At 38.5% G+C, this 72,089-nt stretch overlaps 2 protein-coding genes across 2 annotated transcripts; both read left to right on the top strand.

Moving 5' to 3' along the window:
• The first annotated feature begins 19,994 nt into the window (after positions 1-19,994).
• LOC137733334 (brefeldin A-inhibited guanine nucleotide-exchange protein 2-like) lies at positions 19,995-28,991 on the top strand. Its single transcript, XM_068472487.1, has 11 exons — positions 19,995-21,387; positions 22,392-22,709; positions 22,892-23,237; positions 23,318-23,740; positions 23,838-24,127; positions 24,428-24,701; positions 25,479-25,978; positions 26,067-26,388; positions 26,515-26,896; positions 27,017-27,702; positions 28,089-28,991. The coding sequence occupies exons 1-11, from the start codon at positions 20,219-20,221 to the stop codon at positions 28,698-28,700; spliced, it is 5,322 nt and encodes a 1,773-aa protein (XP_068328588.1). The 5' UTR covers positions 19,995-20,218; the 3' UTR covers positions 28,701-28,991.
• Positions 28,992-30,007: 1,016 nt separating this feature from the next.
• On the top strand, positions 30,008-30,823 carry LOC137733426 (probable calcium-binding protein CML23). The gene has a single exon (XM_068472577.1). The coding sequence runs from the start codon at positions 30,008-30,010 to the stop codon at positions 30,611-30,613; it is 606 nt and encodes a 201-aa protein (XP_068328678.1). The 3' UTR covers positions 30,614-30,823.
• The last annotated feature ends 41,266 nt before the right edge of the window (positions 30,824-72,089 follow it).

The raw sequence follows: 72,089 nt of genomic DNA, 5'->3' as shown, positions 1-72,089 counted from the left end.
GTAATGTTTTCCCATTTCCACTTTGGAACGGGAAGCGGCTGCAACAACCCAAATGACTTCTTCCTTTCAGCTTTAACTTGCTGGCAAACAGCACATCTACTAACATACTCAGCTATCTCCCTCTTCATACCCGACCAATAATAAAATGGTCGAATGGTATGATACATTTTAGTAGCTTCTGGATGCATAGCATAAGCTGAGATATGTTCTTCATCAAGAATTGCTTTCTTTAAATCCAAATTATTAGGCACAAACATCCTACCCTCCTGCATAAGCATGCCATCTGATTCACGAACTCTGAGGTCTTTCCTCTTCTCCTGATTCCTTGCTTAGATTATTTCTTGAGTTTCCTCATCAGCTACCTGAGCTTCAAGCACACGATCAACTAAAATTGGCCTAACTTGAAAATTAGCAAGTAAAGCCACCTCTTGATCTTCTGCCTTTAACCTCACTCTCGTAGATCTTAAGTCTGCTAGAAGAGGAATGCGACTAGCGTACAACGCATTGATACGGCCCTGAGACTTCCTGCTAAGTGCATCAGCTATCACATTTGCACGACCAGGGTGATAATTAATCGTGCAATCATAATCACTAAGCAGTTCCAACCACCTCCGCTGACGAAGATTAAGATCCCTCTACGTGAAAAGATACTGAAACCTCTTATGATCTGTAAAGATCTTGCATGTTCTCCATAAAGATAATGTCTCCACAACTTCAACGCAAAGATAATGGCTGCTAACTCCAAATCATGCGTAAGGTAATTCAACTCATGAGGTTTCAATTGTTGTGAAGCATAAGCAATTACCCTACCATGCTGCATCAACACACATCCCAGACTATTAAAGGAAGTATCACTATAGACCTCGAAATCACCACTATTGTCCGAGAGTGCCAAAACAAGTGCATGAGTGAGACAATACTTCAACTGCTGAAAACTCTGCTCACAATTATCATCCCACTCAAATTTAACATCTTTCCTCGTTAACCTCGTCAGTGGTAAAGCAATCACATAAAAATCCTTAACAAACCGTCAATAATACCCTGCTAAACCAAGGAAACTCCTCACCTCAGTGACGGTTCGTGGTTGCTCCCACTTCTCCACAACTACCACCTTTTGAGGATCCACCAAGATACCTTGAGCAGAAATGACGTGCCCCAAAAATGCAACTTGGTCTAACCAAAACTGGCACTTGCTAAACTTAGCATACAGTTGGTGTTCCCTCAACCTTTTCAACACCAAAGTAAGATGTTGAACATGCTCTGATCTAGACTTAGAGTACACCAGAATATCGTCAATGAAGACAATAACAAACCTATCCAAATATGGCTGGAATACTCAGTTCATCAAATCCATAAAAGCAGCTGGTGCATTCGTCAATCCAAAAGGCATAACCAGAAACTCGTAATGACCATAACGAGTCTTGAAAGCAGTCTTAGGGACATCCTCTCTACTAATCTTCAACTGATAGTATCCAGACCTCAAGTCAATCTTGGAGAATACACAAACACCTTGAAGCTTATCAAACAAATCATCAATACGCGGCAATGGATAATGGTTTTTAATCGTTACCCGATTCAATTGCTGGTAATCAATACATAGCCTCAAAGTTCCGTCTTTCTTTCTCACAAACAACACTGGAGCTCCCTAAGGTGAAGTACTAGGCTAAATAAAACCTTTATCCACTAATTCCTGCAATTGAACTTTTAATTCCCTCAACTCAGCAAGAGCCATACGATAAAGAGTCAAAGATATATGATTAGTACCTGGAAGCAAATCAATGGTGAACTCCACGTCTCGGTCTGGTGGTAAACTAGGTAAATCCTCAGGGAAAACATCAGGAAAATGCCTGACTACCCTTACATCCTCCACACGACTAAGAGTAGCATCGTTCAACACCACATGAGCTAAGTATCCCTGGCAACCCTTTGATAACAACCTTTTCGCTTGCATAGCAGAAATAACGCCATGTCTCACCCCACTCTACTTGCCCACAAAAGTAACCACAGGTAATTCAGGACGATGGAAGGTAACTATTTTCCCATAACAATCAATATTGGCATGATTGAAATGCAACCAATCTGTGCCCAAAATCACATCAAAATCAACAATATCTAACGGGATAAGATCAGCTGGCATAATAACATCCTCCACCATCACTGGACATCCTGGATACACACAATCAACAATACATCTCTCCCCTCTAGGCATAGCAAACTGTAAATTATACCCTAGAGGTGTAGGGTGAGGTTGCGTCACTTGAGCAAATGTATGAGAAATCACAGAATGTGTAGCACCACAGTCAATTAATACTCTACCAAAATAACCAAGGATATTTAACGTACCCATGATCAAGTATGGATTATTTTGAGCATCTTGCAGAGAGATATTGTGAATATGCCCCTGGGTCTGCTGCCGTCTACCACGACCTCTACTCGTCTGGCCATCACGACTCTATGCACTGATAGGAGCATATTTAGGCGACTTACTTAGCTTGTTTTCGTGCATTTATATTGTTAATTCATAGTTGTTTTTGGCGTTTAAGCCATTTTCGTGTGTTTTTAGGTTCATGTGGCTAAGGAAGCAAAAAGATGCATTTTGGAGCATTTTGGAGCAAAATTGGACTTGGAAGGGATAACTTATACTTGGAGCAAAAGGAATGGACGAAATTGAAGAGTTGATGTCACAAGGATTCCTACTTGAAGTAGCCACACACCTTCCACATTTCAACCCACATGCACCCTAGATTCTAATCAGCCATTCACATTTAATCATTCATTCCCATCAGATTTCTAGCATATTCACATGCATTCCATCCTTTAATTCACCCACATGCACTCATAATCATTCACACCTTGCATTCACATGCATTTCCAACCTAATCACTCACCCACACAATCTGCAATCATTCAAACAAACACCATCATTGCCGTGAGTTCCCATCAGATTTCCATCATATTCACATGCATTCCATCCTTTAAAACATTGCACATGCACTCCCTTTAATTAATTAAGCCACATGCACTCCCATCCATTTCATCATTGTAGCCAACACATGCTTTCACATGCATTTTCAGATTGTCCCCTTGCACATGCAGCCACATATTCATTGCACATGCAATTCCAACCCACATGCATCCTTTAATCATTCAAACATGCAGCCACATTCCCTCCTAGCTGTCATGTTCCCCCCATTTCACCTATAAATAAGCATCCATTGCATTCATTCCATTCACAACACAATACACTCTTCCATTTCAGAATGTAGACATCAAACACCCTTGCCGTGCTCTCCCTTACAATCCAAACACCATCCTTCCATTTCCACCACTCCCCAAACCATTCACACCATCAAACTATCCCTAGACCTTGTGCTACAACGAAGAGGAAGAGAAGAGTGCCTAAACGTTCATACAATTCAAGTTTGAGTTGTTGGAATGTTTAGGTGTTTCTTTGATTTCAATGTTTAAATTCAATTCTCTTTGTTTTGTACGAATGAGGAATGGAAGAGAAAAGGGCCTAAACGTTCATACAATTCAAGTTTGAGTTGTTGGAATGTTTAGGTGTTTCTTTGATTCTCTTTGTTTTGTACCATGAGGAACTAAACTCCCCTTTAGCTAGGGGGTGATTTGAATATATGTTTATGCTTGCGTTTTGATTTGATTACTTCTAATTGCGTTTCATAAGTTGTGGATTCAATTTGTTTAACCGTTTGATTGATAACTTATTTATGTATGTTTATTGAGAATGCTCACTTAATTTTCATGCATGAATTTGACGCTAGAATATAAGTGAGTTTCACCTAATAGTTACGAACTTATATTCACAAGTAGTGGAGGTTGCTTATAAACAATCGCGTTAAATGAATTCTTGGCAAGAGTATCATGCATTCATAGTTACAATTGCCTCGTCAATACTTATAATTTTCATAGAGCGTAATGATTCTTGCTTGTATCTCTATTATGCAATCATGTAGGGGACTTGTGGGGAATGTTTTGGGTTGTCGTATGCAATCATCCAATTCAATAACGTTAGGAAGATTTGAAGGTTAATTAGTGCATCACGGTTAACTTGGGGAATTGAGAATTAATGATTTATTGAAACGCAATTGGAAATCATTTTATTATGCAAGTATAACATATGTGGAGATGAACCCCGTAGCTAACCTTCCATCCATTCAATTTGTTCTTTCTTTTCTTGTTTCTGTTTTCATGTTTAATTTAACTTGTTGTTGAATTATGTTAAACATGTGAAACTAATTTCTTTTTAGTTAGAGGTGAATTTGAAGCCATGGACATATGTTGGTTATGATTTGATTTACTCCAGTTATGAACTCATGAACTTTAGATGTGGGTTACTTTTCTGTTTTGATTAAGAACTTGTTTATGTATGTGGATTGAGGGTCGACACTTAATTTCATGCCTAAACTTGATGCTAGGATATAAGGGAATTTCACCTAATCGTTATGAACTTATATTCATGAGTAGTAAAGATCGCTAGTCACGATTGTGTTTAGTAAACCCTAGGCTGGATTAACATGCGTATTCCATAGTTATGAATGCCTAGTCGATGTTTATGATTTCCGTTGAACTTAATGATCTTTGTTGAATGTCTCTATCATGCGTATTCCATGGTTAGGGACTTTGATTAGGAATGCTTTGGATTGTCGTATGCAATCATCCAATCCAATGAATCTAGGGAAATCTGAAAGTTAATTTAAGCGGACCTAATTAACTTGGAGCATTGTCATTCATCGTTTGTTGAAGTCATAACTAGGAGTCAATTTATATACTTATGTTCATGTGTGGATAAGGAACCCTCTAACTAGTTTTTCATCATTCTATTTCATTAATTTCGTTTTTAGAATCTGTTTTAATTCCAAGTTTCTGTTTTTAATTTTAAATTCGTCAAAACCAATCCCCCATTTCTTTTAAAATGTTAGATTACTTAGAATTACATTTAGTTTGTGTTTTTAAGAGTTTTGAGTCAAGTCATAACCCAATTTCGTCCATATTCACCAAAGTGCTCAAAACTGCCCAGAAAGTGTTTTTAAGGCAGTTTTGAGTGTTTTGGGTGATGTTTGAGTCTTTTGGTTTGTTTTAGTGTTTTAAGCGTTTAGCTTCGCATTCTTTGAGTTTAGTTTAGTGTTTTAAACTTTATTTTACGTTTTTGAGTCAGTTTCCAAGTGATTTGCAATCCCTCCTAATCCCCGGTCCAGAACGATCCCTACTTATACTTATACTACAATTTGACGAAAAGAGGGTTTAATTTGTGTGCGTTTAAATCACGCATCATGCACCACGCCCCTAACTAGGCTGACCAGACTGCCTCGAAGATCCTGCACTACTCGCAGCAATCTCCCCCTGCTGAGGCTGTCCTCCCTGAAACCACTGAGACCTACCTGCTGGAACTGGAGGATACGACATATAACCACTAAAATACTAGGGATAACCATCCTGAAAATATGGATCCTGAGGATATGGATATTATCCTGGGGCATAAGGAACAACATCGCCTTAATAGTAATAGGCACCACCACGACCCGTCTGCCCGTAACTACCAGGACCAGGAACCTGCTGGATCGGTGCAAGTAGTGGCAAGAAAGTCTGCTGGGGCCTCTGCTGACTCTGGGGGCAATTGCAGCCTAATGTCCCATCTGCACACAAGTGAAGCAACCACCGTTGCCTCGCCCGCACTCTCCAAAATGTCGATTATTACACCTGCGGTAAACTGGAGCCCTACCTCTACCAGCATCACCCTGCCTCTGGCCTCTAGCACCCCCAGCAAATCTACCACCACGACCCTGACCAGTGGCACCAAAACCACCACTAGAATAACTAGAACTGGTTCCACCCCACTTAAAGCTCTGGGTCTTGCGAGGTTCGAGCGATGCCTGACCCTTGCCCTTGTCATCTTTCCTCTGGTTACCATCTTTTTCTCCCTCCTCACTCTCGCTAGGCATGTTCTCGGAATCCTCAATCCTCAACAGAATCTCATAGAACTCCTGGTAGGTGTCACAATGGGTAGCGGTCGCCATCAAATGCCACTTCTTCTTAGTAGCCAAATAGAAACGACGAAGCATCTCTACCGGATTGCCAGCAACATCCGGATGATAGCGAGACAGATCGGTAAACCTCCGGTAATACTCGTTCGCCGTCAACTTCCCTTGCCTCAACTCAGTGAATTCCTGCTTTTTGCGGTCTATATACTCATGAGGCACAAACCTTTTCCTGAACAGCTCTCTGAATACCTCCTAATCAGTCTTCTCCTCTGGGGACAAACGACGAACCTCCTGCTCCCACCAGGACCCAAAAACCAAGATGTCGTCTCAACCCACTTCTCAACTGGGAGATTCCCCTGATTATGCAGAACACGAAAGGCCTTCTCAATATGTTCTAGCCACCGCTTCGCTCCCTCAAAACCCTCATGGCCCTCGAATTTATCCAGCTTCAGATTGTACATAGTCTCCAGAGGAGTCCTCTGGGGAAGGCGGAGCGCCGACTGAATAACGGTGGCGATAGCTTCCCCTAGTTGAGCTACATCGGGGAAGCTAGGCTCAACAGAGCGATGTGGTTCCCTACGAGGCGGCATAGTTCTGATAGAAGACACCAAAACCATTAAAATATTCACAAAAGTATAGGACTGCCAAACCTAGGCTCTGATACTAAACTGACACACCCCGACCGAGATCAGGGTATGCTGACCGTCATATGGAAGTGAGGTAACCATGTGCACAGTGCGGAAGCTAAAAAATGATAATAAAAGTACAAATAAATAAAAACCAAGCTATACACTGCGTAAATAACATACATGTGCAAGCATAAGTGTGAAAAACAATGTTCAAAGCACGAAAGACCTAGTGCAGTCCGGGAGAAACAACACTAAATAAACGCACCCAAAGGTGGTCCTACACTGGTGATAATCTGTCAGATATGTCGTGAATCCCTCGAGAGCCACCAACAGAGCTATCCAAACTAGAACCTGGAAGGGTGCAAAACAGAAAGTGTGAGTCGGGCAAAAACAAAGCTTTTCAAAATCATTTCAATATCAAAAGTACTAACCCCTCGCCGTAAAACCTGTATAGTTTCCCAGAAAATAGAATATGCACGCATATATAAAACATGCTCAGATATATGCCATATCGAATTCCTCAAAACAAAATGCAAGTATTCAGGTAATGTCAAATCAATGTCATATAATCTGTCGGCCAGAGTCACCTAACGTGACCTGTACGGTTGAATCTAGAGCTCAAATCCTCAACTCACTAACTATACCTGCACACGAGTCGGAACCACCTAAAATGGTCTGTACGACATGACTGGGTGTAAATAAGTACGCTCAAGTGCTACGATCACGTGAAGACTGGGCGAATAATTGCGGGTCACCTACGAGTCGGAACCACCTATAGTGGTTTGTACAACAGGACTGTGCACCTAACTTGGATCCAAGATGAGCGTGTGGTGTGGGAGGTGAACATTACGTGAAGGACTGTGCCCTACTCTGGGCGGGAGCACTAACACCGAGGGTGCAGGTTATGAGCTCTTTATGCATCTCAAATCACTACTAAACATAAACATAAACCATAACTTACCTGACACTTACTTGTGCGTCCGCAGCACCAAACACACATATATATATATATATGCAACTAATAATGCATAATTAAACGGGTAAACATAATGCATGGCATATAAAACATATAAACGTTTAATTTCATTTTCTGGGAAAATCACAAGTATATAGGTATATATGGAAAACCAAAAGCCCACTCACTGGTATGTAGAAGGGTCGTAACCCCCTTGTCTCGAGTGACTGCGCTTGTCCTCGGGATAGGTCTCACCTATATGCGAAACAACTATAAAAACGTTAATTTTAAAGCACATAACCAACATTATGAAATAACTTCTCATACAATCCTCAAATGGGGTGTATGAATACACCAATATGATCTACTCAACCTCACGAACATCCCCATATTTTTAAAATAATTTTCTGACACTACACGCGTCCCCACACGCAGACACGTGCCTGGCACACTGACGGCGTCAGTTAACACCGTCAGGAATATTCCGTTAAGTCTGATAGATTTCGTTAACGCCGTTAGGAATATTCTGTCCAAACTGACGGAATATTTCGTCGTCTTCTTTGACCAAACTCCGGCGCCGTCGCCGTCGCCAGAAAACCAGGAAAATTTCCAAACTTTGTATCTCACTCGTTTTTCACCCAAATTTCACGAAATTAGTACCAAAATGAAGCTTACAACTAGAGGAAAAAATCCTTACCACTTTCAAGCACTAAAACCAATGGAATCTCGCCGGGAAAACTCCACCAAAATCGGCCAAACCTGCAACTCACGATCCCGACGTCCAAAACCTTTAAATGAACCACCCCGAGCCTCCTAAGGACCTCACCAAGCTTCCTACAAGCTTAAAATTCCCTAAAACACATGAATTTACGTGTGCATGAACAGTACCCTGATTTGAGCATCTCGGGTTCGACGTGACAATGAAGGTTCCCTTACCTGAAGTGGGTATGGTTAAACTCCTAAGGACCTCACGAGCACAAATATGTAGTTTTCTTCCTCGATCGATGAAGTTTTCAAGCACAATGGGTCTTGTCCGTACGTATGGTGAAGAAAAGAGAGAAAGAGAGAGAGAGACAGGGATATGGGACAGGGAAAGGATGAGGGTGATTGTGGGTGTATGTGTGTGTGGTCTAAAATAGCCAACCAACCCCCAAAATAACCACACAACGAAACAAAAATACTAGGGGCAAAACCGTCATTTCACCCCTACGATATGAAAAGTCCGAGACCAATTTGTGTGTGTGTGTGTGTGTGTGTGTGTGTGTATTTACATATGTTAGGGGTAATAGTATGTGTAATAATTATTTGTTCATTATAATTAAGGTAAGTAATAATATTTATTGATTTGATTTGAATATTGTGGCATAATGTGACATCCCGTCCCGGGGTTATTTAAAACGCACGTGTGAAATTACCTTATTGCCCCTAGTTCGTTTTTGTCACGTTGTGGGTTGTTTTGTGTGGTGTGGCAGGTGTTGGACCACACACACACACTCACACGCACTGACTCACTCTCCCTCTCCCTCTGTCTCTGTCCCGTGTCTCTCTCTCCCTTTCTTCTTCTTCTTCTTCTTTCTTCGACGTACGGACAAGCACCAAAACCACCAAAACCATCACAGATCGAGGGAACCAACTACACCATTCAACTCGTGAGGTCGAGGCGAGCACAGCCATACCATTTTCAGGTGAGGAATCCTTGGTTTTCACATCGATTCAACAATGGCCGAATATTGCACTGTTCATGCAAACCTAATCTAGCTTGTTTTAGGAGATTCTAAGCTTGTAGTTGTGTTTGTGAGGTTCCCAGGAGCTTGGGAGTAGTTCGTTGGACGAGTTTTGACGTCGGGAAGGCTAGGTGCGAAGTTGGCCGAACTTGGATCGTTGTTGCAGGTGAGATTCCATGGTTTTTAGGCCTTAAAACTAGTCTATCGTGATTCTACTAGTCCTAAGCTTCATTTTGGTATAAAGATCGTGAAAATTGGTTGAAAAACGAAGGAGAAAACACGGTTGGAAGTTTTCCCAGTTTTCCGGTGCCGTCGCCGGCGCCGGCGTCTCGCCGGGGAAGAAAGGGGAATATTCCGTTAAGTTTAACGGAATATTCCTAACGGCAGTTAACGGTAACAGTTGGATTTAACGGAATATTCCGTCAGTTTAACGGAATATTCCTGACGGCGTCTGTTGACACCGTCAGTATGCCTGGCACGTGGCCGCGCGTGGGGGGCGCGTAGGTCCGTGCCTGTGCTGGCGCGTGGGGGCGCGTGTGGGGTCCAAAATTTTTTCTAAAAATATGGTTGTGACCCTGAGGTTGTGTAGAGCACGTTGGTATATTCAATTGTCCATTTTGAGCAATGTATGAGAAGTTGTTACGAGAAGTTGGTTATGTGCTTTAAAGTAAACGTTTTTATAGTTGTTTCGCATTTAGGTGACACGTACCCCGAGGACGAGCGTGCACACGCGAGGCAGGGGGGCTACGACCCTTCTACATACCAGTGAGTGGGCTTTTGTTTTCCGTACATACCTATATACATATTAATTCCCAGAAATTAGTATAAATGCTTAGTTATATGCCATTTCTTTTATATAATTGGTGGTTATGCATAAGTAGTGACATATACGTTTAATTATATATTCAATTATGCATATGTCATATATATTTATATGTTGGTGCTGTGGAGGCATAGGTAAGTGCCAGGTAAGCGTTATTTAACGATTGCATTAAATAGTGGTTAGAGATGCTTAGAGAGCTCATAACCTGCACCCCCGGTGTTAGTGCTCCCGCCCAGAGTAGGGCACAGTCCTTCACGTGTTGTTCACCTCCCGCACCATACGCTCAGCTTAGATCCAAGCTAGGTGCATAGGCCTGTCGTACAGACCACAATAGGTGGTTCCGACTCGTAGGTGACCCGCGATTATTCGCACAGCCTTCACGTGATCGTAGCACTAGAGCGTATATACATGTTACACCCAGGCCTGTCGTACAGACCCCTTTAGGTGGTTCCGACTCGTGGGCAGGTTTAGATATCGAGATTGAGATTTGAGCTCTATATGCAGCCGTACAGGTCACGTTAGGTGACTCCGGCTGCCAGATGATTGTGTGATTGATATGACTCATACCTGAGCACTTGCATATCATTATGAGATTTTGACATGGCATATATTGAGCATGATTAGTATACCCTTGAGCATGTTGGTATATATATACATACGTTTTTATGTTTATTTTCTGGGAAGTATACAGGTTTTACGGCGAGGGGTTAGAAAGTATTTTATAAATGGTTTTAGAAAGATTTGTTTTTGCCCACTCACGCTTTTGTTTTGCGCCCCTCCAGGTTCTAGTTGCTTAGCCGTTGCGGTGGTTTCCTTTGAGGGCTTTCCGGCGTTCTGACAGACATTCCACATTGTAGGGTCGCCTTCGGGCGTACTACTGTTGTCGTTTGCTTTGGGCTGCTATAGACCTGCTCTGAACTTGTATCGCACTTACTAGCACTTATTCTTGTACTAGTATGCTAGTTTTGAATTATTCGTACTTTTTTATTACTACTTTATTAGCTTCCGCACGTGCACATGGCTACGTCACCTTTGAGTGATGGCCAGCACGCTCCGATCTCGGTCGGGGTGTGTCACATAAGTTGTAAATATTTAGTAATAATAGGTCAATTACTTTTTCTTTTTCAAATTTGGATTTTATTTTGATGTTTAGAATTAGGTGGGGTTTTACCTAGGAAATAAGAGTTGCAATGATCTATATCTAAAGAACCCTTTTTTTTTTTGGGGAAATTTTATTTAAACCCATTTAACCTCTCCTTACACCCAACTTACTCTTTACACCCATATTATTTTTAATTAAACTTTCAATATCTCTTTAAACCCAAATTTACTGCATAAACTACCCTCACAAACCCAATTCAATATGTAAATTTATCTTTTACACCCATATGAGAAATAAAAAACCAAAAAATCAAAGCATTATCTTCTCTGACGTTCTCTCCTTCCAACAGTTACTTTTGATGGAATCTCCATCACTCTCTACAGCATTGCTCTCTCAACTTAATTCGTATTTGCCGAAACTTGATAGTATTGGTTAATTTTCTCATTAGATTTGTTGAGTGGAGTCCTTGAATTGCAACTTAATCATTTGTTTCACTGTAAGAGCCAGTTTCTAATATAATTAATTGCAGCACAATGCATGTTCTTATTTGACATATCATGGGTAGAATTTAAAGACTTAATTTGTTAAAGATGTTTTTGAAATTAGGCTCTCATGTGCATCATATGTGCTGCATACAAGTTTATGTTCCCATGTTTACAATTTGAGCTTACATGAAACTTTACTAAGATTTTTATTTGTTTCTTCTCTCAAATCTATCCAACTTTTAAGGGATTGAATATGATGGGTCTACATGCATGCCACACCCTTCTAATCTTCCTTTGTATAGAAAAGGAAGAAAAAACTCCTTCCCTTTTCCCGTCCACTCCATGCGTTTCCATTTCAGTTGGGTATAAGAGAAGGGGTAGTTGGCTTAGTATAGATTGTCAATAGTTCAAAATTACTATCCATCCGCACAAAAGGGCTTGTTTTTCACTATGAAAGTGTCTTATGATTTTTGTCATAATAGAACGTAGGAGAACGATACGTGATGGTGATGGTTAGGTTTGATTATTACGTGTACTAGGTTTAAAATCATTTTTATTATTAGTTTTATCTTGTACTTTATGATAATTATGCAATAAGATAATAAAGTAATTTACATTTACAGTTTAAGTTGGATGTAGAGAAAGGTTACATGGATTCAAATTAAATTTCCCATTTTTTTTTTTAGTTTTTAAGTTTTTAATTATATCAAACACAAAAATTATTTTTTATTATTTAAATATTCTTAATCCACTAACAATATTTAATTAGACTTGTGGGACCTAATTATGTGATACATCAACATGTAACATAATTTTTGACAAAATTGTGACGGAATGATCACATTGGTTTGCGACACTCATTTTCAGGGACGACATTAATCAATTTTCAATTTAAGGGACTCTATTGAAGGGGTGGGAAATTTTCTTAAGAATTAGCAACTGACCTTTGTAAATATACGAGGTCAGTTGTTACTTCTTCAAATTAGCAAATTGGGTCTCGCAACATATTTTATACAAGAATACTATTTAGTAAAGAGCTTAAAATAAAACTTATGCCCTACAAGATAGGATAAAGTTAAGATATTAATATTTTAAAGTGAAAGATAACTTTGAAGAGAGGGTTAATGTAATACCTTGAAAATTTAAATATATGAAATAGAATATTCATAATTGTAACATCCCACATCGCCCAGGGGAGTGATCCTTATATGTATATTCCTATCTCTACTTAGCACGAGGCATTTTGGGAGCTCACTGGCTTCGGGTTCCGTTGGAATTCTGAAGTTAAGCGAGAAAGGGGCTAGAGCAATCCCATGATGGGTGACCCACTGGGAAGTTGCTCGTGAGTTCCCAAAAACAAAACCGTGAGGGAATGGTAAGCCCAAAGCGGACAATATCATGCTACGGTGGTGGAGCGGACTAGGGAAGTGATCCGTCCCGGCCCGGGATGTGACAAATTGGTATCAGAGCCTAACCTTGGCCGCGTGTGTGCCGACGAGGACGTCAGGCCCCTAAGGGGGGTGGATTGTAACATCCCACATCGCCCAGGGAAGTGATCCTTATATGTATATTCCCATCTCTACCTAGCACGAGGCCTTTTGGGAGCTCACTGGCTTCGGGTTCCGTAGGAACTCCGAAGTTAAGCGAGAAAGAGGCTAGAGCAATCCCATGATGGTTGCCCCACTGGGAAGTTGCTCGTGAGTTCCCAAAAACAAAACCGTAAGGGAATGGTAAGCCCAAAGCGGACAATATCGTGCTACGGTGGTGGAGCGGGCCCGGGAAGTGATCTGCCCCGGGCCGGGATGTGACAAATTGTAACATCCCATATCGCCTAGGGGAGTGATCCTTATATGTATATTCCCATCTCTAAATAGCACGGGGCCTTTTGGGAGCTCACTGGCTTCGGGTTCCATAGGAACTCCGAAGTTAAGTGAGAAAGAAGCTAGAGCAATCCCATGATGGGTGACCCACTAGGAAGTTGCTCGTGAGTTCCCAAAAACAAAACCGTGAGGGAATGGTAAGCCCAAAGCGGACAATATTGTGCTACAGTGGTGGAGCGGGCCCAGGAAGTGTCCGCCCCGGGCGGGGATGTGACAATAATTATGAATATGTGGAGGAAATCGAAAATAAATCGATTTATGGTTATGAAAATTTAATTGAGGAATTTTAAAATTTTGTTACTGGAAATTATTATAATTTATGTAATTGTATTATTGAGATTTTAGAATTTATATTAATTTATTTGAATCTAGTTTTAAATTAAATTAGTTACAAAGTTTGAAGTTTGAAAATTACTTATCTAAAATCCATAGACCTTTCGAGGTCACAATTTATATTTTTGAATAGAGCTTGATCTCACGAATACGTAGGCGTAAACCGTTCGTGAAACGGAATTATAACGAAGAAGTTATTAACATTTAAAGTCAAGGATATTTTGATAATTTTAACCTTCTTTAGAAGGCTCCAGATTTTCTGGAGCCATGTGATATGCCACGTGTGTGGCTGGGATGAAAGGAAAAGAAAAAAAGGGTGAGAGATGGTGATGCGTGATTTATACGCACACAAATTAAACCCTCTTTTTGACAATTGTAGTATAAGTATAAGTAGGAATCGTTCTAGACCGGGGATTAGGAGGGATTGTTAATCACTTGGATTTGACTCAAAAACGTAAAAACACAATATAAAACACTATACTAGACTCAAAGAATGCAAAACTAAACTTTAAAACACTCAAACAAACTAAAAGACTCAAACATCACCCAAAACACTCAAAACTGCCTTAAAATCACTTTCTGGGCAGTTTTGAGCACTTTGGTGAATTTGGACGAAATTGGGAAATAAATTTAATCAAAACTCTTAAAAACACAAACTAAGACACTTTCTAACTAAATTAGACAATAAAGTAAAGGGGGATTGAGTTTTGACGAAATTAAAACTAATGCACAGATTCTAATTAAAACAGAATGTAAATATGAAAATGATAAAATGGAATGAATGGATGATAGAATAGCTAAGGGGTTCATCTCCACACATGTTACACTTGCATAATAAAATGATTTCCAATTGCATTTCAATAAATTATGAAACTCATCACCCCGGGTTAATTAGGTCCGCTTAAATTAACAGTCAAGTTTTCCTTAAGTTAATGAATTGGATGATTGCATACGACAACCCAAAGCATTCCCCACAAGTTCCCTACATGAATTGCATAATAGAGATACAAGCAAGAATCATTAAGTTCTTTGAAAACTATGGGTGTTGACGAGGCATTCGTTACTATGATTGCATGAAATTTATGCCAAGAATTTATTTAACGCGATTGTTTATAAGCAACCTCCACTACTTGTGAATATAAGTTCATAACTATTAGGTGAAACTCACTTATATTCTAGCGTCATATTCATGCATGAAAATTAAGCGTGCACTCTCAATAAACATACATAAATAGGTTATCAATAAAACAGTTAAACAAATTGAATTCACAACTTATGAAACGTAATTAGAAGTAATCAAATCAAAATGCAAGCATAAACATATATTTCGAATTACCCCCTAGCCAAGGGGGTTTTAGTTCCTCATGGTACAAAACAAAGAGAATCAAAGAAACACCTAAACATTCCAACAACTCAAACTTGAATTGTATGAACGTTTAGGCCCTCTTCTCTTCCATTCCTCATTCGTACAAAACAAAGAGTATTGAAATTAAACATTGAAATCAAAGAAACACCTAAACATTCCAACAACTCAAACTTGAATTGTATGAACGTTTAGGCACTCTTCTCTTCCTCTTCGTTGTAGCACAAGGTCTAAGGATAGTTTGATGGTGTGAATGGTTTGGGAAGTGGTGAAAATGGAAGGATGGTGTTTGGATTGTAAGGGAGAGCACGGCAAGGGTGTTTGATGTCTACATTCTGAAATGGAAGAGTGGGATGAATTGAGGTGTGAATGAGTGTGAATTATTTATGAAGGGAATGCATGTGCAAGGATGGAAATGGGATGCTGGAAAGTAGAGGGATTGCCACGGCAATGATGATTTATGGTGGTGTATGTTTGAATGGTGCATGTGGGTGAATGTGTGGCTGAAATGTAAAGGGGGAAGATGATGAATGCATGTGCAAGGCATGGGTATTTTCTGGAATGTTGAATGTGCGTGTGAAGTGGCTGATTAGAATCTAGGGTGCATGTGGAGTGGTTTTGTGGCTGAAATGATGAAGTGAGATGCATGTGAATGCAAAGGGAGGCCACGACAATGAGTGATGTTTGTTTGAATGTTTGCAATGATGAAATGGATGGGAGTGGTTTGATGAATGAGTGGATGGAATGATGAAAGAATAAAGGGTGCATGTGGGTGAATGTGTTTGCATGTGCACGGTTTTAGGGAGAAAGGTGGATGAATGTTAAGTGATATGATATGTGGTTATGATAAGTGATAAGTGGTGATGATAAGTAATGGGAGCATGTGAGGGAATGAATAATGAATGCATGTGTATGGTTTTGGGAGAAAGGTGGAGATGCACGGCATAAGGGAATTGGAAAGGTTTAAATGTCCTAAAACTAAAGGGAACAAAGTTCCAACACTTTGGTCTTCAATTTCGTCCAACATTTTGGCGCCAAGCATAAGCTATCCATCCTTAGCCCAAAAGTGCTCCAAAAGTCTCCAAAATGCATCTTTTTGCTCCTTTAGCCCTTTGGACCTATAAACACACGAAAATAGCTTAAAGGACTAAAATAACTAAAGAAACATAACGTAAATGCACGAGAACAAGCCATTTAAGTCGCATGAATATGCTCCTATCAGATGGACGGCTGGGATGAGAAGGATAGAAGAAAAAGGAGAGAAAGGAGGAAGGGGATCGGCCAATCAGGAGAAAAGGAAAGGAGGGGAAATGAAGGAGAAGAGAAAGAGGGAACCGGATCCCTTTTCGACCCGCCAACCCGACCTAGCCATATCTCTCGATTTCGGCCACCGTTGACAATGGGACTAGTGCCAAAATGATCCTTACCTCGAACGTAGTCGTTCCCTCTACCCACTTCACCCAAAAATATAAGAAAATTGGCCTTGAATTTGGGAGAAACCGCACAGTGGGTGAGGGGTTCTTGTCGTCGATCCTCCTATTTCTGAAACAAATTCCTTTAATCACCACCACCTATAGCATCCTCTTGAACGCAAGAACAAAGCCCAAACAAGTTTGGGGGCGATAAAGCTGTTTTGGAGTCGAATTAAGAGCACCTATATCAAGGGTTTCCCGCGGTTCGAGGGCGATTTGAGGTGTTCCCAACTGAATTGGACTTCGGCCTAGGTATGAAAGTTGTTCCTCTCATTGAACTCTACTTACCTGTAAAATTTGGTAATTTTTAGAGTTAGTCGGAAAATTGGGTTTCCGTTCCCCAAAAACTGCCACCCACGGCAGCGCATGGCCAGTGGGCTGATATTGCTATTTTGTACAAATTTGGATATTCTAAATAAGAATTTGGTACCCATTGGATGTGTTTAAATCATTAGAAATAATGTTGGATATTTCGTTTATTTGGAATATAATTGGAAATGGATTAAGATTGAATGGTGAACTACGAAAGGCTTGATTCCGTTCAATGGTACGTAGGCAGTCTAACAGGGGTTAGATGCAGCCTTAAATAATCAAGGCAAATCTTTTGTTGATAAATTGAACTAAGAAAAGGAATTTGGTGAATAATTTGAGATTTAACCTTATGTTTTGGTAAATAAATGTTGATCATAAATTTTGTGAGGGAAAAAAAAATTGAGGTAGAGAATTGTGATTAATGGTAGTTAACTAAACAACAGTTTAGTTTGAACCTATCACCCATATTATTTCCCGAAATAAATATTTTGGGACGGGACTTTACAGTTAAATTAATAAATTTTTAAAACCGCATAAAAGTGTTAAATGGGCTAGCAAATAACACCTTTCAAAAAAAATGTTGCTAACTCGTTTTAAGATGCTCTTACACTTCGTTGATGCTTTTCAGTATAAAAGGTCAGTGATTTTTCATTTATTTATTTTTTTTGGGGACAAAAGGCATAAAGCTAGAGAAAAAAATTATAATAAAATGTCATGAGATCAAACGAGCTTAGTTATTTCAGCAAGTAGAAGACATCGACAGAATGAAAAAGCTTACTAAAATAATACACCCAAATAAACTGAAATTTTCAAAACAAAGCAAGTCCAAATCAACATTTTATTAGATGGAAAAGGATCATCGCCGGATCCTCTTTGTGAGCATTCGGGGATCTTGTAATCATGTTCGTTCATCGTACATCGTGCGGTCAGAAATTATTTAAAATTTAAAATTGAATATAAATAGTACCTAATGAAAACTGACCGCACGATGTATGATGAATGAACATGATTACAAGATTCCCCAGATCCCCACAAAGAGGATTCAACGAGGATGCTTTTCCTTATTAGATTGAATATGGAACCTGAGGGGATCTGGTTCCTTTGGGTCCAGAGGGGATCCGGTTCCATTGAAATTCAAAAAGGTTCCGCATACCATCATTGAAAAACAACATCAAATCTTTTGTACTAATTTTGTGTGTGATCTCTCTCTATAACCTCTATTATTGATTGACATATGTTAAGTTCATGACAATGAAATTAAGGAGGGTTAAGCTTACTAACACATGTCAATCAATAATATAGGCCACAAAAGGTTACACACAAAATGAATGCATAATATGAATATTGCATAAGTACTCACTAGTGAGTACTTCATATACTCACTTTTTTATTTTAATCAAATCATATTTTAACACATGTTTGATTGTTTAGGAAAAAGTAATATTGGGTAGACTAACTTTAAAAATCAAATTTGTAAATCATGTGAGGCGGCACCAATTGTAAATAAATATGTTAATTAACACTTTAATAATCCAATGATTAATAACCACGTCATATAATTTATAAAATTTGGTCTAAATAGTTTGGCTTCTTAGCATTATCCTTTAAAAATAATAGATATGTTAATTAATTTTTCTTGAACTTTAAAAATTAACGCTACTTAATACTACGGTCTAGTAGTATTCCTCTTCACTTGTAAGTGAGCGGTTTTAGGTTCAATTTTTATTAAAGTCGAATTTGAACCACAATTTTACTAATCTATTGTGAGGCTAATCCCACCCCATCATTCTTAGTGTAAATAATATCATTAAAAAAAAAAAATACACGGCATATTTTGATTGGACCAAATAAAAAAGTGAGTAAATTTTTCAAGGCTTGTTATATTAAAACTCCACATATTGTTGCTTTTTTAGTTAAAAATTATGTTAATACATCCTACATATTTCTCCATAATACCTTTCCACCCCACACTCTTAACGTACACTTTACATTTTTTATATACACTCCACATTTTCTACGTACACTCCATTCTCTTTACATCTTATGTGCAAATACATAATATCATCTAGGGCACCTTCGGTGTGAAGCTGAAGGCTTGTGGGATACGAAGGTTTTTCTAATTGCAGATGGAAATCTTGGAGGATTGAGACCCCAAGCTACTCCGTTTCCAACATTGCTCTTCTACTCTCCTTGATTCTGTCCGTTGACTAATTTAACCTGTCGGTTGTCAACAATAATGATTTTTCGATATCTGTCACATAACCAAAACTTCATGTAAACAAAACTCCACATGAACAAGATATCTTGAAGCTTTTCAAAACATCGATATTGTGTTCCATTCGTCAAAAATAATTGTTCTCAATATTAATGTGTTTGTAGTTTCATTGCTTAAGGTTTTGTTTTACAATGGAGGGCGAGACGGGTTATGAGAGTTGAAGAAGATAAATAATACGTTGAAATGATTTAGGGTGTATTTAGAAATTTCTTTGTTTTTTTTTTTAAAACCTAATAAGGTCGAAATTGTCATTACATAATAGAGTACATAAGTCATTTAATATTAAATTTTAATATATGATGTATTCAACATTTATGTAGGATGCTAATAAAAAAGGAGAAGGATTCTCTCTTCTTCTATTTGAATGATTATGGTTAAATCACGTCAACATTTTATATTGACTTTATAGAGATAATAAGATAAAAAATAAAGTGTGAAAGGAGAAAAAAAGAAAGGAATGAGAATACGAGGGGAGAGATAATCCAACTCCAATAAAAAAAGCCATTTTTCTACATTAGAGATTTTAACTCTTAACCACACTCGATTCCCAAATGTAGCGAAATACCAAAAACACCCATCGAATCCAAGCAGCCTTCACCCCAGTTCCCCAGCAGCACAGGGCCATTTAGGTCGTTAAAATTCCCACCATTGGACCTCCCCATCCAAGAAAAAACGCGATCCAAATCTCAACTTCTCCTTCCCCTCTCTCACCTCTGTAATTTCTCGCTGAAGCTCTCTATGCCACTGAGTCAACCCGCTCACCGAGTCACGAACCCTCCCCGCCCGCCTCCGCAGTCCACAGCCGCAAGACGCTAGCCATTTCTCCAGATCCGGCTCCCTGAGCCTCACTCGCAGCAAGCTCGGGAATGGCTTCTTCGGAAGCCGATTCCCGTCTGAGGCAGGTGGTGTCCCCAGCCCTCGATAAGATCATCAAGAACGCCTCGTGGCGGAAGCACGCCAAGCTCGCCAGCGAATGCAAAGCCGTGCTCGAGCGGCTCAGCAAGTCAAAACCCGACTCGAATTCTGACCCGGACAACTCTGAGCCGGGCCCTCTCCATGATGGAGGCTCCGAAGAGTACTCTCTTGCCGACTCCGAGTCCATTCTCAGCCCCGTGATCAACGCCGCCGGCTCCGGCGTATTGAAGATCGCCGATCCGGCTGTCGATTGCATCCAGAAGCTCATCGCCCATGGCTACTTGCGCGGCGAGGCTGACGCATCCGGTGGCGCCGCGGAAGCGAAGTTGCTCACGAGATTGATCGGGTCTGTGTGCAAATGCCACGATTTGGGGGACGATCAGATGGAGCTTTTGGTGTTGAAAACGCTGTTATCGGCAGTGACATCGATATCGCTGCGAATTCACGGCGATTGCTTGCTGCAGATAGTGAGGACTTGCTACGACATCTACTTGGGGAGTAAGAATGTCGTTAATCAGACTACTGCGAAGGCGTCGCTGATCCAGATGCTGGTGATCGTGTTCAGAAGAATGGAGGCTGACTCGTCGACGGTTCCGATTCACCCAATCGTGGTGGCTGAGCTGATGGATCCGGTTGAGAAAGCCGATGCTGATGGCTCGATGACAATGTTCGTGCAGGGGTTTATCACCAAGATTATGTCCGACATTGATGGAGTTTTGAACCCTTCGACACCTACTAAGGTGTCATTGCGGCACGACGGGGCGTTTGAGACCACCACAGTGGAGACCACGAACCCTGCCGATTTGCTGGATTCGACTGATAAGGACATGTTGGATGCCAAATACTGGGAGATTAGTATGTACAAGACGGCATTGGAGGGCCGAAAAGGCGAATTGGCGGACGGAGAATTGGAGAGAGATGAGGATTTGGAGGTTCAGATTGGGAATAAGTTGAGAAGAGATGCGTTTTTGGTGTTTAGAGCTCTGTGTAAGCTGTCTATGAAGACTCCACCAAAAGAGGCATTGGCGGATCCGGAGTTGATGAAGGGAAAGATTGTTGCTTTGGAGCTTTTGAAGATTTTGTTGGAGAATGCCGGTGCTGTCTTTAGGACCAGCGAAAGGTACATCACTGCTTCTCATGTTATAATGCTTGTGCTTGGATGTTGCCATTTCATGTCGAGTGTTTAATTGTCTTGATTATCTGTTCGGATTTAGCTGATTAGTGATTATATTCAGCTTACTTGCTCTAGATTCCAGCTTTAGCTTCATTTTGTTTGTTGAGTGTGCTGTTTATGTGTCCATGTTTGAGATTTTGTGTGGGAAGAGGGTTTATAAATAACAGATGGTGCAAGAGACTTTGGTTTCATTATTTAAATGATGGTTGGCATGATAATAGAACACAGGGCTAGGCGTGGTCCGAGGGGAGTAGGAGAATCGCTAATATGTCAATTTGTAATTGCCTAGCTTGTAAGGCTGGTGGATAGATATGGTGGCTTCTTAGTTTATACTTCTTAGTTGTAGAACTGTAGTTTTACCTCTTCCATATGATCATGGGTAATATAGTACATATGATGCCCTTAGAACTAGGTGACCGGAAATTCATGCTATTGTGAGTGTCTGGTAGCTCCTGATCAATTAATTTATTAAGGGACTTTGCTTAGATCTGAAACACGATTCAATTTGGGACAAGCATATCTCCAGGCTCATAATGCAGATATGTCACTCCCTATTCTGAGCAAAACTAATTGGTATATCTCTTGAGGTATTGGAGTGGATCCCCAGATTCGACACGTCTGTGCAATATAATACATGGTTTATCCCTGGATGTTGCTATTTTTTAGATCTTGGTTTAGTTTTCTGGCAATGCAAGTTACATGCTGGTCTCTTGCGATTTTGATTTCTGGTGTGCGCACGTCTGTGCATGAGCACAAGACGGCATCTTAATGATGTTCACGAAGTCTCCTCTTGTAGTTTTTTATTTTTCTGTTCAACAAAATATGCACTTCTCATATCTTTTAATTCAGGAAATAAAACTTGCTTTCACTATATTCGTCTTCTAGATATGAACGTTTAGCTAGGTTTTTTCTCCTACCTTAAAATCTCTAATGATAAATTTTGTGAACAGGTTTTTAGGTGCGATTAAGCAATATTTATGTCTGTCACTGTTAAAGAACAGTGCTTCAACTCTTATGATAGTTTTTCAGCTATCTTGCTCCATCTTCATTAGTCTGGTGTCAAGATTTAGAGCTGGATTGAAAGCAGAGATTGGAGTATTTTTTCCTATGATTGTTCTCAGAGTTTTGGAAAATGTCGCACAACCCAATTTTCAGCAGAAGATGATAGTACTTCGGTTTCTTGAGAAGCTCTGTGTTGATTCCCAGATCTTGGTTGACATATTTATCAACTATGATTGTGATGTCAATTCATCGAACATATTTGAGAGGTATGCTATGTTCTTTCCTGTAGAATCCACTTTAAATACTTTCAAATTTTAAAATCATTGAACAATAATATTGATTATCAAATTCAATAGCAGATGTCCTGCACTGTATGTAGGATTGTGAGTTATTGGTCTTGCATTAACAATGCCTTCTTTCTCCTTATTTTTTTTTGCCATATTGTCAGGATGGTAAATGGCCTTCTTAAAACTGCACAAGGTGTCCCTCCTGGTGTTGCCACCACATTATTACCACCTCAGGAGGCAACTATGAAACTTGAAGCTATGAAGTGCTTAGTTGGTGTTTTGAGGTCGATCGGAGATTGGATGAACAAACAATTGCGTATTCCAGATCCTCATTCTAACAAGAGATTTGAGCCAACTGAGAATATTCCTGAACCAGGAGGTCTTCCCATGGCAAATGGGAACAGCGAGGAGCCTGTTGAAGGGTCAGACACTCATTCTGAAGCCTCCAGTGAGGCCTCTGATGCTTTGACAATTGAACAACGCAGGGCTTACAAGCTGGAACTTCAGGTAAGGGCAAATGGTCTGGAATTCCATTAGATTCATCTGTGGGCTGTTGCACTTGGAATCTAATGTATATTTTGTGGCAGGAAGGTATATCTCTTTTCAATCGGAAACCTAAAAAAGGAATTGAGTTTCTCATTAATGCAAACAAGGTGGGTAGTTCACCTGAGGAGATAGCTGCTTTTCTCAAAAATGGATCTGGTTTGAACAAGACTTTGATTGGGGATTACCTTGGAGAAAGAGAAGACTTATCGCTAAAAGTAATGCATGCTTATGTGGATTCCTTTGAATTTCAAGGCTTGGAGTTTGATGAGGCCATCAGGGCCTTTCTTCAAGGCTTTAGGTTGCCTGGTGAGGCACAGAAGATCGACAGAATAATGGAAAAGTTTGCGGAACGCTATTGCAAATGTAATCCGAAGGCTTTTACTAGTGCTGACACAGCCTATGTCCTTGCTTACTCCGTGATAATGCTCAACACTGATGCTCATAACCCTATGGTGAAGAACAAGGTGAGTTCACGATTTCACATATACCTTGATTTAATTGGATGACTGAAACAGATAGCTGATTGATGTCCCTCTCTTTCTGGCCATTTAAATTATGCAGATGTCAGCTGATGATTTTATAAGAAACAATCGTGGCATAGATGATGGAAAAGATCTACCTGAGGAGTACTTGAGGTCATTGTTTGAGCGAATATCAAGAAATGAGATTAAAATGAAAGAATATGAATTGGCTCCTCAAATACAGTCGGTGAACCCAAATCGGCTTTTGGGCTTGGACAGTATCTTGAATATTGTGATCCGTAAACGGGGGGAAGGAAATCAATTGGAAACCAGTGATGATCTTATCAAGCATATGCAAGAACAATTTAAAGAAAAAGCTCGCAAATCTGAGTAAGACTAACTGAACTTCTCTGATATCAAATGTTTGGCTTCTTATTCGCCATTCCATTTTTATCAGGCCATAATTTCTTCGGAGTCCATAGATTTTACTTTCTAGGAGTTGTCTTATTGACTGAGGATTGTTATTTCTTGCTCGGCATAGTGGAAGTTTGACTATACTAAGATATTGTGCATTTATATTTAGGAATTTGTAATATTTCATATCTTTAGAATGCCTGGGTTATCTTGTAATCCAGAGTAGATATTGATTAGAATTTATTCTTAATATATACTTGTATGGCCATTTTGTAGGTCAGTTTATTATGCTGCAACAGATGTGATAATTCTTAGATTCATGGTTGAGGTATGCTGGGCCCCTATGTTGGCTGCCTTCAGTGTTCCACTTGATCAAAGTGATGACGAAGTAGTTATTTCACTGTGTCTGGAAGGCTTTCGTCAGGCCATTCATGTTACTGCTGTAATGTCCATGAAGACCCATAGAGATGCTTTTGTCACTTCACTAGCAAAGTTTACTTCCCTCCACTCTCCTGCTGACATCAAGCAGAAGAATATTGATGCAATTAAGGTTAGCATATTGTTGTACTCTACCATAGTTTATCAGGATGTGAATATGCATAAAGATTGTACTATTTAGTTGTCCTTAATTTTCATGATGCTTTAAAGTAGTCTTATAGGAGAAATCATGTTACTTTGCTAATCATATCATAGTTTTGAACAATTTGGATGCGAAGTTATTTTACTTCTGTTTTCTCATGCTTAACCTGTCATCTTGGCAGATATGTAATGCAGCATAATAAGTATAAAGGTTTGCATGCAAATAATATGTTCACTTGAACAATTGTGCAGAAACCTCACATCACCTGTAATCTGTTTTCATCCTTTATTATTTCAGATGTCTGCATTTTTACCCTTCCAATAAAATTGATTTCTGAAGTGAAATTGATATCTTAAGTTGGCAAAAATATAAAGATTTGAGTTACTGGTCTTAACTAGAATAATAATGTGCTGTCCCAAGAATGAACCAGGAAAAGAAAGCGAAGAAATTTTCAATTTAGAGCTAAAACTGCATAGTTAAACACTTTGCACAGACGGCAGAAGAGTGTTTAGGAGAAGAGTCGTGCATGTGCTTGTATCGTTATCTGTGAAATAAATAAGAACATGGTGTATAATTGATGTTGTGTAAGTTACAGCATCTGTTGCGATTTTGTGCTCCTAGGACTTGCTGACAGTCTCTCATAATGTTACTTATGCACTATCATGTGACAGGTTCAGCACAGTAATATGCTCAAGTGCTTGTGCTTTGAGACGAATCTAACATTTTGTTTGGTCATATTTTTCATAGGCAATAGTGACAATTGCAGATGAAGATGGGAACTACCTCCAAGAAGCTTGGGAGCATATTTTGACATGTGTTTCCCGGTTTGAACATCTACATCTCTTGGGAGAGGGTGCTCCTCCAGATGCCACGTTCTTTGCTTTTCCTCAGAATGAGTCAGAAAAATCAAAACAGGCTAAGTCAACTATCCTTCCTGTTTTGAAAAAGAAGGGGCAAGGAAGGATGCAGTATGCAGCAGCTGCTGTGTTGCGAGGTTCATATGATAGTGCTGGTATTGGTGGGAATGCTTCTGGGGCAGTCACATCAGAACAGATGAACAATTTGGTTTCTAATTTAAACATGCTGGAACAAATTGGTGAAATGAGCCGCATATTCACACGGAGTCAGAAGTTAAACAGTGAGGCAATTGTAGATTTTGTTAAGGCACTTTGCAAGGTCTCTATGGAAGAATTGCGATCGGCATCTGATCCTCGAGTTTTCAGCCTTACAAAGATTGTTGAGATTGCGTATGGATCACCCTACTTCAATCTTATTTATGTGCTTTGTAAAACAAGAAAACTGTAGAATTTGACCTGAATTGTTTTCTTGTAACAGGCATTATAACATGAATCGCATCAGGCTTGTGTGGTCTAGCATCTGGAATGTTCTTTCTAATTTCTTCGTGACAATTGGCTGTTCTGAAAACCTGTCAATTGCCATTTTTGCTATGGATTCTCTACGCCAGTTGTCAATGAAGTTTTTGGACCGAGAAGAGTTGGCTAATTATAATTTTCAGAATGAGTTTATGAAACCTTTTGTCATTGTTATGCGTAAAAGCAGTGCAGTTGAAATACGTGAATTGATCATCAGATGTGTTTCACAAATGGTATTTTCTCGTGTCAACAATGTCAAATCTGGATGGAAGAGCATGTTCATGGTACTAGAATATTCCCAGTCCTTATTTCTTTGTGATACGCTTAATTCTACAGTCGATAAAAATTAATTTGATTTTATGAATTATTCTTGTTGCATACTGATAGTTCTCCATTGCTATGTTATTCAGGTCTTCACTACGGCAGCTTATGACGACCACAAAAACATTGTACTCTTGGCCTTTGAAATAATTGAGAAGATTATTCGAGACTATTTTCCGTACATTACTGAGACTGAAACCACTACCTTTACTGACTGCGTGAATTGCCTAATTGCATTTACCAATAGTAGATTCAACAGAGACATTAGCCTCAATGCTATTGCTTTTCTTCGATTTTGTGCTACAAAACTTGCAGATGGAGGTCTTGGTTCCACATCCAAAAATAAGGACAAGGAGGCTTCTGTTAAAATCTCTCCATCTTCACCTCAAGCCTGGAAAGATGGAAAACAAGAAAATGGTGAAATACCAGATAAGGACGACCATATCTATTGCTGGTTCCCTTTATTGGCTGGTAAGGATACTGCTAAATTGGTACTAATAAACATAATGTTCCCGAGCGTTTGTGTTAAAATTTTGAGCTTTTTAATTTATCACACAGGGAAAGAGTTATTTATTTGTCTTCGCTCTGCAGGTTTATCCGAGCTTAGCTTTGATCCTAGGCCTGAAATCAGGAGGAGTGCCTTACAAGTACTGTTTGAAACTTTACGTAACCATGGTCACCTTTTCTCACTACCTTTGTGGGAAAGGGTGTTTGAATCAGTGCTATTTCCAATATTTGATTATGTGCGGCATGCTATTGATCCTTCTGGGGAAGGTTCACCAGGGCAAGGGACAGATGGTGATGTGGGCGACCTTGACCAAGATGCCTGGCTCTATGAGACATGCACTTTGGCACTTCAATTAGTTGTTGATCTCTTTGTCAAATTTTATACCACAGTCAATCCACTATTGAAGAAAGTTTTGGTGCTTTTAGTCAGTTTTATTGGACGACCACACCAAAGCTTAGCTGGTATAGGTATAGCTGCATTTGTGCGGCTGATGAGCAATGCAGGGGATCTCTTTTCTGATGAAAAGTGGCTAGAAGTGGTTTCATCATTAAAAGAAGCAGCCAATTCAACGCTTCCTGATTTCTCTTTCATTGTTAGTGGAGATAGTATCATTAGAAGCCACGAACATGCTTTGAGCAGAGAAGAGAATGGAGAGGCCACTGTGTCTGGCAGGAGTGATGAGGATTCAGAGAGATTGAGAACAAACCACTTGTATGCTGGAATATCTGACGTCAAGTGCCGAGCTGCTGTTCAACTTTTACTTATTCAGGTAATTTCTACTCCAATTACAGGTGTTGGATAGGTTAGACAAACCACCCTTACATTGTTATAGGATGCAGCTTGGATGGCATGAACTCTAGTCTTTTTCGTAGGGACCCAATTGAAAAACAACCCAATCTACAGGGACCAAATTTGAAGTCTTGGAAGTATATCACAATAACCATTTCTTTTGAATTTTATTGTTTGATATCCAGTTACAGTTTTTGAAAATAGAAAATGCTGGAGTGACAATCAATTTGAAGATAGGGCAAACCTTTGAATGCCTACATGCATGTGTGCATTGTGCGAGTGTGTGATATATACATGTTTTAAGATATTTACATGTTATCATGTCATTACGATTTCGTGAGGTTTGTCTTTCAAAATATTTGGCAGGCGGTAATGGAGATTTACACCATGTACCGGTCTCACCTTTCTGCGAGGAACACGTTAGTCCTTTTTGATGCTTTGCATGATGTTGCATCTCACGCTCACAAGATTAACACTGATACCACTTTACGAGCAAGGTTACAAGAATTTGGCTCCGTGACCCAAATGCAAGACCCTCCACTGTTGCGCATCGAGAACGAATCTTACCAAATATGCCTTACGTTGTTACAGAACCTTATAGAGGATACACCGACAGGTTACAATGAGGCGGAGGTGGAGTCCTACATCGTGGACCTCTGTAGAGAGGTTTTACAGTTCTATATTGAAGCTGCTAGCTCTGGAAAGGTATCTGAATCATCCAAGGGGCAGCAACACCATTGGCTAATTCCTCTAGGTTCTGGGAGACGAAGAGAATTGGCTCAACGTGCCCCACTTATTGTGGCAACTCTCCAGACTATCTGTAGTTTGGGAGAGACCTCATTTGAAAACAACCTGCCTCAGTTCTTCCCCCTTCTTTCCAGCTTGATAAGTTGTGAACATGGTTCAAATGAGGTCCAGATTGCCCTCGGTGACATGCTCAGCTCATCCGTGGGGCCTGTGTTGCTTCGGTCATGTTGAACAGGTGAGATAGGGCCCTGCATTTGAGATGTATGATAATTTTACCCCAAGTCTTTGTAGTCTTCATTTTCGTATTTTTTATTCGTTATCGGAAATATAGTTTGATAGTGTGTACGAAGAGTTAGTAGCAATGTTCTGGATTTGATTGACTAGTGCTTCTGAACCTTCTGTAATCTTATCTGAGAGTAGCTCCATTTAGAGTTTATACATCTCTTCAGGAGTTTTGATGTTGTATGCTAGTCACATTTTTTGTTTTACGGTAATCAGACGTGGACTCAGTTCGTCTTCCCAGTTGAGTGTACCTTTTTTTGTCAATGTTATGTGAGGACTTGCATGAAACATGTTTACCGTCATTGTGGCGTCTTGATTTGACAATACAATGTCGTGTGAACATATTTAGCAGTCGCTTTTCATTGTGTCGTAAAACCCAACAGAAATGCTTGTTCGTACACAAGAAGACGGGTGATGGGAAATATTAGCATTATGATGGTTGAACTTGGTAATGCATCTCATAAATCATCAAGCATGAGATACTTGATGATTTGTATCGTGTAGGTGAGATTCGAGCACATTATTTCGGATATGAGGTAAATATTCTTAACTGCTTGAATTACGAGTCTCAAGCTCTGCAAATCGGTGATGTGGAACTTAGATTTAGGTTGAAATAAATGAGTGAACGTAATATTTGACAATTTTCCAGAAAACACCTACCAAAAGTCAATTAGAGACCTCAATTTGCGGAAGCCACAAGTGATCGACAGTGAAGTCTCACCAAGCAAGATCTAATCAAATCAATTCCCCCAGTTATAATTCAAAAACTTGGCCCGACTCTCTCTCTCTCATTTGTATACATATAGGTGCAGTTGGGCTTCTAGGGTTTGTAGTCGTAGAGAAATTACAAGGTCACAAAAGCTATGTCGAAAGAGCCATGCAAACCTCAACTTGTTGCTAGTCAAGTTAGCTCGAGCAATCTGCTCTTTTTTATGCTTTCAAGTTTGAATTTTCTTCTGTAATATACAACTCAACACTACTCTTCTACTGTATTTTGCAAGAGGTATACATATAGGTGCAGTTGGGCTTCTAGGGTTTGTAGTCGTAGAGAAATTACAAGGTCACAAAAGCTACGTCGAAAGAGCCATGCAAACCTCAACTTGTTGCTAGTCAAGTTAGCTCGAGCAATCTGCTCTTTTTTATGCTTTCAAGTTTGAATTTTCTTCTGTAATATACAACTCAACACTACTCTTCTACTGTATTTTGCAAGAGCCAATAACTCTACCCTCACTTATCACACAATTTTGTCAGCTACAATGAGTTGTATCAGAATTTTCTTGGAATCAACCATCCAGAGGGTGACAAGTGGATGCAAGAAAAGAAAGCCACCAAAACTTTCTTCCATCTTCGACGCGCCAGCGGCTACAACCTCATCTTTTGCAGCCATGGAAGTCTCCAACCAGTTCAAGCAAGTGTTTGAAGTCATGGATGCAAACGGGGACGGGAAAATCTCCCCTCTCGAGCTGAGTGTCATGCTCTCGTGCCTTGGATACAAGAAGTCGATCGCCACAAAGGAAGCTGAAGGGATTGTGAGGGAAATGGATTTTAATGGAGACGGATTCATAGACTTGGATGAATTCATGACTGCAGTGAATGTTGATAGATCAAGAAATAATAGTAAAATGTTGGGTTTGGGAATGAGGAAGAAGAGTGAACTCATGGATGCTTTTCGTATTTTCGACGCGGATAAGAACGGGAAAATTTCAGCCGAGGAGTTGCAGAAGGTTTTGGTGAGCCTTGGATGCCAAAAATGTAGTCTGAAAGAGTGTAGGAAGATGATTAAAGGGGTTGATAGGAATGGAGATGGAGCTGTGGATTTTGAAGAATTTAGGTTGATGATGACAAGAAATTATGTGAGTTGATTGAAGATCAATTGGAGTCCACTACATGAATCGGATTTAAGTTAGGCTGCGGCTAAATCATGTATAAATTAAATGGAAAGAAGCTTAGTTTTGATTACGAAGATTTTAGAATGCATACTTTTGTCTAAATTGTTGAGTCTTTTTCCAAAGAAAAAGGGTTCATCACTTGATTGTGTGTAGAGATTATAGCTCTTAGGAGCAAGTGGTGGATTGCTGGTGGATATAATGAAAAATAAATATTTTTGAAAAGGTTGTGTCTAAAAGTTTATAAGAAGGCAGAATATGCTCCCCACCACAATTCCCTCCCTTTCCCCCTCTTTTTTTTTTTCATTTTTTTTTTATATTTAGAAAGGGAACCAGCTAGTGGCCGTCACGGCAATCCACTTTTTCAATGGCTAGGAAGACTTACAGAGGCATTTAAGCCTCGCTTGGTCACCATTGTGCAATTCACCAAACCCAAGACGTAACGTATAAAATGTGAACTTGAAATTCACCCTTAACACTGGACCACCCTGCAATGGTTTCACTTGCTCCCTCTTTAACTACACTTCTAGTTTCTTGGAATCTCTCTGACACACCCCGACCCAGAAAGTCCACTTGGACCCTGAATCGAGCTGTGTTGGCTGACACCTGAAAGGTGACGAAATCATAAAATGTGATAGAGTGTAGAAAAATGTGAATAAATTTGAACCTAAAAATTTTAAATATCAGAGTGTGTTGTGAGCGGGAGCGAACCCATTTCACACACAACGTCAAAGCATAAGTAAGGTACAGAAGTGTGGGTAAGAATCATACCCTCAGAAGTATCCATCAATACTAAGATTCGCCACAGATCCTTGTCGATACAAACTCAGCAACTAAAACCTGGAGGACACCAAACACAGAGTGTGAGTGAGCAATAAAACCAAGCTTCCCAAAGTTATTACCTCTCTAAAAGTAATGCCCCTCAATGTAAAACCCGTATCGTTTTCCATAAGACAATACAACATATATACATATATCCAAACCATACTCCAAAATGGCCAAAAGCACGGTTTGCCATGTCCATTAACTCCACCATGTGTTAATAAGTAGGTCAAATGAACTTAATCAATACAAAATGATATATTAGTCGAAGTCATCTAATGTGACCTGTATGACTGCACCCATATCTCATCACATATCTCATCAATCATGGCTAGCATATAAGTTGGAGTCACCTCTTGTGACCTGTACGGCTTATCCATATCTCATCAATCATGACTAGCATATAAGTCGGAGTCACCTATAGTGACCTGTACGACTTATCCATATCTCATCACATATCTCATCAATCATGCTAGCCAATAACTGAATAACATGCTAGCCAAGAGCTCAATAAGTATACCTACACACGAGTTGGAATCACCTAAAGTGGTCTGTACGACAAGACTGAGTGTAAATAAATACGATCAAGTGCTACGATCACATGAAGACTGTGTGAATAATCGCGGGTCACCTACGAGTCGGAACCACCTAAAGTGGTCTGTACGACAAGACTGTGCACCTACCTTGGATCCAAGGTGAGCGTGAGGTGCGGGAGGTGAACAACACGTGAAGGACTATGCCCTGGCCATGTGCTGGAGCACTAACACCGGGGTGCAGGTTTATGAGCTATAATATATCTCAACACAATCATACTCACTACCATCACTATCATCAACATGTACTCACCTGAAGCTTACTTGGGCGTCCGCGGTGTCATTTAGCACTTCAAAGCATTCACAATAGTTAGGTTCAGGTAATATCCATATGAACATGCCATGATGCAATCTAAACCCAAACATTTCATGATATTCCCAAAATATATAATACGGCGTAACATGTACAATCAATAACACCCTACTCCCAAACTATTTACTTTTAAGAGTAATCATCAGTGATAAGCCCAATTAGACACTAGTTAAATTAACTATCATTACTTTCCTTTCCTTACTTCAATTTCTTGATTCTTCACGCATTAATTTATGATGAACATTTAATCACCAAATCATAAAGCTAAAACTCACACTTCCCACCAATGTCCCTCACATTTCTCAATTCACTAAACAAGGCTATTGTCTCAATTATTTATTCTCATTTATTATGTGGCTGCATCTAACGTCTTGTTAGACTGCCTACGTACCTTAAACAGGGATCAAGCCATTCGTAGTTCGTAATGATTAATTGTAGGTAACAAGCATAGATCACTTTAGAAGTGTTTGCGGAACTATCACTTTAGAAGTGTTTGCCGAACTATCAATTATATGCCTATGAAAGAAAAAGACTCACTCACCTGGAGTCCACGCTATGATTATCTTGCACGCACATCGAGACATCACGATCTATCGTCGCCTGTGACCAATTATCAAATCACGTCTCAAAGTTCTTACTGATAGAATACATAATTTACATAAAACATATCCTCAAGGACCTTCAAGAATAATTTGAGACCCATTGACCAAAAGTCAACCGTCGATCAAATCTACAACCCTGTATAACTCGATTCGAAAGATCCGCATATTAGATTTCCAATCCATAACTTCCAAAGATCCACATTATGCTTCTAAAATAACATACTAAAATTTTATTACGATCCAACGGTTGGATCCTCGCCAATTCTCAAAACTGATTAGCGGTTAACGTTTTATGAACTTACAAATTCAATTCGGAAAGATCTGTAGGTCGGATTCCCAATCCATAAGTTCCTACATTCTTCAAATATTATGTACTACAATGTAAAAAAGTTTGGTGATGATCCAACGGTTTGATCGTCGATTCACATAAATACCTATTAACGTATCGTAGAGAATTTAGGTTCCAACGATCAACCTACATCAATCAAATATCAAGACTAAATTCAAGACATTTAACATAGCCTAAAAATAGCATTGATGGCCTATTGGCTACGCGTCGCCGTGGGTGGCGGTCGGCCGCGCCGGCTCGTCAGAAAATCTAACTATTTCCAAAAATTACCACAATTTACAGGAATGAAGATATCAAAGAGAGGAACAACTTTAATACCTGCCACAAAGTCCAAAAGTGGACGGAACAACTTTAATACTTCCCAAGTAGCGCTTTCTTTTACGTCTTGCAGCCGGACGAAGAACCCAATCACTCCAGGATATGTTCACGAATCGGATGAGAACTCTGAGTCATAAACTGGTACCTAGAACAAGAAACAAAATAACATAAGAATCTGGAATAAAATAAAAACAAACGAAAATAAAACAATCCAAGGGATTAGCAAAGTTGATAATCCCCGGCAACGGCGCCAAAATTTGATGCGAGATTTATACGCACACAAATTAAACCCTCTTTTTGTCAATTGTAGTATATGTATAAGTAGAGATCGTTCTGGACCGGGGATTAGGAGGGATTGCAAATCACTTGGAAACTGACTCAAAAACGTAAAAACACAAAATAAAATACTATACTAGACTCAAATATTGCAAAACTAAACTTTAAAACACTAAAACAAACCAAAAGACTCAAACAGTACCCAAAGCACTCGAAACTGCCTTAAAAACACTTTCTGGGCAGTTTTGAGCACCTTGAGTACTTTGGACGAATTTGGGAAACAAAATGAATCAAAACACTTATAAACACAAACTAAATGTAATTCTAACTAATCTAACACTTTAAAATAAATGGGGGATTGGTGATAGGAGCATATTTATGCGACTTAAATGGCTTGTTCTCGTACATTTACGTTATGTTTCTTTAGTTATTTTAGTACTTTAAGCTATTTTCGTGTGTTTGTAGGTCCAAAGGGCTAAAGGAGCAAAAAGATGCATTTTGGAGACTTTTGGAGCACTTTCGGGCTAAGGACGGATAGCTTATGCTTGAAGCCAAAGTGTTGGACGAAATTGAAGACCTAATTGGAGCCAAAGTGTTGGAACCTTGTTCTCTTTAGTTTTAGGACATTTAAACCTTTCCTAATCCCAATCATGCCATGCATAACACACATCCATTCTAACACATTGTCATTGCACATGCATTTCCTTCATTAGTTAACCCACATGCACTTATCACTTATCATCACCACATATCATATCACTTAATCACTTATCACTTATCATCACCACTTAACCACTTATCATATCATAACCACATATCATATCACTTATCACTTATCACTTAACATATCATCCACCTACTTCACCTACAACATCCACCTACTTCACCTACAACATCCACCTACTTCACCTACAAATGACATAGCCATATGTTCCCTCCACTACTCCTATAAATACCCTTGCATTCATTCATTCATGAACATCTCATTTTCATACACAACACACCACAAACACTTCCATCTTCTCCCTAGCCGTGAGTCTCTCCATTTTCTGCACCATTCCCTTCCCTTTCTCCTCCATTTCTTCCATTTCCATAATCCCCCAATCCATTCAACACACCAACAACATCCCTTAGTCCTTGTGCTACAACGAAGACGAAGAGAAGAGGGCCTAAACGTTCATACAATTCAAGTTTGAGTTGTTGGAATGTTTACGCGTTTCTTTGATTTCAATGTTTAAATTCAATTCTCTTTGTTTTGTAATATGAGGAATGGAAGAGAAGAGTGCCTAAACGTTCATACAATTCAAGTTTGAGTTGTTGGAATGTTTAGGTGTTTCTTTGATTTCAAAGTTATGAGGAACTAAACCCTTTTTGGCTAGGGGTGATTTCAATACCATGATTATTTATGTGATATGAATTGATGAATTCCGGTTATGAACTCTTGATTCGTGAATGCAATTGGCTTAACTATTTGATGATTAACTTATTTGTGTTTGTTGATTGAGGGTCGACACTTAATTAGCATGCATGAATATGTGGCTAAAGTTTAAGAAGGTTTCACATAATCGTTACTAACTTATACTTGAAAGTAGTGAAGGTCGCTTGTCACGATCGCGTTAAGTTTAATTCTTAGCATGAGTAACATGATGTCATAGTTGCAAATGCTTTGTCAATGCTTATGGTTTTCATTATTCTTAATGATCTTCGATTGTATCTCTATTATGATGACATGTAGGGAACTTTTGAGAATGTTTTGGGTTGTCGAATGATGCCATCCAATCCAATAATATAAGGAAAATCTGAGGGTTAACTAGTGATGTCACGGTTAATTTGGGGCATTGTCGTTCATAATTCAATGAAGGAATAACTGGAAATTGATTCATATGCATAAATATCATGTGTAGAGAAAGAACCCTTAGCTAGCTTCCCATCCATTCATTTCCGTCAAATCCATATTTACAATTTGTTTTGTTTCCAAGTATTCATTTTAGTTTAAATTCGTCCAAATCCAATTCCCCCCTATTTCGTTGAAGTCTTAGTCTTAATCTTTCTTATTTTTAGTTTTGCTTTCTTCGAGCATTAAATAGTGTTTTATATTGTGTTTTTATGTTTTTAAGTCAATTTAGAAGGTTTTAGCAAGCCCTCCTAATCCCCGGTCTAGAACGATCCCTCACTTATCCATTCTACTACAATTGTCAAACGAGGGTTTAATTTGAGTGTCAAGTAATTCTCGCATCAAATTTTGGCGCCGTTCCCTTGGTTCTTTTCTTTTTTTTTTTTGTTTAGTTGTTTTCGTTTTAGTTTCTAACTTAGTGTTGTTTTCTTTGTTTGTTGTTACTTTTGATATTTGATTTAGTTCTCTTTCTTTGATTTTAGGTACTAGAGAAGTAAGATATGGATTTTGCTAGCATTCAAGCTCAATTGGCAAATCTTACTTCTAAATTGTCGCCGTATGCCGAAAGGACCACAATGCAGAGTGTCCCTACATTTGGTGCTTCATATAGGCAAGGATTTCAAGCCAATCAATGTCCACAAAGAGATTGGAGGGATCATTCAAACTCTATATGGTGGGAAGATCAACAAGTTCAACGTGAAGCATATTGGCAACCATATGAGGAGTTCTATTCAAGACCTATGCAGCCACCACAACTTCATATGCAATATGCTCAATTAAATTCAAGTTCGCCAATAGATTATATTCAAATTCTTAATGAAATAAATTCTTTGGCGCAGGGGTCACAAAATCAAGCCAAGGAGGCTCAACAAGAAGCATATTGGCAACCATATGAGGAGTTCAATACAACACCTATGCAGCCACCACAACCTCCCCCACAACAATTCCAATCAAGTTCAAGTATGTCCATGGATAATGATAAAAATTTTCAATTACTAACCTCTTTGACGCAGGACGAACAAAATCAAGACAAGAAGTTGGGTAAATTGGACGAGCAATTTGGGCAGATTATGGAGTTCATGAAACAAATTCAAGAGCAAAGTGAACTTTCCAACTCAACTATTGAAAACTCGAAGGAAGATTTTGAAATCCATAATGCTATCACTTTGGGAAGTGCTATGGAGGTTGGAGCTGACCTAAAAATGTCCAAACATAGCCTAGAAGTGGAAGAGCTGCTAATTGAGGAGGAGGAAGAAGACATGCACACGGCAAGGGTAGAACAACCCTTGCCGCAGCCCCCTAAGCCCTCTAAACCACCCACCACCAGTAAGGACGTCCCAATTCCATGTTATTCTGATGTTATTCCACCCAATGTCCCTTTTCCTAGCAGGTTTTTGATTCCCAACCAAGAAGAGAGTAAAAAGGACATCGTGGAAGTCTTCCCAAAGGTGCAAAATGCTATTCCAATTCTTGGTGCAACACAGCAAGTTTTAGATGGTGTTGAATTCTTCAAAGTACTTTGTACACCAAGAAGAATGATTCAAGAGAAGGTAGTGGCTGGAGAAGATGTAGAAGGCATCAAAGAGGACATATTTGAAACCACAATTCCCAAGGAAGTTGGATTTTATGACACGGGACAAGTCATAACTTTCGAAGGGGTGTTTATTCTGGAGTTCATTTTGGAGCACACAGGTAAGCCGCCTCCCCGAATTTCAATTTTCTTTTATACTAACATGTGGTTAATGATTCAGGCACCCAATCTGGAATTTAAACTATTACCGGATCATTTCAAGTATCACCGCCCATTCAAAGATAAATTCCATGCCGTTTGATTTTATTTATGTAAAAAAAAAAAAAAAAAAAAAAAAAAGAGAGAAAGAAAGATACTAAACATGGAGAAAGGTGGAGCTTCACAAAGGTTGTTTGCGTGAAGCCCCACTACGAGGCGCAGAAGCGGAAGGCATAGAAGCGGGAGGCATCGGAGCGGAAGCCATCGGAGCGGGAGGCATCGGAGCTAGAGCATTCCAGGCCTCAATACTTGGCCAAGCGCTGGATGACCCAGGAAAAAGGTGCCTCTGGAGATAAGACGCAAGCCTTTGACGGTCACTGTGAATTCGACCCTCAGATTCTTGCAGCTCATCAAGCTTCCTCTTCATCCCCGACGAATAGTTATTTGCAAGCACATGCAAACTTCTATTCTCGTACTTAAGCTGCTGGATCTCTTGCTTAAGTCTTTCCACCTCTGCCATCAACGATTCAACTTGGCGGGACCGAGCAAGCAGGGGTTGGCCCATGTTGGACACAGAACTCGCACACTGAACACTAAGTGCGAGGGACTCTTGAACGGCCAACTCATCGGACCGTCCTGACAGCAGCCTACTATCTTTTGGAGTGAGGAGGTTTTTAGCTACTATTGTAGCTGTTGTGGCGTCCTGCATCACAGAGTCTTCACCTGAAAGAGGACCGTTAGAAGATAAAAAAGAAGGGCGCCATACATTACCTTGACGGGGCGCAACCGGATCGCTGCTGAGACTCAAATCTAAGCTAAGGTTCGATGAGTTTGCCATTTTTTTCAAAAGTGTTCAAAGAGAAGGGGTGGATGGAGTTAAAATTTCACAAAGGGCCGGAGTCGAGTTTCAGGAATGGGAAATCTTCAGAGTGTGTGTGTTGGGGTGATTGATAGCTCTATAAAAAGCCAAGACGACGCGTCCACCGATTCAAAGAGCCGGATTTTCCGGCGTAATTTAGGCGACGCTCCCTCGGCTTTTCAGAAAACGCGTTCAACTTTGTCAAAAGATTTCTGACAAAGCTGAAAACACGTGGAGGCCATCATCGCATCTACACATCTTTAGCCGACAAGCGCAAAGTTCGGCGACGCTTTCTCTGCTTTTCAGAAGACGCGTGCAGCTTTGTCAAAAGGAGCCGCATCTGCACTACCACGTGTCGTTCAGAAAGCGAAGGGGCGTCGTTCAGAAATCGAAGGGGCGCCTGCTCAGAAATCGAAGAGGCGTATTCAAAGATCGAAGAGGCGCCACTATTTCAAAGAGCCGGATTTGCGGGATCAAAACGTTTGTCGACAAGGGTAAAAAGTACCACCACTTGATATTATCTCTATATATGTCGACCTTCGTCTTTTATGGCAGGGCAAACCTGAAGAAAATGCCCAACTCTCCCTCACCTCTGAGGGCGCACTCCCAGCAAAGCCTTTCAAAATACTCAATTCTTTCTTTTTCCCCAAAGATGATACCAGATGCCTGGAGTACATATGACCCAGGAGGAAACGGCGGATTGAAGCATGTGCTGATTCATTCACCGCTTCTTCAAAGCAAAGGTATCTCATATCATCAAGGTCAAAAGCAAAAGTATCTCATATCATGCTCTTTCCCTGTCTTTTTCTTTGTCCTTGTTCTTACTTGCATGGCAAAGTAAAAGAAGCAATCAGCCGGCACTTGGAGTCAGTCTTCCGATCTGGAGCCAACTGCCTGGAATCTATTCCTGATTGCTTACCTAGCGTTGCTCTCGAGTAGTCATCTTCAACGGTTGTTACACTTCCAGAGAAGGGACCACTCCTGCAAAGATTGAACAAAGAAACAGATAACAGGAGAAAGCTCAGACCTTCGGGGGAAACCAAAAGAACCATCCTGCTGCCCAGATCAAGAGTAGCACAAAGGAAAATCAATGATGGGCGGAAACCAGTTCAAGAGTAAGCCTGTGGAGTCACTATGATCAAAGCCTCAATGCAATTACCAAGGAGAAGATGGAATTTACACTCCATAACCAGATTTGCGTCCCTAAACTCTTCTCTTTGTTAATTACATTCTGCCATGTTTAGTATGTTTAAATTGCTTTTTGTGTGTTTACTTATGTTTTGTGTGAATCTATGCTTAAAACATTGAGGACAATGTTTGATTTAAGTGTGGGGGGGGGGGGGGGGGGAGGGGGGGTAACTAATGTTGTTAATTTAAATTCGTGGGATTTTATCACCCATAACTTCAAATGTTGTTCCTTGCTGTTTTAAGGTGTTTTTAAGTTGTTTTAGAGTGTTTTAGTGTGTTTTGTTTTATAATTCGAAAATCCCATAAAAATTTGAAAAATTGTTTTGAAAAACCCAAAAAGAGTTGTTTTAAGAGTCGTTTTTGTGTGTTTGTGTCTTAGGGTACCTTCCAACACAATGATAAGGATTTGGTTTATAATTGCATGACGGTTAGAAAGAGTTATAAACATAGAGAAAAGTTTGATTTACTCTTGGTATATGCTTGGTTATGGTTATAATGTATGACTTCACATGCAATCATAAAAGAAAAAAATTCGTTTTTGTAACATGCTTGAAGGAAGGAACTCAAACAAACGCTACAACCCTGAGAGACTTGAGCCTATAACGTTCTTTGGAGAGTATAATCTGTGATTTCTTGTTTTCTAAAGTCGTTGCATGATCTCATTATTCTTTGCTTGGTTACTGATGCGGGAATTATACGCACACAAATTAAACCCTCTTTTTGACAATTGTAGTAATGATGTAAGTAGGGATCGTTCTGGACCGGGGATTAGGAGGGATTGTTAATCACTTGGATTTGACTTAAAAACGTAAAAACACAATATAAAACACTATTTAATGCTCGAAGAAAGCAAAACTAAAAATAAGAAAGATTAAGACTAAGACTTAAACGAAATATGGGGGGATTGATTTTGGACGAATTTAAACTAAAATGGATAGATTGTAAAGAAAACAAATTGTAAATATGAAATTGACGGAAATGAATGGATGGTATGGCTAGCTAAGGGGTTCATCTCCATACATGTTACACTTGCATAATAAAATGATTTCCAATTGCATTTCAATAAATTATGAAACTCATCACCCCGGGTTAATTAGGTCCGCTTAAATTAACCGTCAAGTTTTCCTTAAGTTAATGAATTGGATGATTGCATACGACAACCCAAAGCATTCCTCACAAGTTCCCTTCATGAATTGCATAATAGAGAAACAAGCAAGAATCATTAAGCATCATGAAAACTATAAGTGTTGACGAGGCATTCGTTACTATGATTGCATGAAACTTATGCCAAGAATTCGTTTAACGCGATTGTTTATAAGCAACCTCCACTACTTGTGAATATAAGTTCATAACGATTAGGTGAAACTCACTTATATTCTAGCGTCATATTCATGCATGAAAATTAAGCGTTCATTCTCAATAAACATACATAAATAGGATATCAATCAAATAGTTAAACAAATTGAATTCACAACTTATGAAACGTAATTAAAAGTAATCAAATCAAAATGCAAGCATAAACATATATTTCGAATCCCCCCCTAGCTAAAGGGGGGTTTAGTTCCTCATACAAAACAAAGAGAATTGAAATTAAACATTGAAATCAAAGAAACGCCTAAACATTCCAACAACTCAAACTTGAATTGTATGAACGTTTAGGCCCTCTTCTCTTCCTCTTTATTGTAGCATAAGGTCTAGGGATAATTGGTTTGGGGGATGGAAGTGTGGAATGGAGTGGGGAATTATGGAAATAGGTGAGGAGTGGTGGAGAAAATGGTGCAGAAAATGGAGAGAAACTCACGGCTAGAGAAGGAATGGAGTGTTTGTGTTGTGGTATCTACAATGGAATGAGATGATTTGAATGATGGGAATGCAAGGGTATTTATAGGAGGAGTGGAGATGTATATGGCTATTTGTTTAAGGTGTTTGTGTGGAGGAATGATGGAGAATTGCATGTGGAATGGCTGCAATGATGAAGAATGAAAGCTGAAAAATAAAAGGGAAAGCTGGAAATCTGAAAATGCAAATGGGAATCCTGAAATGCAAAGGTGGCCACGGTTTTGAGTGTGTTTTGTGTTGGAAATGCATGTGAATGCATGTGAATGTTGTTTGTGTGAAGTGTGTGTGGGTTAAAGAGTGAATGGTGGTGTAATGATGAAGTGTGATGGCTGAAAATGTCAAGGGAAATGCATGTGATTGCATGGCAAAGAATTTCAGGATGCATGTGTGTGTTGAATGGTTTCTTGGTGAGGGATGTGGAGTGGTTGAATGTGGTGCAATGATAATGTTTTGTGGCTGAATTGGTGGTGGAATTATGATGGGAGTGCATATGATTAAAGAGTGGGAGTGCATGTGGGTGAATGTGAAGGGAATGCATGTGTTGATGACTAGGTTAGTGGGTGGAAATCTGAAAATGGCATAAGGGAATGGGAGCTCACGGTTTTGAGTTGTTTGTTTGTGTGAAGTGTGTGTGAATGCATGTGAAGATGCTAATAAATAATGCATGTAGGGTTAGGAAATAAAATCATAACTTAAAGGGAGATGATTAAAGGGTGTTGAAAGGTTTGAAATGCATGTGTTGAATTGGTGGTTGAATGATGAAAGAATAAGTGAATGATTATGATAAGTGTATAAGTGAATGATTATGATAAGTGTATGATATGTTAAGTGATAAATGAATGATATGTTAAGTGATAAATGAATGATATGTGGTGAGTGATAAGTGAATGGAAGTGATAAGTGATAAGTGAATGGTTTGATAAGTGAATGATATGATAAGTGAATGCTTATAATAAGTGAATGATATGATAAATGAATGCTTTAAGTGTTTAAAATAGGGAACAAAGCCCTTCCTTGCATGGCAAGGAAGGGAGACACAAGGAAACACACGACAATGTCCTAAGGTTGCAAGGAATGTTGTTTTTGTGTTCTAAAATGCGTAGGAGTCTTCAATGATGCTTAAACATGAGGTCTTTTAGGATTTAACTTTCCTACTTCAAGTCTTTAATTTCGTCCATCCTCTTGGCTCCAAGCATATGATATCCATTCCAATCTCTAATTTGCTCCAAAAGGCTCCAAAAGGCATCCTTTTGCATACCTTGCCCTTAGAACCTGAAAACACACAAAAGAAGCATAAAGGACTAAAATAACTAGAGAAACATAACGTAAATGCACGAGAACAAGCCATTTAAGTCGCATGAATATGCTCCTATCAAATACCCCCACACTTATCTTTTGCTAGTCCTCGAGCAAAACAGAAAGAAAAACAAAACAAAACCAAACGAAACAAAACAAGTAAAACACAACCTAAACCTTCCAACAACCGTCTTAGGGATTTCCAATGCACATGACCCATTAAAAATCATCATTCCCACAGATTTTAGTCATCTTCACACTTAAGTACATTCTTAATCATAGTCACCATATACTAGTTCACAATTAAGCATTTAAAACCATGTTTTGAATGTAGTAACATGCCTTAGAGAAATTGCTCAAATCCTTACAAGATATGCACTCGTTTTTCACACAGATTTTCTGACTACACACCCTACACTAGTTATATGTGAGAAGATTGATGTAAACATGTAGACGAACACTCACATATGTTATAACAAGGAAAGCATTTTCTGGATTTACGATAATGACATGAATATGATCTCATGAATGGAATGCTACTACTTAGAATGAGAACCAGTGATTCCATAAGCTCATATCAATTTCAAACTCCACATTATTGAACACATAACGATCAAGATAGAAGTCAAAGGGGTGTAACGGGGCTAAAGGTGTTTGGCTAACAAAGAAGGTATATGGAAAACAAAGGTTCTTAAAGAAATAGCGAGCAAAGCATTTGAATTAACGTAGAATTCACTTTTGAATGAAAACTCAACTTTTGAACAACAAGGGGGAACAAGCTCTTTTTTTTTTTTTTTTTTTTTTTTTTTTTTTTTTTTTTTTTTCTTTCTTTTCTCTTTTTTCTTTTTCATATGTTTTTCACAAATTTTTTTTTTTTTTCTTCTTTTCTTTTGACTCTCAAAACATACAAACTTAAGAACAAACTTTTACTCCCCCACACTCATTTTCTTGCAAAATGTACTCAAAAGGAATTCATTTAAGTCATGCTCACTATCTTTTAAGAACAAGGGTACGGATGGTCCTAATCTAGGCTAGGTAAGGGGTGATATGGTTAGCAAAGAAAATAGGTTAAACGAGGCTCAACGGTGTTAAGACTTACAATATATACGAAATATGGGAAGTAAGGCTATTTGGCTATGGTGGCAACTACACAACTTCATCTTGATATATGTTATGCAACTCAATATCATGCTTTGAATGAAACGGATATAAGTTCTAGCATTTAGTTCTATCATGATACAATTGCATTCTAAGTAGCAACCAAGCAAGGAATAATGAGATCATTCAACAACTTTAGAAAACAAAGAATCACAGAAAATAACTCTCCAAAGAAGGTAATGGCTCGAGTCTCACAGGGTTGTAGCGTTTGTTTGAGTTCCTTCCTTCAAGCATGTTACAAAAACGAATTTTTCTTTTATGATTGCATGTGAAGTCATACATTATAACCATAACTAAGCATAAACCAAGAGTAAATCAAACTTTTCTCTATGTTTATAACTCTTTTTAACAGTCATGCAATTACAAACCAAATCCTTATCATTGTGTTGGAAGGTACCCTAAGACACAAACTCACAAAAACGACTCAAAACACTCTTTTTAGGCTTTTCAAAACAATTTTTCAAATTTTTATGTGCTTTTCGGAGTTATAAAAACAAAACATACTAAAACACTCTAAAACAACTTAAAAACACCTTAAAACAGCAAGGAACAACATTTGAAGTTATGGGTGATAAAATCCCACGAATTTGCATTAACAACATTAGTTACCCCCCCACATTTAAATCAAACATTGTCCTCAATGTTTTAAGCATAGATTCACACAAAACATAAGTAATCACACAAACAACAACTAAACATACTAAACATGGCAGAATGTAATTAACAAAGAGAAGAGTTTAGGGACGCAAATCTGGTTATGGAGTGTAAATTCCCTCTTCTCTTTGTTGATTGCATTGAGGCTTGATCTTGATGATTCCACAGGCTTACTCTTGAACTGGTTTCTGCCCATTGTTGATTTTCCTTTGTGCTACTTCTTGAACTGGGCAGCAGGATGGTTCTTTTGGTCTCCCCCGAAGGTCTGAGCTTACCCTTTTGGTCTGTTTCTTTGTTCAATCTTTCCAATTCGTATTGAAAAGGGTTGGAGGATAACTCAGCCTATGTTTGTCTCCACATGCTTCAATGTATCATTTTCTCTTGCCTTACTCGCTCCCCTTTGCAGAAGTGGTCCCTTCTCCGGAAGTGTATCAACCGTTGAAGATGACTACTCGAGAGCAACGCTAGGTAAGCAATCAGGAATAGATTCCAGGCAGTTGGCTCCAGATCGGAAGATTGACTCCAAGTGCCGGCTGATTGCTTCTTTTACTTTGCCATGCGAGTAAGAACAAGGACAAAGAAAAAGACAGGGAAAGAGCATGATATGAGATACTTTTGCTTTTGACCTTGATGATATGAGATACCTTTGCTTTGAAGAAGCGGTGGATGAATCAGCACATGCTTCAATCCGCCGTTTCCTCCTGGGTCATATGTACTCCAGGCATCTGGTATCATCTTTGGGGAAGAAGAAAGAATTGAGTATTTTGAAAGGCCTTGCTGGGAGTGCGCCCTCAGATGTGAGGGAGAGTTGGGCATTTTCTTCAGGTTTGCCCTGCCATAAAAGACGAAGGTCGACATATATAGAGATAATATCAAGTGGTGGTACTTTTTACCCTTGTCGACAAACGTTTTGATCCCGCAATTCCGGCTTTTTGAAATAGTGGCGCCTCTTCGATCTTTGAATACGCCTCTTCGATTTCTGAGTAGGCGCCCCTTCGATTTCTGAACGACGCCCCTTCGCTTTCTGAACGACACGTGGTAGTGCAGATGCGGCTCCTTTTGACAAAGCTGCACGCGTTTTCTGAAAAGCAGAGAAAGCGTCGCCGAACTTTGCGCTTGTCGGCTAAAGATGTGTAGTTGCGATGATGGCCTCCACGTGTTTTCAGCTTTGTCAGAAATCTTTTGCCAAAGTTGAACGCGTCTTCTGAAAAGCCGAGAACGCGTCGCCTAAATTACGCCGGAAATTCCGGCTCTTTGAATCGGTGGACGCGTCGCCTTGGCATTTTATAGAGCTATCGATCACCGCCAATATACACACTCTGAAGATTTCCCATTCCTGAAACTCGACTCCGGCCCTTTGTGAAATTTTTAACTCCATCCACCCCTTCTCTTTGAACACTTTTGAAAAAAATGGCAAACTCATCGAACCTTAGCTTAGATTTGAGTCTCAGCAGCGATCCGGTTGCGCCCCGTCAAGGTAATGTATGGCGCCCTTCTTTTTTATCTTCTAACGGTCCTCTTTCAGGTGAAGACTCTGTGATGCAGGACGCCACAACAGCTACAATAGTAGCTAAAAACCTCCTCACTCCAAAAGATAGTAGGCTGCTGTCAGGACGGTCCGATGAGTTGGCCGTTCAAGAGTCCCTCGCACTTAGTGTTCAGTGTGCGAGCTCTGTGTCCAACATGGGCCTACGCCTGCTTGCCCGCTCCCGTCAGGTGGAATCGTTGATGGCAGAGGTGGAAAGACTTAAGCAAGAGATCCAGCAGCTTAAGTACGAGAATAGAAGTTTGCATGTGCTTGCAAATAACTATTCGTCGGGGATGAAGAGGAAGCTTGATGAGCTGCAAGAATCTGAGGGTCGAATTCACAGTGACCGTCAAAGGCTTGCGTCTTATCTCCAGAGGCACCTTTTTCCTGGGTCATCCAGCGCTTGGCCAAGTATTGAGGCCTGGAATGCTCTAGCTCCGATGCCTCCCGCTCCGATGGCTTCCGCTCCGATGCCTCCCGCTTCTGCGCCTCGTAGTGGGGCTTCACGTAAACAACCTTTGTGAAGCTCCACCTTTCTCCATGTTTAGTATCTTTCTTTCAAATTTTTTTTTTTTTTTTATTTTTTATTAACATAAATAAAATCAAACGGCATGGAATTTATCTTTGAATGGGCGGTGATACTTGAAATGATCCGGTAATAGTTTAAATTCCATTTTGGGTGCCTGAATCATTAACCACATGTTAGTATAAAAGAAAATTGAAATTCGGGGAGGCGGCTTACCTGTGTGCTCCAAAATGAACTCCAGAATAAACACCCATTCGAAAGTTATGACTTGTCCCGTGTCATAAAATCCAACTTCCTTGGGAATTGTGGTTTCAAATTTGTCCTCTTTGATGCCTTCTACATCTTCTCCAGCCACTACCTTCTCTTGAATCATTCTTCTTGGTGTACAAAGTCCTTTGAAGAATTCAACACCATCTAAAACTTGCTGTGTTGCACCAAGAATTTGAATAGCATTTTGCACCTTTGGGAAGGCTTCCACGATGTCCTTTTTACTCTCTTCTTGGTTGGGAATCAAAAACCTGCTAGGAAAAGGGACATTGGGTGGAATAACATCAAAATAACATGAAATTGGGACGTCCTTACTGGTGGTGGGTGGTTTAGAGGGCTTAGGGGGCTGCGGCAAGGGTTGTTCTACCCTTGCCGTGTGCATGTCTTCTTCCTCCTCCTCAATTAGCAGCCCTTCATCCACTTCTAGGCTATGTTTGGACATTTTTAGGTCAGCTCCAACCTCCATAGCACTTCCCAAAGTGATAGCATTATGGATTTCAAAATCTTCCTTCGAGTTTTCAATAGTTGAGTTGGAAAGTTCACTTTGCTCTTGAATTTGTTTCATGAACTCCATAATCTGCCCAAATTGCTCGTCCAATTTACCCAACTTCTTGTCTTGATTTTGTTCGTCCTGCGTCAAAGAGGTTAGTAATTGAAATTTTTTATCATTATCCATGGACATACTTGAACTTGATTGGAATTGTTGTGGGGGAGGTTGTGGTGGCTGCATAGGTGTTGTATTGAACTCCTCATATGGTTGCCAATATGCTTCTTGTTGAGCCTCCTTGGCTTGATTTTGTGACCCTTGCGCCAAAGAATTTATTTCATTAAGAATTTGAATATAATCTACTGGCGAACTTGAATTTAATTGAGCATATTGCATATGAAGTTGTGGTGGCTGCATAGGTCTTGAATAGAACTCCTCATATGGTTGCCAATATGCTTCACGTTGAACTTGTTGATCTTCCCACCATATAGAGTTTGAATGATCCCTCCAATCTCTTTGTGGACATTGATTGGCTTGAAATCCTTGCCTATATGAAGCACCAAATGTAGGGACACTCTGCATTGTGGTCCTTTCGGCATACGGCGACAATTTAGAAGTAAGATTTGCCAATTGAGCTTGAATGCTAGCAAAATCCATATCTTACTTCTCTAGTACCTAAAAAGAAAGAGAACTAAATCAAAAATTAAAAGTAACAACAAACAAAGAAAACAACACTAAGTTAGAAACTAAAACGAAAACAACTAAACCAAAAAAAAAGAAAAGAACTAAGGGATTAGCAAAGTTGCTAATCCCCGGCAACGGCGCCAAAATTTGATGCGGGAATTATACGCACACAAATTAAACCCTCTTTTTGACAATTGTAGTAATGATGTAAGTAGGGATCGTTCTGGACCGGGGATTAGGAGGGATTGTTAATCACTTGGATTTGACTTAAAAACGTAAAAACACAATATAAAACACTATTTAATGCTCGAAGAAAGCAAAACTAAAAATAAGAAAGATTAAGACTAAGACTTAAACGAAATATGGGGGGATTGATTTTGGACGAATTTAAACTAAAATGGATAGATTGTAAAGAAAACAAATTGTAAATATGAAATTGACGGAAATGAATGGATGGTATGGCTAGCTAAAGGGTTCATCTCCATACATGTTACACTTGCATAATAAAATGATTTCCAATTGCATTTCAATAAATTATGAAACTCATCACCCCGGGTTAATTAGGTCCGCTTAAATTAACCGTCAAGTTTTCCTTAAGTTAATGAATTGGATGATTGCATACGACAACCCAAAGCATTCCTCACAAGTTCCCTTCATGAATTGCATAATAGAGAAACAAGCAAGAATCATTAAGCATCATGAAAACTATAAGTGTTGACGAGGCATTCGTTACTATGATTGCATGAAACTTATGCCAAGAATTCGTTTAACGCGATTGTTTATAAGCAACCTCCACTACTTGTGAATATAAGTTCATAACGATTAGGTGAAACTCACTTATATTCTAGCGTCATATTCATGCATGAAAATTAAGCGTTCATTCTCAATAAACATACATAAATAGGATATCAATCAAATAGTTAAACAAATTGAATTCACAACTTATGAAACGTAATTAAAAGTAATCAAATCAAAATGCAAGCATAAACATATATTTCGAATCCCCCCCTAGCTAAAGGGGGGTTTAGTTCCTCATACAAAACAAAGAGAATTGAAATTAAACATTGAAATCAAAGAAACGCCTAAACATTCCAACAACTCAAACTTGAATTGTATGAACGTTTAGGCCCTCTTCTCTTCCTCTTTATTGTAGCATAAGGTCTAGGGATAATTGGTTTGGGGGATGGAAGTGTGGAATGGAGTGGGGAATTATGGAAATAGGTGAGGAGTGGTGGAGAAAATGGTGCAGAAAATGGAGAGAAACTCACGGCTAGAGAAGGAATGGAGTGTTTGTGTTGTGGTATCTACAATGGAATGAGATGATTTGAATGATGGGAATGCAAGGGTATTTATAGGAGGAGTGGAGATGTATATGGCTATTTGTTTAAGGTGTTTGTGTGGAGGAATGATGGAGAATTGCATGTGGAATGGCTGCAATGATGAAGATTGAAAGCTGAAAAATAAAAGGGAAAGCTGGAAATCTGAAAATGCAAATGGGAATCCTGAAATGCAAAGGTGGCCACGGTTTTGAGTGTGTTTTGTGTTGGAAATGCATGTGAATGCATGTGAATGTTGTTTGTGTGAAGTGTGTGTGGGTTAAAGAGTGAATGGTGGTGTAATGATGAAGTGTGATGGCTGAAAATGTCAAGGGAAATGCATGTGATTGCATGGCAAAGAATTTCAGGATGCATGTGTGTGTTGAATGGTTTCTTGGTGAGGGATGTGGAGTGGTTGAATGTGGTGCAATGATAATGTTTTGTGGCTGAATTGGTGGTGGAATTATGATGGGAGTGCATATGATTAAAGAGTGGGAGTGCATGTGGGTGAATGTGAAGGGAATGCATGTGTTGATGACTAGGTTAGTGGGTGGAAATCTGAAAATGGCATAAGGGAATGGGAGCTCACGGTTTTGAGTTGTTTGTTTGTGTGAAGTGTGTGTGAATGCATGTGAAGATGCTAATAAATAATGCATGTAGGGTTAGGAAATAAAATCATAACTTAAAGGGAGATGATTAAAGGGTGTTGAAAGGTTTGAAATGCATGTGTTGAATTGGTGGTTGAATGATGAAAGAATAAGTGAATGATTATGATAAGTGTATAAGTGAATGATTATGATAAGTGTATGATATGTTAAGTGATAAATGAATGATATGTTAAGTGATAAATGAATGATATGTGGTGAGTGATAAGTGAATGGAAGTGATAAGTGATAAGTGAATGGTTTGATAAGTGAATGATATGATAAGTGAATGCTTATAATAAGTGAATGATATGATAAATGAATGCTTTAAGTGTTTAAAATAGGGAACAAAGCCCTTCCTTGCATGGCAAGGAAGGGAGACACAAGGAAACACACGACAATGTCCTAAGGTTGCAAGGAATGTTGTTTTTGTGTTCTAAAATGCGTAGGAGTCTTCAATGATGCTTAAACATGAGGTCTTTTAGGATTTAACTTTCCTACTTCAAGTCTTTAATTTCGTCCATCCTCTTGGCTCCAAGCATATGATATCCATTCCAATCTCTAATTTGCTCCAAAAGGCTCCAAAAGGCATCCTTTTGCATACCTTGCCCTTAGAACCTGAAAACACACAAAAGAAGCATAAAGGACTAAAATAACTAGAGAAACATAACGTAAATGCACGAGAACAAGCCATTTAAGTCGCATGAATATGCTCCTATCAGTTACTACTTAGAAGGCGTTTCATCATATAGTTCCAAATGCTAGAACTCATGCCCATTTCATTCAAAGCATGTTATTGATTTGCATAACACATATTCAAGAAGAAGTTGTGTAGTGACCACCACCATAGCCAAATAGCCTTACTTCCCATACTTCGTATATGTTGTAAGTTTTAACCCCGTTGAGCCTCGTTTTGCCTTTATTCCTTGTTTACCCACATCACCCCTTACCTAGCTTAGAGTAGGACTTTCCTATACCCTTGTTCTTAAAGTTTAGTGAGCATGACTTAAATGAATTCCTTTTGAGTTACATTATGCAAGAAAGTGAGTGTGGGGGAGTAAAAGTTTGTTCTTACGTTTATATGTATGTTTTGAGATTCAAAAGAAAAAGAAGAAAAAAAAAAAAAAAAAAAAAAAAAAAAAAAAAAAAGGGAGTGAAAATAAGTAAGAATGAACTCACGAGCGTTAATGGTTGAAGAAAGGGTCCAAAAAGTTGAATATGGCCCTAAGTTTTGTGTGATTTTCCCATAAGTTTTGTGTGAATATGACACTCTTCTCTTCCATTCCTCATACGTACAAAACAAAGAGAATTGAATTTAAACATTGAAATCAAAGAAACACCTAAACATTCCAACAACTCAAACTTGAATTGTATGAACGTTTAAGCACTCTTCTCTTCCTCTTTGTTGTGGCACAAGGTCTAAGGAGATGTTTGATAGTGTGAATGGTTTGGGGAGTGGTGGAGGAATGGAAGAGGAGTTGTGGAGATGGAAGGATGGTGTTTGGATTGTAAGGGAGAGTCACGGCACAAAGATGGTTTGATGGTCTACATTTCTGCAATGGATGAGTGAATATGGAAGAGTGTATGAATGAGTCAATGAATTGTGGCTGAAATGCATGCTTATTTATAGGTAAATAAGAGGGAACATGACAGCTAGGAGGTGGGTGGAAATCTGAAATGGTGATGGGAGATGCATGTGGCTGTTTTATGCATGTGATTAAAGGGTGGGAATGCATGTGTTTTGACAGAAATGAAAGGAGAAAGTGCACGGCATTGGCTTCTTTGGTGCTGAAAATGCATGTGTAAGCATGTGCAATGAATATGTGGCTGCATGTGTGGTGCAATGATGAAGGAATAATCTGAAAATGCAAGGTGAAATGAAGTGGAATGACAATGGCATGTGGAATGGCTGGAAAGTGTATGAAACTCACGGCAATGATGGTGATTTTCTGGTGGTGAATGGTAATGCAATGTGTTTGCATGTGAATTAAAGCTATGTGAATGATTAGGGTGAATGTGCATGTGCTTTGACAGCTAGGATGAATTAATTAAAGGGAGTGCATGTGGCTTGGCTGGAATGAATGAAATGCAATCTGAAATGGGAGAGGGAATGGGATGCACGGCAATGATGGTGTTTGTGTGAATGATGGCAGATTGTGTGGGTGAGTGATTAGGTTGGAAATGCATGTGAATGCAAGGTGTGAATGATTATGAGTGCATGTGGGTGAATTAAAGGATGGAATGCATGTGAATTAGGTTGGAAATCTGATGGGAACTCACGGCATTAAGTGGAGTGAAATGATTGAATGTTTAATGGTTGCATGTGGCTGAAATGAAGTGTGTATGCATGTGCACGGTTTTTAGGAGAAAGGTGGATGAATGATTAGGGTCTTGTAAGGGTGGAAATGCATATGGAGTGCATGGTTGAATGATTATGTGTGAGGTGTGGCTGAGATGAAGGAGTGAAGTCACGGCACAAAGGTGAATGGGTGATGTGTGAATGTGTTGATGGTTTATGGAGATGCATGTGCAATGGATAAAGGAAAGGTTTAAATGTCCTAGAACTAAAGGGAACAAGGTTCCAACACTTTGGTCTTCATTTTCGTCCAACACTTTGGCTCCAAGCATAAGCTATCCATCCTTAGCCCAAAAGTGCTCCAAAAGTCTCCAAAATGCATCTTTTTGCTCCTTTAGCCCTTTGGACCTACAAACACACGAAAATAGCTTAAAGTACTAAAATTACTAAGTACTAGCAACATAAATGCAAGGAAACAAGCAAACTAAGGCGCATAAATATGCTTCTATCAAATTCCCCCACACTTAGCTTTTGCTAGTCCTCGAGCAAAACAAAACAAAAGAAACCAAAAACAAAACAAAACGAACAAAACACAACCTACACCTTCAAACAATCGTCTCAGGGATTTCAAATGCACATGACAAGTTAAAAATCATTATTCCCACATATTTTAGCCATCTTTACACTTAAGTACATTCTTACTCATAGTCACCACATACTAGTTCACAATTAAGCATTTAAAACCATGATTTGAATGTAGTAACATGCCTTAGAGAATTCCCTCAAATCCTTACAAGATATGCACTCAATTTTCACACAAATTTTCTAACTCCACACCCTAAACTAGTTATATGTGAGAAGATTGATGTAAACATGAAAACGAACACTCACATATATGTATCATAAAGAGAGCAATTTCTGGAGTTAATAAGCATCTTTAGGTATGATCTCATGAATGGAATGCTACTACTTAGAATCGAGAACCAGTGACACCATAAGCTCATACCAAGTTCAAACTCCACAAATTGAAACACATAACAATCAAGATAGAAGTCAAAGGGTTGTAATAGGGCTAGGGTATTGGCTAACAATGAAAGGTGAAGGATAAACAAACATTCTTAAAGCAATAGTGAGCAAAGTATTGAATTAGGCACTTAGAATTCCCTTTAGAACGCATAAGTCAACTTTGAACACCCAAGGGGAAGTCACAAAACTTAGGGCCATATTCAAACTTTTTGGGCCCTTTCTTCAACAATCACACTTGTGAGTCCATTCTCACTTATTTTCACTCTTTTTTTTTTTTTTTTTTTCTTTCTTTTCTTCTTCTTTTTCTCACATTTTTTTTCTTTTTCCCGTGCCTCCTTTAAGACTTAGGCACATACATACACACAAAAATCCCTTCCCCCACACTTATTTTCTGCAACATAAATCAAAAGGAATTCATTATCCGTCATGCTTACTATGCTTCAAGAACAAGGGTACGGATGGTCCTAATCTAGGCTAGGTAAGGGGTGATGTGGTTAGCAAAGAAAATAGGCTAAACGAGGCTCAACGGGGTTAAAACAAATAACAAATACGAAATATGGGAAGTAAGGCTATTTGGTTATGGTGGCAGCTACACAACTTCATCTTGATATATGTTATGCAATTCAATGTCATGCTTTGAATGAAACGGATATAAGTTCTAGCATTTAGTTCTATCATGATACAATTGCATTCTAAGTAGCAACCAAGCAAGGAATAATGAGATCATGCAACAACTTTAGAAAACAAAGAATCACAGAAAATAACTCTCCAACGAAGGTAATGGCTCGAGTCTCACAGGGTTGTAGCGTTTGTTTGAGTTCCTTCCTTCAAGCATGTTATAAAAACGAATTTTTCTTTTATGATTGCATGTGAAGTCATACATTATAACCATAACCAAGCATATACCAAGAGTAAATCAAACTTTCATCCATGTTTATAACTCTCTTTAACAGTCATGCAATTACAAACCAAATCCATGTCATAGTGTTGGAAGGTAACCTAAGACACAAACACACAAAAACGACTCAAAACACTCTTTTTAGGCTTTTTAAAACAAGTTTTTCAAAATTTTATGTGATTTTCGGAGTTATAAAAACAAAACATACTAAAACACTCTAAAACAACTTAAAAACACCTTAAAACAGCAAGGAACAACATTTGAAGTTATGGGTGATAAAATCCCACGAATTTGCATCAAAAATACTTAGTTACCCCCCCACACTTAAATCAAACATTGTCCTCAATGTTTTAAGCATAGATTCACACAAAACATAAGTAAACACACAAAAAAAAAACACTTAAACATACTAAACATGGCAGAATGTAATTAACAAAGAGAAGAGTTTAGGGACGCAAATCTGGTTATGGAGTGTAAATTCCCTCTTCTCCTTGGTGATTGCATTGAGGCTTTGATCTTTGTGATTCCACAGGCTTACTCTTGAACTGGGCTGGAGGATTCTTTTGGTCTCCTCCAACTCGTTGATTTTCCTTTGTGCTACTCTTGAACTGGGCAGCAGGATTCTTTTGGTCTCTCCTGAAGGTCTGAGCTTCCTCCTTTTATCTGTTTCTTTGTTCAATCTTTCCAATTCGTATTGAAGAGGGTTAGAGGATAGCTCAGCATTTGCTTGTCTCTACATGCTTCAATGTATCATTTTCACTTGCCTTACTCGCTCCCCTTTGCAGAAGTGGTCCCTTCTCTGGAAGTGTATCAACCGTTGAAGATGACTACTCGAGAGCAACGCTAGGTAAGCAATCAGGAATAGATTCCAGGCAGTTGGCTCCAGATCGGAAGACTGACTCCAAGTGCCGGCTGATTGCTTCTTTTACTTTGCCATGCGAGTAAGAACAAGGACAAAGAAAAAGACAGGGAAAAAGCATGATATGAGATACTTTTGCTTTTGACCTTGATGATATAAGATACCTTTGCTTTTGAAGAAGCGGTGAATGAATCAGCACACTTCAATCTGCCGTTTCCTCCTGGGTCATCTGTACTCCAGGCATCCGGTATCATCTTTGGGGAAGAAGAAAAAATTGAGTATTTCAAAAGGCTTTGCTGGGAGTGCGCCCTCAGAGGTGAGGGAGAGTTGGGCATTTTCTTCAGGTTTGCCTTGCCATAAAAGACGAAGGTCGACATATATAGAGATAATATCAAGTGGTGGTACTCTTCTTTTACCCTTGTCGACAAACGTTTTGATCCCGCAAATCCGGCTTTTTGAAATAGTGGCGCCTCTTCGATTTCTGAACGACGCCCCTTCGATTTCTGAGCAGGCGCCCCTTTGCTTTCTGAACGACACATAGTAGTGCGGATGCGGCTCCTTTTGACAAAGCTGCACGCGTTTTCTGAAAAGCAGAGAAAGCGTCGCCAGACTTTGCGCTTGTCGGCTAAAGATGTGTAGTTGCGATGATGGCCTCCACGTGTTTTCTGAAAAGAAGAAATCTTTTGACAAAGTTGAACACGTCTTCTGAAAAGCCGAGAAAGAGTCACCAAAATTACGCCGGAAATTCCGGCTTTTTGAATCGGTGGACGCGTCGCCTTAGCTTCTTATAGAGGTATCGATCACCGCCAACATACACACTCTGAAGAATTCCCATTCTTGAACATCGTCTCCGGCCCCTTGAAATTTTAACTCCATCCACCCCTTCTCTTTGAACACTTTTGAAAAATGGTAAACCCATCGAACCTTAGCTTAGAATTGAGTCTCAGCAGTGAAACGGGCGCGCCGCGTCAAGGTAACGTATGGCGCCCTTCTTTCTTATCTTCTAACGGTCCTCTTTCAGGTGAAGACTCTGTGATGCAGGACGCCACAACAGCTACAATAGTAGCTAGGAACCTCCTCACTCCAAAAGATAGTAGGCTGCTGTCAGGACGGTCCGATGAGTTGGCCGTTCAAGAGTCCCTCGCTCTTAGTGTTCAGTGTGCGAGCTCTGTGTCCAACATGGGCCAACGCCTGCTTGCCCGCTCCCGTCAGGTGGAATCATGATTAAACGGTCCATAGGAGTGAGCCAAAGAGGCTTGGAATCCTTGTAAGGGAGGTACTTTTATTTGTAATGTTTTAGGCATAAGTCATCGAATGAAGATCATGGCCGAGCCTGTTTCTTAAATTCTTAATAGTCAAGTGGAGTTTCACATCTTGTGCCCACATAAAGTAGTTTTGTCATAAATTCCTAATTAGCGAAATCGAACTCGTGATGGTTCATCAACCCATTGATTGGGGGGACAAGATTGTGGCTGGTGCTATGGGAAAATAAAACCTCCATAAACATCAAAGTTAGAACATTTCAAGTTCTAAGACATGGTATACATGAAATACTTCGGGTTTTAATGGGTGTATTGTTTTATGAAAATTTTTGGTTTCAAAGGCACTAAATTCAGAACTACCTATTCGAGTTTAGTATGAACTTCTGGTTCATAAAAGGAGGTACCTGAAAGAACATAGAATACAAAATACAACTAAAGTGTAGTGAATTTGGGTTGCTCCAGGAACTTAAGTTTGAGTTGCTTCGAGACTAAGAAACGGTTCAAAGAAAAATAATAAAATATTGAATCGTTAACTTCCAACAAGTGGGCTTTGGGCCTTTAATTTGGGATTTTTGTCGAATTAATGGGCTGCTGGACACTTAAATTAATTCAATAAATTGAATCATATGGGGTTGATCATAGAAGCAAAATAATGACGTTCGGGTCATATTCACTTTAGATGGCTTCAGACCTTGCGATTAGAAAATATAGCCTAAATTTGGCTTCAGGCTAGGACACCCTAACATAAGTGGGTGTGACTACAAAGCAATGGGCCAAAAATTGGTATTTGGGTCGAGAGAACAGTGGCAGCCCAGCAAGTTTATGCTGGCTGCTGTCCAAAATGACGCCATGCTTTCTGTAAGCTTCAGCCTACAACAGAGGCTCGGGCCTAGAGGATAAAGGAAACTCAGCAAGCTTCAGGCGTTGGAGGCGGGCCGAAGGCAATCAAGCCCAGCAGAGAGAGAACCCAGCCATGCAAGCCAGGTCCACCATGAGCCCAACAAGCCTTAATTGGGTTTGGTTGCATGCCGATTTTTCCTTTGTTTTTTTTTTTATTTTTTTATTTTTTTTCGTTTTAGGGTTTACAAAACCCTAGTTCTTGCTTCTATTTTCTTTGGTTTCTTTGACTCACAAACCGTTTATTTTGTAAGTCTTGATTCATAGATCATCCTTACAAAAATTCAATTCAATCCGAAACCATTTGTCTATTTAATTATCAAGATAAAATTTAATTGTTTCTTATATAACAAAGTATTCGTTTATTTTTTTGAACCCAATTAGATATCTTAAATATTACCATTTGGCTAATATAGGGAGGTAAATAAAAATGCAGGGGTTTCATGCATCATGAGGAGTGTTTCATGCATCATAGTCGTTGAAATTATCAAACTTGGATTTTAGGAGAACCTGATTGGTAGAAAACAAGTTGAGCCTTTGAATTTGTAGAAGATTTGTCTCGGAAATCCGAAATTCCATCTCCAATGCGTTGTATGACGTACAACACAGAAAAATTAAATCGAATCAATAGCAGTATATTAATTTAATAAATAAATAGTTAATCATAAAAAGAATGAGTAGAACGTAATACTCCCCCGAAGATGAACAAACTCTCTTTAGCGCAGCGTTAAGATCGTGCTGATAATGTGTTGTAGGCCTATTTGACTGAAGAATTATAGAGAGATTGAGAAAGAGGGTGAGGTAAGCACAGAGAGAATTGTGTGAATTCTAAGGTGAGTTTTCTCACCCCCATTATGCCTTTATTTATAGTAGCAGGGGAACTTAATTCCTTACCTCAATAGATTACAAGTCTAATAGAATAATATCTAAAGATAAGATATGGTAAAATCGCACAAGGATATCCCAAGATATAATATGATTTACACTATCACATTCCTACCATTAAGATTGCAATAGGTTTCGCTAATATTTTCATTTTTTGTTGATAAACAAGCAAGATTGGGGGAGGGACGAATTGAGCTTACTTACTACCTCAAATGCAGGAATAAATACTTTTAACCACTTGAATTACAAGACTCTTGCATAAATTTGCTAGTAAGCGAGACTAAAACTTGGTTGTCATTCATTCATAGATATAGTTGAAAGCCAATTGAAATTGAATAGCTACAATTTAGCTTTTTTAGATTATCCCCATTTTGCATTTATAATTGGAACGTGATGCCAGCCATGCTAGAGCTTGAAAATTAGCACACGTTCATAGTTTGATGAACACATAATGCTAATATATATATACACACACGGAGTCATTATTGACATGTCAAAAAGTCACGATGCACTTTCTAAAACAATATGATTGTTAATTAGAATGTCTTCTAAAATGTTTCATAACTACATAGGATGTAGTTGGAAAGAAAGACAAATCTTAATCAAGTTAAGATTTGGGGTTGTCTTGCATATGTCAATTGACTTATTGCATGTTTGCCAAAGGGGCAATGTTTGTATGAGCATTATCTTGTTGAATATCACTTCTATAAACCAACTAACAAATGTGTTTGTTGGATAGTACATTGTAATCCTACAATAGGATTTGCCTAAGATAGGGCAAATAAGTGAGAGCTTGAACTCAAAGAATGGATTCTTTGAGAGACAAGATGCTACTCAACAAACGTAACAACCTAGTTCCTACACCACGAGCTCCAAGATAGTCAAGAAGAATCTATAAACCATCTCAGTTGAATGGTTTGAACTTTATGACTATGTCATAGAGTTACACCCCTTAATTCAAAAGAAATAAGAATGAAGATCCTTATGACTACATTGAGTGTGTGTACGACAAACACTCAAGGAAATGGTATAATACCATTTGACCTGAAAAGTGAAACCTTCAAAGCTAATTGGTAGCTTAAGGTGACTACAATCAAAGAGATTGGTTGACTTGGAAGAAACCATCTTTGACGTAGTCTTGGTTTCAATTAATTCGAAGATTGCTTGCTACAACTAAACGGTGATTCAATGCTTGGACATAGTATGGGTATCCGAAACTATTATCAAGATAGTCTTGATAATATATATCTAAGACTAGGAATCACAAGATGTGTAAGTTGCAGAGATCCATCCATCATGAATCTTAGCAAGCTAGTGGGAGCTATAAGCGTCCCATGAGAAAAGTTCAAATCGTTTGATTTCTCGTAAAGATGTAAATGAATCTTTTGTTTACTAGGTTTACAAAGGATTAAATGGAGTTAATCATATTCCTAAATTTAAACATATAGATAATATATTAGTTTTGGAAGTAAAAGGAATTCTTCTTCGATAAAGTTATGACCTTAAAAGTTCTATAATGATAGAATGTATATGGGAAACATAGTCTATATACTTGGGATAGAAATCTATAATGATAGATTTCAAGATATAATTGGATTATCTCAATCCCTATTGATAGACGATAAATATAGGAAGTTTCTCAAATGATAAACTTCAAATGGAAGGACAATTCTAGTCAGACTGGGAAGTTACTTTTCTAAAAGTACCATTTAACTCCAAAATAAACATAATCCGTAAATAGAATCCTTTATCCATACGTAGAAAGGTGATTTACGTATTTCATATTGTATGAAAAACGTTGATATGAGTTGTACCAAGATCGGTATAAGACGATATCAGTGCAATCCCAGGATCAAAACCATGGCAACTGTCAAGTGAGTCCTTACATACTTAAGAAATACTAAAGGATAGATTCCTTAAGAATGAGGAAGTATTAGAGTAACGAATGTAAGGATAAACGTATTATATTATGAATCTAATATCGTATCCATCATTGGACATCTCTTCATTATGACTAAGGAGATAATTAGATATCTCATTATTATGACTAAAGAGATATTTGGGTGGAAACACTAAAAGTATAGTGTGTTCCATCATGCATTCAAAATATATCGCCACATAGAAAGCTTACAACAATGTTGTTTGGATGGGAAAGTTCATTTATGAACTCTCTATTTGGTTCCAACTAGAAAGCATCACTAGTGTACACACACTACGACACTAATAGAGGAACAGCTCAAGCCAGGGATCAAGGTTTCATCAAGATCTGAACATAGTTGAAAGATTGAACCACATGATTAAGAATCATGTATAATGGCGACGTTATTAATCTTAAGGTTGCTTCTATGGATAACAATAGATACCACTGTCTAGGCTTATTACTCAGCTATTTATGAAATAACTTCAGAAAAGGTATCATCATTGATGACAAGCTGATTAGCTCTAGTGCAAGTGGGAGATTGTTGGAAATGTGCCATAAAGGCAATCATATGATGATACTTTACGGACATTTCACATGTTATCTTTTAATATATATGCAGGCAAAGATCATTGTTTAGAGTCGTCTCATATAAACATTATATGCTTGAACAATAAGTCCAAGGAACATGTAATTGAGAGAATGTGATCTAATGAAGTTAGATTCATGAGACCATTCTTTTTTGTACACATATCCTAAACATTCCTGATCATAGGATTGCCAATTGGGCATTGATAGTCCGTTAAGATCAGAATATGCTATGCCTTCTCTTAGGGAGAGTGATTGGTCTCGAGTCATTGGTGTGATTGACACCAAGACAAGTATGCAGGTGCTTAATAGAGAATGAGTCCATTGAATATGATCAACAAGGAGTTCTCATACTCATGTCACATGAGAACTCAAGGTTGGGATAATGCAAAGTAGTCTTTTGACCTAAGGCATCATAGTTGTCTTGTGGTTAAGTCCTTGATTTTTGACTGTGTCAAAGGCACTTCATCAGAGAGTGTCCACGGTATAGTTGGGGTTAAGCCACTTAACTATAGAGGCATGTGAATGCACAACAAGGGATCTCTAACCTTCAAACAGTTTAGGCTTTACGATATGATTAAGAATCTCTGGCCAGAGTATGAATGAGATTTAGAAATTTGTTCCAAATCACATTCAAGGTAATCATATAAGTAAGAGAATCACATTGGATAACAAACATGAATAAACTATCAAACCAAATAATGTGATTAAGAGTATTGTATTAGAGAAAGACCCTATTGCATTGTAATCCCAAACCGAATAGGTTTTCCAACCTTTTCTGATTAGCTAGGGTAGCCATGACATACTGCTAGGTGTCACTCATGGCTTGTGGAAATTCTATAGGTGTATAATCACTAAATGGAGAATTGAAAGTATATTTCTATTTAAACGGGTAAGTTAATTGTTTATGACAGGATTAATTAGTATGTTAATTAATCAAACAAATAAGTTCGTTTTAAACCTTGAGTTAGTGTTAGGCCTTAAAGCACAGTGGGCTTTGAATATTCAAGCCCATTAACTTAAGTTGTATGACAACTTAACGACCAAAATTCAAGAAGCCCAAAACAGCCCATAAAGCTTGGGAAAACTGGCCATAGAGAGAGGAGGGCTATTTTGGTCCAATATGCACACAAAAGTTGAAAGCATAGAAGGGGTATCTTGGCTCCATCCTCATTAGGGCATTCTAAGGTAGAAAAGAAAGAACAACTCTCTTTTTTCTCTCTAGAGAGGCCGGCCATCATAAGAGAACATTGCTAGCATTTTGCTCTTCAATGGTCACTCATCTTCTTCCTCAACCATCCTTGGTGTTGGACCTTAAAGGTCTCCAACTTTGGGGACTTTTAGAGAACCCATTCCTCCATTCATATCCAAGAACTCATAGAGCTATGAAGTAAAGTTCCTCCATCCATATCCATGGAGCCAAGGAGCAAGGAGACAAAGGAAAGAAGGCCCTCACATGGGTAAATATCCTTTGCTAAGCAAAGAGGTGCTTCAAAGGTATAAAAGTTTGTCAACTCTTTTCCTTAAGATTTGAGTTGAGCCTTGGGTCACCACAACTACTAGGCTTTCATTTAAGTTTTGTTTTAAAGTGCATAGAAACATGCTTTCGCCATTTAATTGTTAAATGCATGTATTATGTTGCTTAATCAACTTAATTTTTCACAAATTTTCCTTCACTTACCAAAAGCTCATCTTGTCTTGCAATGTTTGCTGATAAATTTTGTATTGTTCAGGATCGATGTTCGAGGAAGATGAATGGGACGGGAGTCGAGCGGGAATGACTGTACTACCTTGATACTGTTAAGATAGCCAGATGCAATTCAGTTTCAGCTATCACTCATACATCTTCTCAACTTTGGCATCAACGCCTTGGTCATCTTTCAAATAAAAGTTTGCATGCTGTTTCTCTTTCTATTAAGACCATGAAATTTTGTGACATTAATGATTGTTTGGTTTGCCCATTGGCTAAGCAAACTCATACTCATATTCCCATGAGCTCTATTACTTCACATAAACCTTTTGAATTACTTCATGTTGACATATGGGGAGGCTATCTTGTTCCTTCCATCACTAAAGCACAATATTTTTTAACCATTGTAGATGATTTCTCTAGATATACATGGGTCTGTCTCATGCACCACAAATCATATACCCATCAATACCTCATCACCTACATTAATCTCGTTGAGACCCAATTCTCATCCAAAGTTAAGATTATACGTAGTGAGAATAGGCCTGAGTTTATGATGACCCAATTCTTTTCTGATAAAGGAATTTTACGTCAAACCAGTTGTGTCTCCACTCGACAACGAAATAATGTATCCAAAAGAAAACATCGACATCTTCTCAATGTTGCGCAAGCTTTACTCTTTCAAGCCAACCTTCCTAAGAATTTTTTAGGGGATGCCATACTCACTACCACATATCTTGTCAATCAAACTCCAACACCAGTTCTAAAAGGCAAAACACCATTTGAGACACTTTTTCACAAACCACCTACTTATGATCATTTACGTATTTTTGGCTGTTTATGCTTTGCTTCTACTCATCATCATCGTCCAACCAAATTTGATGCTAGAGCTACACATTGTGTTTTTCTTGGTTACTCAAGGTTTTCGGGTTTACGATCTTGACACAGGGAAAATTTTCATTTCTCAGGATGTTCTCCTTTATGGAAATATTTTTCCTTTTCCATCTTCTACTATCGACTATTCCCTTCCCTTACCAAACACTTAGCCCATAGTTTATGATCATGTCACACTTTCTCAACCCATAAATCATGAGCAATCTTTACCGGTTGAACTTGCTTCTTCACTTTTTCGACATCAGCCGCTTTGAACGCCTAGACTTAAGTCTCCATCTACTCTAGCACCTAGACTTGAGTCTTCACCTACTCCTACATCTCCTCCCTCAACACATCTCCACCACGACTGCGCCTAGTTATCTTTAGCAGTATCATGTCGACATCGAATTACCTTCCTAGTCTCTCCCATCATCTAACTCGGTGTCTACTGAACCCAGAGGTACCAAACATCCTTTTTCTAATGTACTTACATATGATCGTTCGTTGCACAACCATTGTGCTTTCACTACTTCCCTTTCAGCTGTCAAAGAGCCCACATCTTTTGCCCAAGTGGTATGCGACCCCAATTGGTGTACCATCATGGCACAAGCATTAGCAGCCTTAGTGATGTGATATAAAATAGCACACAAACTTAAACCCTCTTTTTGATAGTTGTAGTATATGAAAGTAGGGATCGTTCTAGGTCGGGGATTAGGAGGGATGCTAATCTACACTAATTAGACTCAAAAACATAAAACTAAGCTAAACTGACTCAAAACAAACTAAACTGACTCAAATAACTCAAAACAAGCACTAAAGGTTGATTTGGACGAAAATCTAACTAAATTGACTCAAAACATGAAGGGGGGTTTGTTTGGACGAAAATTGACTTAAAACTAATAAGTTGCAGAACTAAGTAAAGGTTGCACGAAATTAAGGTGACTTAAGAGATGAAAGGCTAGCTAGAGGGTCCTTCTCCACACATGACACATATGCATACAAATCGATTTCCAGTTATTCTTCCTATAAACCATAAATGACAATGCCCCAAGTTAACCGTGAATTGCACAAATTAACCATCAGATTTTCCTAAATTCATTGAATTGGACTCAGCGACCAACCAAATTATTCTTATCAAGTTCCCTACATGAACTACATAATAAAGATATATATAAAAGATCTTTAAGTTCTGTGAAAATCATAAGCATTGATATGGAATTCGTAACTATGAACTGCATGATACTCCTGCTAGGAATTTACTTAACGCGATCGTGACTAGCAACCTCCACTACTTGTAAATATAAGTTCGTAACTATTAGGTGAAATTCCCTTATATTTTAGCATCAAATTCATGCATGCAAACTAAGTATGCATCCTTAATCAACATACAAGAATAAGTTATCAATCAAACAGATAAGTAAATTACATTCATGATTTATGAAATAATAACTGGATGTAATCAATTCATATCACATATATGTTCATGGCTTTGAATTCACCTGTAGCTAAAATGAAATTAGTTCCACATGTTCATCATAATTGAAAACCAAATTAAAACAAACATTGGACTAAAACTAAGGATAAAATACACCTAGAAATGCTCTAGCAATCCCAAAGGCTTTGGATGGTAGACATGGCTACAAGTTCTCCTTCCTTACAAAGCTGCGATTCAAAGTGTTTAATTTCTCTGAATTTTTCTCTCTAAGGCTCCCCTTTTATGTGGCAGATGTGTGGTGTGTTTATAGGGCTAGGGGGCATGAAAAAGGTAGTTTTGGTGAAGGATTACACAACACAAACCAAGAAGGAAAAGGACTAGGGTGCAGCGGCAGATTCCTAAGGGAAAAAGGTTAGCTTGTGCAACACAAATCTAGGGCAGAGGATAGGGCTTCTAGAACCAGATATTTAGGTGTTTTAATGTGAAATTGATTCCCCCTTGCAGCTGGAATTAAGGTAGGATAAGATTAGGTTGGATAAGGTTTAGATAAAACAGGACTGATAAGGTTTAGATAAAACAGGATTGATAAGGTTTTGGATAATGTTTCTTCTTTTTAGCTGATTCCTTATCTTCTATATCTTGAATTAGTTTCTCCATCTCTTTAGCACATTCCTAGCCTCTTTTGATCTTCAAAAACATCCATCCACCTCGCTCCATGCATGTGTTATCCATTCCAAGCCCAAAACTGCTCTAAAATGCTCCACATTGCCTTTTCTTGCCACTTTTTCCATTTGAACCTACAAACACACGAAAATAGCTTAAAACACTCTAATAAATATAAACTAACTGAGTAAATGCAAGGAAATAGGCTAACAAAGTCACATAAATATGCTCCTATCACTTAGAAGCTAACGACACTTGGTCACTTCAACCCTTGCCTCCTAACAAGAAACATGTTGGTTGTAAGTGGGTTACACAATCTAATATGATATAAACTAGCACTCAAATTAAACCCTCTTATTGACAATTGTAGTAAAGATGTAAGTAGGGATCCTTCTAGGCCAGGGATTAGGAGGGATTGCTAATCTACTTTAAACTGACTTAAAAACACAAAACTTGGCTTAAAAACACTTAACTAGACTCAAAGACTCAAAATAGCACAAAACAAGCAAATAAACTCAAAACAGAAACTAAGAGTGATTTTGGACGAATTCTAACTTAACTTTACTCAAAACACTAAAGGAAACAAACTAAAATAGGTTCTAACTAATTAAAACACGAAATATTAAAGGGGGGGGGGATTGGTTTTGACGAATTTAAAATAAAACAAACGGATTTAAAAACTTAAACAACTTTGGATGAAATTAGGTGAATTTATGGGTGATAAGCTAGCTAGAGGGCCCTTTTCTACACATGACACATTTACATACAAATCGATTTCCAGTTGCTTTTTCAATAAACCATGAACCTCAAAACCCTAGATTAACCGTGAACAGCACTAATTAACCCTTAGATTTTCCTTAAGTTATTGAATTGGATAGAATACGCATCGGCAACCAAATTATTCTTCAATAGTTCCCTACATGAACAGCATAATAGAGATACAATCAAAGATCATTAAGCTTTGTGAAAATCATAAGGATTGACAAGGCATTCGTAACTATGAACAACATGACAATCCTGCCAGGAATTTACTTAACACGATTATGACCAGCAACCTCCACTACTTGTGAATATAATTTTGTAACGATGATGTGAAACTCCCTTATATTCTAGCATCAAATTCATGTATGCAAACTAAGTGTGCACCTTCAATCAACATACAAGAATAAGTTATCACTCAAGCAGTTAAGTAAATTGCATTCACGATTTATGAAATCACAACTGGAGGTAATCAATTCATATTGCAAATATAATCATGGTTTCAAAGTCTCCTCTAGCCAAAATGAAATTAGTTCCTTATGTTCACAGCAAAACAAAGAAAACTTAAATTAAACATTGAAAACAAAAGATTGAATACACCTAAAAACGCTCCAACAATCCAATCTTGAATGGCAAGTGCATCCCAATGGGTCTTCCCTTCTTCTTCTTTGCTACGATATAAAGTGGTTGTGGTGTATGGTATGAAAGAATGGCTGAAAGTATGAATAATAATGAATGGATCTCTTGAAGGCTGCAGCAAGGGCCTTTATTTATAGGTTTAAGAAAAACAATGCCTAACTTAATTTAGTAAACAAGTTTTATCCCAAATCCACAAGGAAAAGGAGAAATAAATGTCAGAATCCTAGGGATAAAGGGTAGGAAAGTTGCGGTAGCACCTAGGAAGAGAAGGAAAGTGACTTCCTTGCACGGCAAAGAAAAGGAAATGGAGGATTGTGCTGCATTCCTCTTTGACTGGGATTAGGGCTTCTAGAACTTATATTTAAGTGTCCTAAATTAATTAGGAACCCCTTTTGTAGCTGGAACATAAGTAGGAAAAGATTAGGATTGACTAAGTCAAAATAAGGTAGTTTGACTCATGTTTCCTTCTTTGTAGCTGATTCCTTTTTTTCCAAGTCTTGAATTAATTTTTTCCATCTCTTTAGCAGATTCTTAGCCTCCTTTGGTCTTCAATTTCGTCCATCCACCTTGCTCCATGCATGTGCTATCCATTCCAAGCCCAAAACTGCTCCAAAATGCACTTTCTTGCCTCTTTAGCCCTTTGGACCTTCAAACACACGAAAATAGCTTAAAATACTAAAATAACTAGGAACTAACAACATAAATGCAAGGAAATAAGCTAACAAAGTCACATAAATATGCTCCTATCACAATCAAACTTCACTCTGATGGCTTCATTGATCGTTACAAAGCCCACTTGGTCTAGGTACAGTCAGATTGAGGGTTTGGACTACCGAGAAACTTTTGCTCCTGTGGCTAAACTCATGATTGTTCAACTTCTTCTTGCTGTTGCTTCCATATGTAATTGGCACCTTTATTAACTTGATGTCAATAATGCCTTCCTTAACGGAGATCTTGACAAAAATGTTTACATGTCCTTACCTCTTGGCTTCGGACGAAAGGGGAAGAATCGGCTCTGCAAGCTACATAAGTCCTTGTATAGACTCAAGCAGCTTCACGTCAGTGGTTTATCAAGCTTTCTATAGCCCTTAAGCAAGGAGGCTTCCACCAATCTAAGGCAGATTATTCGTTACTCGTCCAAAACCAAGGTAGCAAATTCACTACCTTGCTTATTTATGTAGATGATATCATTTTGACAAGCAATGGTCTAGAAGACATTGAAGCAACTAAGTTATACTTGATGCAATAGTTCAAGTTGAAAGACCTTGGTAAATTACAATATCTTCTTGGCATAGAAATTGCCTGTTCTAGCAAATGCATAGTTCTCTCACAACGTAAGTACACACTTGAGATACTATAGGATGTTGGACAACTTGGGGCAAGACTAGTAGATTCACCCATGGAACAAAACTTGTCCCTTAGCAAGCATAAGGGTGATTACATTGACAATCCATCTACCTATCGAAGGTGATGTGAAAATTAACTTGACACACAAATTAAACCCTATTTGTGACAATTGTAGTATATATGCAAGTAGGGATTGTTCTAACCGGGGATTAACTAGGGATGCTAATCTACTCTAAACTGACTTAAAAACACAAAACTAAACTTAAAAACACTTAACTAGACCTATATGACTCAAAATAAATTAAAAAGACTCAGAACAGCACAAAACAATCAAATAGACTCAAACTAGACTCTGAAGGGTGATTTGGACGAAATTTAACTAACTTAGACTCAAAACACTAATTTGGACAGATTCAAATACTTTTCTAACTAATCTAACACACTTAATAAAAAGGGGAATTGATTTGGACGAAATTAATTAAATTGGACAGATTGTAAACTAAACAGATTAGGCACTAAATTAGGTGAATTGAATGGGAAAAAGGCTAGCTAGAGGGTCCTTCTCCACACTTGCACATATGTAACACAAATTGATTTCCAGATTTTATCCCTTTAAACCATGAATGACAATGCCCCAAATTAATTGTGAAAAGCACAAATTAATTTTAAGATTTTCCTAGTTTCATTGAATTGGATGGAATACGCATCGACAATCAAATTATTCTTATCAAATTCCCTACATGAACTGCATAATAAAGACAAAATCAAAGATCATTAAGCTTTATGAAAACCCTAAGCATTGACTAGGCATTCGTAACTATGAATTGCATGATACTCTTGCCTAGAATTTACTTAATACAATCATGACTAGTGATTTTTACTACTTGTGAATATAAGTTCATAACGATTAGGTGAAATTTCCTTATATCCTAGCATCAAATTCATGTATGAAAACTAAGTATGCATCCTTAATCAACACACAAGAACAAGTTCTTAATAAATCAATTAAGTAAATCACATTCACAATTCAAGAAACAAAATCTAGAGGAAATCAATTCATATAAAACATAAGTCCATGGCTTCGAATTCACCTCTAACTAAGAAAAACTTAGTTACACATGTTCATAACAATTGAAAAGCAAATTAAAATAAACATGGAAATGAAACGAGGGAAGAAAAAAGTCTGAAAGTCTCCAAGGGTTGCAGATTCCTTGCGGCACAAGGGTCTCGTTCTCCTATGGAAGCCACGACACTCCTTTTTCTCCCTAGGATTTGCGGCACAAGGTTGTATTTTCTGAATGGATGGTGTGTGTGTGAATGAATGAACGAATTGAAGGATGAATGGCTACCTAGGGTGTGTAAAAGGGTGCGGCAACTTAAGGTCCCTTTATATAGTACTTAGCCAAAACCCTAGCAATCAGAATTTAGGGTTAAACCTAGTAGAAATAAGTGATTAGGGCCCCCTAGGGTGCGGCACATTGCTTGGAAATTAAGTCTTAGCCCAATTGGTTTTAGATATGGACTTATACAATCTAAATCCAAGAGGAAAAGGGCCAAATTAAATCATAATCCAATCAGAAAAAGGTTTAGGAATTTCGTCCAAAATTGGGCCTTCTAGAAACTAAGTGTTTTGTGGTTGATTTTGGGTGTTCTAGAAGGCAAAAAAGGGGGAAAGGTGTGGCACCCTTTTAGGGTCAGATAAGGCTTCTAGAAATTAGGTTTTTAGGTCCACTTGCAGCTAGGATTAAGGTGGAACAAGATTAGGTTAGGATAAGATAGGATAAGGTTTGGATAAGATAAGGTTGTTAGGATAAGTTTCCATATTTCTTGCTCTTTCCTTATCTTCTTTGTCTTGAACTTTCCTTTTCTGATTTGTAGCATGTTCCTAGCCTCTTTTGACTCCAAATTCGTCCATCCACCTTGCTCCATATACAAGCTATCCATAATAAGCCCAAAACTGCTCTAAAAGGCTCAAAATTGCCTTTTCTTGCCAACTTTGACATTAAGACCTACAAACAAACGAAAATAGCTTAAAACACTATAATAAGTAGTAATTATCTCACTAAATGTAAGGAAATAACATAACTAAGTAGCATAAATATGCTCCTATCAGAAGGCTTGTAGGGTAGCTTATCTATTTAACCATTACACTTCCTGACTTGGTGTATGTTGAGCACATTTTAAGTTAGTTCATGAATAAGCAAAGAATGCCACATCTAGAAGTAGCTCATAGAGTTTTGCGTTATGTTAAGAATGCACCAGGACAAGGTATTTTCCTCTCTGCAAATAGCCCAATTCAATTAAATGCCTTTTGTGATGCAGATTGGGCTCGGTGTCGTGATACTCGACGTTCTACTACTGGGTATTGTGTATTTCTTGGAGATTCTTTGGTTTCTTAGATGACCAAGAAGCAAACCACGGTCCCTCGTTCAAATGCTAAAGCTGAATATCGTTCCATGGCTATAGCTTGTTGTGAAATCACATGATTATGATATATTCTACAAGACTTGGGCATCAAACATTCACATCCTATTAAGTTGTATTGTGACAATCAAGCGGCACTTCACATTGCTTCAAATCAAATATTTCATGAATGGACAAAACACATTGAAACTGATTGTCATCTAGTGAGAGAAAGATTCAAAGTGGAGTAATCAAAACTGCTCATGTATCCACTTCACAACAACCAGCTGACATTTTCACAAAGGTATTAAGTATCCCTCAATTTGTAATTTTACTTGGCAAGTTGGGAATCATCAACATACATTCCAACTTGAGGGGGAGTGTAAAGGAATGCAAAGTTTCAATAATATCACCTGCAGATCATCGTGATATAAGGGATTAACTCTATCCTTGATTCGTACACATACTTAGTTTATTTCCTTCCTTTCATTTACCATGTATAATATGCAGTATTTATATAGGGCTAGTTTTCAGGGTCTTGATCGATCATTATTTTGTATAAAAGCTTTGTCCTACATCATTGACATATCAATATACAATATCATACTTCAACACCATTTACCGCGTTTTTCTGCTAGATCTTGTGAAGATCTCATCGCATAAAACATATGCCTTTAAAAATTTTGGCGCCGATTATTCACTTCGCGCGTTTTTCTACCAAAAATTGGAGGACGAAGGAACCTTCGTTGCTCAATATATTGTTATTTTTTTTAATTAGTTCTTGTAACTAATTTTTTTTTAAATCCATATATTTAAAGAAAACATAATTAAAACATTACCAAAATACTTAAAAATACCATCCACAAATAAATAATTAAAAACCTTAATGAAATACTTCAAAATACCATCCACAATTGCATACTTAAAAAAATAATAATATTCGTCCATAAAAATAAAATAACACATCTACTAGACGTCAGGAATTAGGTCTAACTCTGCACGTCACTCGATGTCATACTTCCATTCCCGGAAATATCCCTTGCACATGTTGTCGATGAACTTTATCATCTTTGGATCAATTTCATCAATAACATAATTACCTTGTTATGGTAAACAAAATTAATTATTAATCAATCATTCGCTATTTAACAAAAATAAACATTAATTTACTATGCTAACTCATCCCACAAATAATTCTTCAGCTCCTCCAGCACTAGTTTCCAAGACTCCCACTCCGTACGACAAGTAGTCCACACTAGCACTCCAACGTCATGCTTCAGCATAGCGTGCACCTCCGTCCCATATACTTTAAATCATCATAGCTTACTCCCTTACGTCGGCCATCAATCACTACTCATGGCCACCCTGAAGTTGTCTTTGTTTTTTTCCTACGAAAAAAATATAAATTTCGTTATCGAACTAAGTAATAAATCCAACAATTGTTTTTCAAAGAAAAAAGTATAACTATTAAATCCACTGAAAGTTTAGTATTACCATTCCGCGATCTTTAGCCCTTGGATCCCATTGATGGAGGGGGAAGGAAATCGGCCACCGAATAAAATTTAAACAATAATTGGGATATTAGGGATTCGAGAAAGATGAAAAGGGAGGAGGAACTTTAGGAATTTAGAGAAAACTCTGTGCGGAAAAGGGAGAGAGAATCTATGCCTTT

The sequence above is a fragment of the Pyrus communis genome, chromosome 5 (genome assembly GCF_963583255.1).
Source record: "Pyrus communis chromosome 5, drPyrComm1.1, whole genome shotgun sequence".
Taxonomy (NCBI): Eukaryota; Viridiplantae; Streptophyta; class Magnoliopsida; order Rosales; family Rosaceae; genus Pyrus; species Pyrus communis.
This window is presented reverse-complemented; position numbering and strand designations above follow the sequence as displayed.

What these genes read in the sequence shown, in the direction of transcription:
- LOC137733334 (XM_068472487.1), top strand. Translation starts at nt 20,219, where the DNA reads ATGGCTTCTTCGGAAGCCGATTCCCGTCTGAGGCAGGTGGTGTCCCCA. An exon ending in GTCTTTAGGACCAGCGAAAG is followed by an intron (nt 21,388 to 22,391) that starts GTACATCACTGC and finishes TTTTGTGAACAG; the next exon opens with GTTTTTAGGTGCGATTAAGC. An exon ending in GAAAAAGCTCGCAAATCTGA is followed by an intron (nt 24,128 to 24,427) that starts GTAAGACTAACT and finishes GCCATTTTGTAG; the next exon opens with GTCAGTTTATTATGCTGCAA.
- LOC137733426 (XM_068472577.1), top strand. Translation starts at nt 30,008, where the DNA reads ATGAGTTGTATCAGAATTTTCTTGGAATCAACCATCCAGAGGGTGACA.